Raw genomic sequence first — 68,267 nt, 5'->3', positions numbered from 1 at the left:
CCCTGGATTCTCTATCAGCCCAGAATTAAAACAATTTCCGAGGCCAGCTCTTCAGACAGGGGTTGGACTGGACTGTGGGACATAAAGTGATACTTGCGAAGAGTGTGCCTCTTAGCTCAAGTAGATGCAAGAGACTAAACGGACAGCTTCTGTCCGGAGGTGAGATGGGAAAGCAGAGAGGGTTAGGAGCTGGTTGAATGGACATGGGGAATCAGAGGTGGAAAGGAGGAGTGTGCTGTCATAGTATGGGGAGAACAATTAGGATCACATAACAATGTATGTATAAATTTTTGTATGGGAGACTGACTTGAAATGTAAACTTCATTTAAACTACAACAATAAGAAATAAAAAAAATCAAGATGTAATTCAGTCTCAGCATTGTGCCATAGTTTAATTGGCAGCATTTTTCTTTCTGACTACTTACTGTTGAGTTGATTCCAACTCATAGTGATCCCATCTGTGTCAGAGTATCAATGACTGATAATTTGGAAATAGATTGCCAGTCCTTTCTTCTGAGGCACGTCTGCGTGGAAATGAACCTCCAACCTTTCAGTTTCTTTCTTCTTGTTGTTAGGTGCCATTGAGTCGATTTCGGCTCATATAGACCTCATGTGACAGATCAGAATTGCCCCATAGGGTTTTATAGGCTGTAATCTTTATGGGATTAAATCACCAGTTCTTTCTCCCACAGAGCCACTGGGTGGGTTTGAACCATCAACCTTTGTGTTAGCAGCTGAGTGCTTAACTGTTGCTCCACCAGGACTCCTTAGTTTCGTTCTTAAACAAAAGAAAACCGTTGCCACCGAGTTGATTCCAACTCATAGCCACCCTGTAGGAGAGTAGAACTGCCCCATAGGGTTTCTAAGGAGCGGATGGTGAATTTGAACTGCTGACTTTTTGGTTAGCAGTTTCTTTCTTAGTGGTCCTAAAACAATGGTGCATCTTACAGTCAATGCCCTCTTAGATATGAATGATGAAATGCGGGGTAAGTGGCAGAGCTGGTGGCCAGTCCTGGGTAACAGATCCAGTGTGCTCAGTTCCATTCCTCACCCTTTTCCTTCTCTACTCTGTAGGGAAGGGGGTGTTGATCCCTGTACGCTACTTTACCAGGGTCCTTGGTTCCCTAGCTTCCAGCTGGATTCAGCCAATGAGGGGCAGCGATGGATGTAGCCCCCTTTTCACCTCCCTGTCCCCTCCTTGAGCATCATCTCGAGCAGTAGCGGGTCTCCCTCTGCATTATTAGGAGACCCCAGCCACCTCCCTTGACCTCTCTAGCCTAGGGTAGTGATAACTTCCTGCTGTTCTAATCTCAGTTCCTTCACCACCTCTGTTTAACTTTTCAGTTCTTCCATTCTCCATGCAACCAGTTCCCTGAATTAAATTCCCCTCTGCTTTAAATGGGGAGCTCTAGTGGCACAGTGGTTAAGAGCTACGGTGAGCTACGACTGCTTACCAAAAGGTCGGCAGTTCGAATCCACCAGCCGCTCCTTAGAAACCATATGGGGCAGTTCTTTGTCCTAGAGGGTCGCTATGAGTCGGAATCAACTCAATGGCAAGAGGTTTTTTGGTTTTCTGCTTTAAATACTTAGAGGGGTGGACTCTGCCTGACCCAGCTGGCATTCAAACCCAGGTCCGCACTTTTCATCACACCCCACAGCCTTGTGGGTCTCAGGTACCAAAAGGAGGAAGAGTGTATTAAGTAAATAAACATCCCAGAGGTTTCTCACCAGGAAGCCGCAGACTCTTTGAGAGGCAGTGGAATTATGGCAAAGGATACAGGAATCACCTGTGCACCAAGCATTGTCATACGTTAATTAAATAAATGTCTTCCAGACATAAGCACTACTATTTTCTCGTGGAAGTCACAGTATTGTTCCAACGAAAATCTGAAAGTTGAATGGGATTGGCTGGAGCTGTGTCCATCGCTAAATCAATCACTATACCTGATTTGTAACTGACAAGCCTTGAGTTATACATCTACCTCTGGAGCTGGATTTGGAGTCATCTCTGCATAAACACGGACTGAGAGTGGGAACAGGGAAAGGGAAAATTAGGCATTGTTACCAGAAGATGGAATGATGCTGAGGTATGAAAAGCAACAGACGGCCACTATAAACTAAAAACCAAACCCACTCGGTCGAGTCGGTTCCGACTCATAGCGTCCCTTAGGACACAATGGAACGGCCCCATAGGGTTTCCAAGGCTGTCAGTCTTTACCAAGCAGACGGCCACATCTTTCTCCCTCAGAGCGGCTGGCGGGCTAGAACCACCAACCTTTCGGTTAGCAGCCAAGCGCTTTAACCGCTGTACCACCAGGGCTCCTACTGAAATGTAAAACGTCCCCAAATGAAGAGTACCAACTGTGACATGTCAGGATCGGTTACCTATGTGGACAATTATCAACCTAATCTGGCTTGTTTCAGAGTGATACGATAAAATGATGCTTAATCACCACAACACAAGAGCTCCTTATGTCCACTACAGGTACCTCATATCACATACGCCAAAAAGTATTAAATGATCTAGTCCCCTTAATACCTCAGTGGGTGGAGAGGTGAGGCTGACTTCGTTATTAACAGAATCCCATTTTACCTGAAGTAGCAATATGTCCTGTTAAAGATGCTTGATCTCCCAGCTTCCCTTGCAGCAACAGTGGCTATGTGACACAGTTCTGGCCAGTGAGATATAGGAAGAAGTCCCCAAGGAAGGCATCCCTCCTGTAGGGAAACATCGTGAAAGACTTTGAACTGAGCAAAAAACAATACTGTGGGTCCTGTTAGCATACCTTTCAGACACTTGTCTGTCTTTCATTGTCTTTGAGCTAAGTTACAGTTTTGTAAAGTGCAGAGAACTGATAGTAATGCAGATAACTCTTGCACACAGAAAGGCAAATGAACTGTGTCTGGTGGAGGTGCAAATGATTATTTCCTGTTGAGACTAGCCAGTTTTCCATCTATTTGTAAACTCATTTCAGCATTCCTGATTGCCCATATATGTATGCATGATTGCCTATTCGTGTGTTTTTTGGATTCTCCTTTGAACCAGTATTAACATGGTACTGGTTCCCTTATAAGGAGCCCTGGTGGCGCAGTGGTTAAATGCCTGGCTGCCAACTGAAGGGTCAGGAGTTCAAACCCTGTAGCCACTCAGCAGGAGAAAACTGTGACAGTCTGCTTCCGTAAAGATTATAACCTTGGAAACCCTATGGGGCAGTTCTACTCTGTCCTACAGGGTCACTATGAGTAGGAATCATCTCAATGGCAGTGGATTTTGGGTTGGTTCCCTCATTAGTTCACGAGTTAAATGAAACGCTTGACACATGTTGATTTCGTAATTGTCTAAGACGCATGCTTTTATCTTCTTAAAAACTTGTCCTTTAACACTTCCCAAATAAAAAGGCAAGGCCTCGCATAAAAAGCCCTGACCTTCTCTCTACCTAGATTATGAACATAAACCAGGGGGTGCCACAGCCATTCTGCACCCGTAAAGGGCTAGTCTGAGAATGAAGGTTCATATGGGGAGGATTATGCACTGGACACCTCCGAAAAGCCTGCTTCCTGATAGCCTTATTGAGTCACCATATCAGCTCTGGACTGCCTCCCTTCCTAGGCTTCTTCTTGTAAAAGACAGCCTCTTATCTGTTTAAACCAGTGCAGTAGGCTTTTCTATTATACCTACAGAATGCATTCCTACCTGGTACTATTTCATAAAGCTGGGGTATTTCCTTTAACACAACAAGAGAGAAACTTGTGGACGAGCAAAGAGACCAGAGATGAGACCTGGCTAAAGGATGATGGGGAAGTGATATTGCATGACCACTCAGACGAAGCATGGAGGAAGAGGTGACTCTGGCACTCATTTTTCTAAGAAATCTTCTGTTCAAGAGAATGGAAGAGTTTACACTGGACTCCTTGAATTAGAAGTGACTTCTTGCAACATGTGATACTTTACTGTAACATCACACCATCTAGATCTTAAGGGGAGAGTACAGAAATCCTGGGTTTTCCATTTTGGGGGCTGGATGGGCTCTGAGCCAGACATTTTCTTTCACCTGGTTCTTTCTGGGCATTTTCAAAGTGATCACTTGGAGTGGAGCATGTCAGGTATTTCTTGATTGCCTTTCCAGCTTCCAATCTCTGTAACAGGCCTATTTTGCTTGGAAGAGTTTATCTTTCCCCTACGTTCTAACCATGTGGCTTGATTAGGTCTTTGTGAACCCCCATCCCACCTCCACCAGACAGAGGTAGGGCGTGGGACCCAAGTCCAATCCACATATTGTGTTCTGGGGGCAACAGTGATGAATTGATTCAATGGTAAACCAAACCAGAATGAATCCCAGGAGATTTTTGAGGGAGCTCCTAGAAAAGAGGCTCACTGTTTCCCTCTGGACTTGAATCTCTGAGGACAGAAGAGACCAGAGCTGAGCGATGGAAAACATTTCAGCCCTGAATCCAGCCACATCTGAAGTCAGCTCTAACCCCAGCCTTTTCAGTTACAAAAGTCAACAAATTCCCATTTTTGCTTAAACAGCCAGTTTGAATTGCAGTTTCTTTCACTTTCAAATTATTCTTAGTAGACACATAGGGCTAGGGCGAGAATAAACCAGCCCACATAGGCGTTTATTAAGGACTATTCTGTCTCAGTGTTTCCCACTTCCCTCTCCCCACTAGGGATGCCATGGCCTTGAAAAGCAGAGGTTCTTAACAAACTTTATATTTGATGAAACCCCAAAATGGTTGCAAGGATGTCAAGCACTACAACAATTTGTCATTTTCATAACCACTTACAATACATCTGTAAATAGCTCATTATGGATTATGGCAGATTAAATGGGCGGTCCTTCATACCTTTCTCACTCAGGAAGACATTTTGGAGCACTTACAGTAAGTCCTGGCCCAAAGAGAGACATTATATGGGTAACTTTCAAGCTGTCTAATTGATTTAAGTAAATAAAATGTCAAATCCTGATACTTTAATATTAGCAGTAGAGTACCAGAGACATGCCATACACACAACTGATTTCAACACACCAGGAGCTTGAGACCCACTCGGATGCGAACTGTCGAGTGAAACCAAACCTATTGCCGCTGAGTCGATTCCAACTGTAGCAACCCTATAACAAAGTAGAACCGCCCCACAGGGTTTCCAAGGAGCGGCTGGGGGATTCAAACTATTGACCTTTTGGTTAGCAGCCAAACACTTAACCACTGTGCCACCAGAGCCCCATCGAGTGAATTGGGCTCAGTTTATTCCCAGGCTATCTGAACTACCTTCAGAACTAACAAACTCTTTCCGTTTTTTTTCTTAAAGAGAGCTCTTATTTGTCACCTTTCTCTCTTATAGATGTCCTTCAAGAGTTGCTCATTCAGCAAGATGGCACCGTTCTCTTGAGTCTCTGATGTTCAAACTGGTTTAGGAAAAAAAGAAAAAAAAAATTTAAGAGTCCAAGGGAGGATCCCAGCTTCAGGTACAGCTGGATCCTAGAGATAAAACAACGTATTTGAGAGTCTCTCTCTCTCAGACAATTATAAATGTGGAAAGTGTTGGTGTTTGATGTTAGGGAGTTACTTTGTACTATTCTTGCAGTTTTTCTGTACATTTGAAATTATTTCAAATAAATTTTTTTTTTTTTAAAGGAAACTAAACTACCTCTCTTCATCTCTTGGCTCCTTCCCTATGCTTTCTTTCTTTTTTTATTGTTGTGCTTTAAGTGAAAGTTTACAGTTCAAGTTAGTCTCTCATACAAAAATTTATACATACATTGTTATGTGACCCTAGTTGCTCTCCCTATACTGTGACAGCACACTCTTCCTTTCCACCCCTGATCTCCCGTGTCCGTTCAACCAGCTCCTGACCCTCCCTGCCTTCTCATCTCACCTCTGGACAGCAGCCGCCCATTTAGTCTCATGTATCTACTTGAGCTAAGAAGCACACTCTTCACGAGTGTCATTTTATGTCCCATAGTCCAGTCTAATCTTTGACTGAAGAGTTGGCCTCAGGAATGGTTTCAGTTTTGGGCTAACAGAGAGTCTGAGGGCCATGTCTTCCAGGGTCCCTCCAGTCTCAATCAAACATTAAGTCTGGTCTTTTCACTAGAATTTGAGTTCTGCACCCCACTTTTCTCCTGTTCTGTCAGGGACTCCCCTATGCTTTCTTTATTCCCCCCAATATTCAGGTTTTTCTTTTTTTCCTACTAGTTCGACAATCCCAGAAGAAAGAGATAGTAGCTCTTCCAATGGTTCTAGCAAACAACTCAGGTTAGTGGCTCAGTAGCCTGGTGTTGGTCATGTGCCCACCCCTGAACCAATCACAGTGACTACAGGGATTGAACGATCTGATTCGCCACACCCGGTCACATGCTCATTTTTAAAGCCAGGGGATGGAGCCAAACCCACCCGAACCTCAGGGATGAAGAGGGAGGGAAGGATGGGTCACCAAAGAAAAATCAGGGTGCTAATTTCTAAAGGAGGGAGCATACATACTGGGAAGACAAAAACAACAGGTAACTACCCTGTCACTCAAGCTCTTAATTCCAGAAGCCCTGCTCAAAGGCAGATAGATTAGGGGACTTGGGTAATAGGGAAGGAACAGGCATAGCAGGGATTAATGAAAACCAACCTGTTCTGCTTCTCCAAAAATTAGATGTTTAATAAGGTCATTTGCTGTTCTTGCAACGCAGGACTGAGAAGGAACACAACCAGTTTTGCTACGAGAGGCAGAACGTAAATATTCAACATAGAGAAGCATGAATTTGAAAAGACAGCCTAACTTTATCACGATGAGATGGGCACTTTGGAAGTCAGGCAGTGAGATCTGTCTCTGTTTAGTCAAACCAAGAACTCCCTTTATATAAGGAGCCGAAAGTCCCTCAACACTCACACTGCTGAGATGCTTACTGCGTTTTCATCTGTCCCTATTTTATTATAGAAGTATTACATGCTTCTTCCAAAAACGTCAAACAACACAGAAGGGCACACAGTAGGTAATGAAGAAATACGTCTTCTCCTCCCCAGGGTACTATCAATAGTTTGGTGCACACAATCAGCATAACAACAGTAATATTAGCTAGAACTTACATAGCATCAGCACTATGGGGCAGTTCTACTCTGTCACATGAGGGGGCTCTGAGTTGGAATCGATGGCACTCAACGAAAACAACTCTATGCATGTCATCAGGAAAGATCAATCACTAGAAAGAGACATCAGGTTTGGTAAAGTAGAGGGTCGGCAGAAACAAGGGAAACCCTTAATGAGAGGGATTGATACAATAGCCACAACAATGGGCTCAAAGACACCAAAGATCATGAAGATGGTGCAGGACCCGGCAATGTTTCCTTCTGCTATACATAAAGTCACCATGAGTCAGAGCCCACTGGATGACAACAAAAACACATGTTGTACATTGTTTTAAGCATTTTACAGAGATGAACTCATTTTGCTTTCACATTAGATTGCCTAAATGATGTGGATGTTATTATCATTTCCATTTTACACATGAGGAAACAGAGCCCTAAGAGGTAAAACAGCTTGCCTACTATCTCACAGCCAATAATGGGCAAACTAACTTTAATCACGGCAGCCTAACTCCAGAAGACATATTCTTATTTTCCAAAATTAGTAATGCATATATTACTTTTTAATTTACAAAAATGGGATTTTGCTACACAAACTGGAATGCATTTTGTTTTTTTTTCACAACAATATATCTTGGGCATCTTTCTGGGTCAGTACTTATAACTCAGTCTCATTCTATATAGACAGTAGAGATGCTCAGAACAAGACCTGGCCCAAAAGGAGTGTTACACAAGTGAATGCTATTATTCTTTTCAACAGTATATAGTACTTTATTGAATGGAGCCACCATAATTTACTTATCTCATTCCCCACTGGTAAACATTGAAGTTTCTTTTAATTCTCTCTCTCTTTTTTTTAAATTGCACTTTAGATGAAGGTTTGCAGAGCAAGTTAGTTTCTCATTAAATACTTAGTACACATATTGTTTTGTGACATTGGTTCCAACACCAGAACATGTCAACACTCTCCCCTTCTCAACCTTGGGTTCCCTACTACCAGCTTTCCTGTCTCCTCCTGCCTTCTCGTCCTTGTCCCTGGGCTGGTGTGCCCATTTAGTCTCATTTTGGTTTATGGGCCTGTCCAATCTTTGACTGAAGGGTGAACCTCAGGTGTGACTTCGTTACTGAGCTAAAAGGGTGTCCGGGGACTATACTCTTGGGGCTTCTCCAGTCTCTGTCAGGCCAGTAAGTCTGGTCTTTTTTTGTGAGTTAGAATTTTGTTCTACACTTATCTCCGGCTCTGTCCAGGACCCTCTGTTGTGATCCCTGTCAGAGCAGTCGGTGGTGGTAACCGGGCACCATCTAGTAGTGCTGGACTCAGTCTGGTGGAAGCTGTGGTAGTTGTGGTCCATTAACCCTTCGGACTAATCTTTCCCTTGCGTCTTTTGTTTTCTTCATTCTCCCTTGCTCCAGAAGGGGTTCAATTTGCTGTAGCTTTTTATTATGGAAAATATGTACAAGCTGCCCGGTGGAGAATAAATTGAAGGAGGAGCAAGACAGGCACTAGGGGACCCATCAGGAGGTGGCTGCAGTCCTCCAGAACCTCGGACAGGCCAAAGCAGTAGCAATGTGGGTGGAGAGATATTTAGGGCACATAAGCAAGAGACTGGGGAGTATTTGGATGTAGTAAGTGAGGCTGAAGAGGGAACTTAGCTTCTAGTGTGAGCTTTATGGGTGGATAGCATCAGTCAGGGAACAGAATGATCAGCTAACAGTTCCATTTGATGCAGACACAGAGAGAGAGGATGAAATTTTTTTTTCTTTAGCATTGGTGACATAGTGGTTAAGTGCTCAGCTGCTAACCAAAAGGTTGGTGGTTCGAACCCACTAGCCACTCTACGGGTGAAAGACGTCTGCTTCCATAGAAGTATCAGCCTTGGAAACCCTATGGTGCAGTTCTGCTCTGTCCTATTGGGTCGCTGTGAGTCGGAATCAATTTGACTGAATGGGTTTTAGGGTTCATGTAAGGGAAAGTGCTTCATTCCTCAATGGTGTGTCACCACTGTGGCTCACCGCCAAAAAGACTAAAAAGAGAAAACCACACACATGGCCTCTGACCCTGCAGAATTTCCAGGCAGCTAAAATGGGCAGTACTGTGGCTTCAGAAAAATGCAGAAGGGGGGAGCAAAAGAAAAGCCGTTATTTCGCTTTTTTTTTCTCTTGAGTATTCCGCTTATCATTTGCAACACCACTCTCTCAAAAATGGCTCCCCTCTGCCACTGAGCTCATGGGCTCCTGCAAAACAGCCCCACACAATGTTGCCAGCTTTACTCCTTACGGTCCCTCTACATGAGGACTCCAAATTTCAGACTCCCCGGATACTCCTCAAATGCCCGCTGGCCTTACCTCTTCCAGGCTTTTCATTTTTTTTGGAATGCCTGTTCCTCCTATTTCCACCCTTAAAAATCTGAACAATTCTCCCCCATTCCCCTCATTCACAAAGCCTTCCTGTAATCGTGGCTTCAAGGTACCAGTTGTATACTTTTCAAACACATATTAAAATAAAAACAAACAGTTGCCATTGAGTTGAGTTCAACTCATGGCAACCCCACGTGTGTCACAGTAGAACTGTGCTCCATAGGGTTTTCAGTGGCTGATTTTTTTGGAAGTAGATCACCAGGTCTTTCTTCTGAGGTGCCTCTGGGTGGACTCGAACATCCAAACTTTGGGTTAGCAGATGAGTGAGTTAACCATTTGCACCACCCAGGGACTCCATTAAAATTAGGGCTTCGAACTGGTTCAGTCATGGCTGATGAAGCACAGCCAGAAGAGACCCGAATTCTTACAATTTGGGTGATCTGGAACTACAACTATAGGGTCACTATGAGTCGGAATCGACTCAACAGCAACAAGTTTGGTTTGATTTGGAACGATAACTGGAATGGGAAAAATTATGAGTCAAAGCCCTGGAATGGGAAACTCAGAAGAGGTGTTGCGAGCCCTTTCAGAAGCATGACGCGTGAGACTGGATTATTGCCAGGACTGAGGAGAGCTACTCACATTCGAAGTGGTACAGTCACCTGAGGGACCGAATTGCTGGGCTGAGGGCTGGGGACCATGGTCTCGGGGAACATCTAGTCCAATTGGCATAACATAGTTTATAATGAAAATGTTGTACTTCCTACCTTGGTGAGTAGCATCTGGGGTCTTAAAACCTTGTGATTGGCCATCTGAGATACTCCACTGGTCTCACCCTGTCTGGAGCAAGGGAGAATGAAGAAAACCAAAGACACAAGGGAAAGATTAGTCCAAAGAACTAATGGCTCACAACTACCACAGCTTCCACCAGACTGAGTCTAGCACAACTAGTTGGTGCCCAGCTACCACCATTGACTGCTCTGACAGGGATCACAATAGAGGGCCCCAGACAGAGCTGGAAAAAAATGTAGAACAAAATTCTAACTCACAAAAAAAGAGCAGACTTACTGGTCTGACAGAGACTGGAGAAACTCCAAGAGTATGGCCCCTGGACATCCTTTTAGCTCAGTACTGAAGTCACTCCTGTGGTTCACCCTTCAGTCAAAGAGTAGACCGGTCCACAAAACAAAATGAGACTAAATGGGCACACCAGCCCAGGGGCGAGGACGAGATGGCAGGAGGAAACAGGAAAGCTGCTAATGGGAAACCCAAGGTCAAGAAGGGGAGAGTGTTGACATGTTGTGAAGTTGGCAATCAATGTCACAAAACAATATGTGTATTAATTGTTTAATGAGAAACTAATTTGCTCTGTAAACCTTCATCTGAAGTACAATAAAAAATATAGAGAGGCAAAAAAACAAAGAGGTACGGTCAGCCACCATCTTTGAGTTGGCTACCACTGCCTCCAACTCTGCACAGAATCCTATGGGGAGGAGATTTGGTTGCTATGCAACACGCACACTGCCCTTGTTTTCTAAGAGGGAGATTAAATTTCCAGCAGGGCTTCAACCCTGTTCCAGTTATGGTTCCAGGTCACCCAAATTTTAAAAATTCAAGTCTGTTCTGAAGTCGTCTCCTCCGCCATGAGTGATCCAGGAAGAACCGATTCAAAGCCCTGATTAAAATAAAGTGATAGCTATGAAATAAAATATATATATATTATTCTGTATCACCTAAAATAATCTCACATGTCATCTGTGCCTACCACATTTAAGAAAATGTTGCCTTAAACCACGCATTCTATTTGCTTTTCTTTATTGTTATTTATGTATTTGTCTTATCTCCCATACTAAACACTCACCTCCCATTGGCAGGTACAGTCTTCTCCATTTTTTGAGCATCCAGAGACACCTAAAGGAGCCCTGGTTGCGCAGTGGTTAAGCACTCGACTGCTAACCGAAAGAAACATCAGCAGTTTGAACCTACCAGCCACTCTGCAGAAGAACGATGTGGCAGGCTGCTTCCATAAAGATTACAGCCTTGGAAGCCCTATGGGGCAGTTCTACTCTGTCCTATAGGGTCCCTATGAGTCAGAATTGACTCCACGGCAATGAGTTTGGTTTCTTTTTTTTTTTTTTTTGTGAGGCACCTAACAAAACCATCTCAAAGCTTCATTCAATAAACACTTTTAAAGCCTCAGTTTTGCAACAGGCACTGTAATTAGTAGGTAGGAGTAAAACGTAAGAAGACCAGTAACAAAATCTGGGTTACATTTTTTACCTCTCCTCAGCTCTTTTTCTTAAAGGCCGATGATGCTAATTGGGCTGTTTCAGCTCGGCATATCCAGGCTCATTTGTGGAGGAGGAAACAGCTACAAACTAATCTCAAAATGTATGAATGACTGCATGTTTTTAATCAAAACTAATCTAATTCACTTTGACAGTCTATCAGTTTCTATATACTAGGTGCAAGACACTGTAAGACGGTGCTTCTCAAGCTTTAATGAGTGCAGGAACCACCCGGGGAGCTTGCTAAAATGCAGATTCTGTTCAGTGGGTCTGGGCTGGGGCCGAGACTCTGCATTTCTAACATGAGCCCAGGCAGTGCTGAGGCTGCTGCTATGTGGCCCACACTTGGAGTAGCAAGGTGCTCATCTAGGATATCTAAATGCCAGGCTCCATTCCTGTCCGTTATGGATTGAATTGTGTCCCCTCAAAAGAAATGTGGAAATCCTAACCCCTGTACCTGTAAATATGACCCTATTTGGAAATAGGGGTTTTCTTTTGTTATGTTAATGAGGTCATGCTAGGGTAGTGTGGGTCCTAAACCTAATCACTTCTCAGTACGTCGTATAAAGAGAGCTGAATAGACACAGAGACACACAGGGTGAAAACAGACACCATGAGAGGACCCACCTACAAAAGAATACCAAGGATTGTCAACAGTCACCAGAAGCTAGGGGAAAGCCCCACAGAGGAAGTGACACAGCCGAGACCCCAATTTGGACCTTTAGCAGAACTGTAAGAAAATAAATTTCTGTTCTTTAAAGCCACTCACTTGGGGTATTTTTTTGTTATGGGAGCACTGGGTAACTAAGACATTCTACTAAGGATCTGCTAGGCTGTTTGGGTAGAAGATTGACGCCAAATCATCTTTTGATCCATCTCTATTCTGGAAGGATTTGCTTTCCCCAGAGGAGGTAGGTGGAGGATAGTCAAAGGCCTTTAGTAACTAGGAGTATGTATTAGTTCCCTAGAGCTGCTATAACAAGTTACCACATACTGAGTGGCTTGAAACAACAGAAATTTACTCTCTCCCAGTTCTGGAGGCCAGATGAATGAAATCAAGGTGTCATATTCCCCGTGAAGGCCCTAGGGAAGAATCTTTCCTTGCCTCTCCCAGCTTCTGGTGGTTGTCAGCAACCCTTGGCGGTCCTTGGCTTGTAGATGCATCAGTCCAGTCTCTGCCTCTGTCTTCACGTGGCCTTCTCTCCACCATGTGTCTGTGTTTCTGTGTCCAAATTTTCCTTTTCTTATAAGGACATTAGTCATATTAGATTTAGGGTCCACCGTAATCTAGTAAGGACCCTGAGTGGCGCAAACAGTTTATACTCTATTACTAACTTAGAGGTTGGCACTTCCAAATCTCCTAGTGGCACTGCAGAAGAAAGGCCTGGTGACATGTTTCTGTAAAGATTACAACCAAGGAAACCCTATGAAGCTTAGTTCTACTCTGTAACACATGGGGTCACCATGAGTCAGAATCAACTTGACGGCAGCAGGTTTGATGTTTTTGGTTTTTTGTCTAATCTACTATGATCTCATCTGAACCTGACCACATCTGCAAAGACTCTATTTCCAAATAAGGCCACATTCACAGGTTCTGGGTGGGCATAAATTTTGGGGGGACATTATTCAACCCAGTACAGAGGAGCTAAAATATTTTGAGGCAACAGAGTCACAAGAAAGAATGAGAGGACACAGATTCACCACAAGATGGAAATGTTGAGAGAAGACACAGTCCAAGTCGATTTTTTTTCCCATTTGTATTTATCTATTTTTATCTTTTCAGTTCACAAGAACACCACATGCTTTTTTTTACCAAAAATTCAAATAGTATAGAAAGATACAAAAACAAAATTAAAACTCCCTCAACATCCGACCACCCCAGAGACAGTTGTCATCAACGTTTGGGCCAGCGTGCTTCCAGATCTCATTCTATTTATATAAACGTATGTACATTATGTGTATGACTTTACAGAAATGGGATTGTACAACATAAACTGCTTTGCAAATTGCTTGATTACCCAACACTATGTCACAGAACACTTCCATGCCAATACATACAGCCTTGCATCATTCATTTCAGCGGCTGTAGCAGGTTTCAGTGGAGCTTCCAAACTGAGAGAGACTAGGAAGAAAGGCCTGGTGACTAAAACTTCCAAAAATCAGCCAGTGGAAATCCTAGGGATCACAGCAGTCTGATCCACAACCCGTCATGGGGATGGTGTTTTGTTCCATTGTATAAGGGGTTGCCATCATTTGGGGGAAGCCAATGGCAGCTAACAACAAAACAACAATGACAGAATGTTCTGGGTGGATTTTAATTTGAGGCACAAAGGAATAGGGTATGAGGCATGAGATGGGGCATGTAATTCAACAAGAGGGACACCATCTTCTGTAAGCCCCTGGGGTAGAATAAGATCAGATTCTGCATGAGAAACCAGTAGACATTCAGAGAAAGAGAAACCTATCTCTTCTTCCTTAAGCCTCTGACTTTGGGCTAATTCTACAGTTGAAAAGACAAACGACAAGACAAGAGGTGGAGTAGAAAGGCAGGTGTTAGTCATGCGGGCAAAGGGAAGCGCTTGTTCTTACATGAATCCAGACAGTGCCTGATAACACAGAGTGAAGAATATTTGCCACTTGTGGGAAAATCTAACTGTATGAAGGTACTCAGGGTTACTCACCCAGCCTTGTCTTGGGGCGTTCACAGCCTACAGTGGATCCCCCTGTTAGTTAATACCTTCTCATACCATCACAAAGGCCCAGGGAATGAAGGTGGCTCCTACAAGCTCTCATGAAATGCAGGCGTTAATCACCCAGATCCTTCTTCTATGTCCCTCCTGCAAAGACATGACCTCGTCTGCAAGAACCACCTGGATCAGTCAGGGAGCTAGATGTGAGGGTTTGATGAACACATTTATTAGACGTAATCAGACTAACAATTAGGGCGTAAGGAGCAAAGTGGCAGGAGAATGATACTGGAAATGCAGGTTGGGAACAACCTGTGAGGGGCCCGTGTATACCAATCCAAGGAATACGACTTTTAACCTAGAGCAGAGGTGACACGCTCAAAAACCCACAGAGATCAGGCATGTAAATGAGTGAAGCAGACCAGGTGTAAGATATTAAGGAGTGGTGGAGTCTGCAGCAAACCGCAGAGCTCATGCCCTGTCTGAAGGCGGCAGCTGCTCTCAGCCTCCATGTGAGAATGTTGGCCCAGTGTGGCCAGATCTCCCAGTTTTCCAAGAGAAGAAAAAAATCCAGGTTTTTAGAGCACAGTGCTAGGTTTTTCAAACACCAAACCCAAACCCTTTGCCAGGCTCTTAACCACTGCGTCACCATAGCCCCGGTTCCTAGCCTGGCAGCCGATTAAGGCTAAATTCAGAAGCTCGAACCCTTTTTCAAAACGGAAACATTTTTCTTCCCACTGAATGCTGGACTCCAAATCAGTCCGACAACATTCCCCAGAGCCTCTGCCTTGGCACTGCCGCCGTCACCTCCCACCTGTATCGTCGGAACAGTTTCCTAACTGGTTTCTCTTCCTCTTGCCATTTCCCGGTAACTCAGCTCCCACAAGACACTGCAGTTTTTCTAAAGAACAGATATGATCGTATTCCTCTTTCACTTTAAAAACCTTCCCCAGCTCCCTACGGGCTATACGTGATTGGAAAACAAGTTTGATTTGGCCTGCACTGTGTTTAGAAAGGAGCCCTGGTGGCGCAGTGGTTAAGAGCTCGGCTGCTAACCAAAAGGTCAGCGGTTTGAATCCACCAGCCGCTCCTTGGAAACCCTAAGGAGCGGTTCTACTCTGTCCTATAGGGTCACTACGAGTCGGAATCAACTTGACAGCAATGGGGTTGGGTTTTGCTGGTTTAGGCTAGGGACAGGCATTCTTTCAGTGCACCCCAGCCCCTTTCCTGAAGTGGGAACTGGGAGACACAGGGCAGGCAGATAATCCCTAAAGTCAAAGGACAGGACATTACAGCAAAGACTCCAGCCTAATTTTGTTGTGTACCATTCAGTCAATGCCAACTCATAGTGACCCCATGTGACAGAGTAGAACTGCCTCATAGGGTTTCCTAGGCTGTAATTTTTACAAAAGTAGATTGCCAGGTCTTTCTCCCATGGAGCTGCTGATGGGTGTGAACCTCTGAACTTTCAGTTAACAGCCGAGTTCTTAATCATTGCGCCTCTAGGGATCCTCAGCCGAATGTTATCCCTAATTGTTTCAGAGACAGACTCCTGGACCAAGTGTCCCAATCCTCATCCCTCCCCACCCACCCCCCTCACACATATAGGGTCAGCACAGAATTAAAAATGTAAAGTATATGTCATGGTGTTGGGCTCTTCGGAGGAGCAAGTGGGGAATTCAGAGCCAAGCTCACGTCTGCAAACATACCAGGCTCTGCATCCTAGCAGAGGCCATTCCGTGGAGACAGACACCTGAGACGTGAGCTTCAGAGTTATTTCATGCTCTCGATGCTTGTGCAACTGGTCACTTGAGGTCCACGGGATCCCCGGGAGGATGTGAAGGGCAGGGAGGAGGGGATGAAGGACAGGGAGAAGGGGACGAAGGCAGGGAGGAGGGAACGAAGGCAGGGAGGAGGGGACGAAGGCAGGGAGGAAGGGACGAAGGCAGGGAGGAGGGGATCAAGGCAGGGAGGAGGGGATGAAGGTAGGGAGGAGGGGGTGAAGGCAGGGAGGAGGGGACGAAGGCAGGGAGGAGGGGATGAAGGCAGGGAGGAGGGGACCAAGGCAGGGAGGAGGGGATGAAGGCAGGGAGGAGGGGACGAAGGCAGGGAGGAGGGGATCAAGGCAGGGAGGAGGGGGTGAAGGCAGGGAGGAGGGGACGAAGGCAGGGAGGAGGGGATGAAGGTAGGGAGGAGGGGGTGAAGGCAGGGAAGGTAACTCACTTCAAAGCCTTTCTCTACACCCAACAAGGGCCGTTTTTAGAACATTCTTTCTCGCCAGCCCCTTCCGAGTGCTTTTGGGGAGCTTTATTTTTAGGTGTGGGCACAGGAAATGGCTTGAAGACTGTGTCCCGTCAGTCTCTGGCACTGCCTGGGAGGGCCTCATGGGGCTGGGGACAGGACCGCGCAGTCAGGCAAAGGTTAGGGGAAGGAACTGGCGGTGAAGGCAGGGGTCCAGAACGACTCCAGGAAATGTTTGTATTTCTCCACTAGGAGGGATGATAAACAAGCTCTTTCTGTGCCTTCTGGGCAGCTTTGCAAAACTCTCCAGCCCAGAGCGAGCCTGCGGAGAAAGCGTGAAACTGGGAAGGAAAAGTATTCCGTGGTTGGACCCAACAACTCCTTGCAGCATGAAATTCACACACACACATGCACACACACACCCGCTTCCCAGAAGTGACCTCTTGGGCGAAACTGCATGCATTTTGGGTCCTGGCCACGCTATGTGCTTTGCCTCTTGCCCAGTCAGCCAGTCAGTGATCCAGGTTCCAGAGAAAGGACTTCAGTGACTCTGTCATTCCCTGGCTGAGGTTTCTGTCCTCCGTGCAGGAGCAGGTCTACCCTGAGCACCGTGCCTGCATCCCGGGGCGATGGAGCTGGAGACACAGCGGCTGGGTGAGTGGTAGTGTTCAGAAAAGCAACTGCGCCTTTGTGGGGGCTCTGGGAACTGCCCTGGACACGGTGTGCTGGCTCTCAATCCACCATGGACAACAGGTCATGCTGCCTCATTGAGGGGGACCCCATCTCCCAGGTGATGCCCCCGCTGCTCATCCTGGCCTTCGTACTGGGTGCCCTGGGTAACGGCATTGCCCTGTGTGGCTTCTGCTTTCACATGAAGACCTGGAAGCCCAGCACCATTTACCTGTTCAACTTGGCCGTAGCTGACTTTCTCCTCATGATCTGCCTGCCCTTTCGAACAGACTACTACCTCCGACACAGACGCTGGGCCTTTGAGGACATCCCCTGCCGGGTGGTGCTCTTCATGTTGGCCATGAACAGGGCTGGGAGCATCGTCTTCCTCACCGTAGTGGCCGTGGACAGGTATTTCAAAGTGGTCCACCCCCACCATATGGTGAACACCGTCTCCAACCGGGTGGCGGTGGGCCTCGTCTGTGCCCTTTGGGTCATGGTCATCCTGGGGACTCTGTACCTTCTGACGGAGAACCACCTATGTATGCAAGAGAAGGTCATCTCTTGTGAAAGCTTCATTATGGAGTCGGCCAACGGCTGGCACGACATCATGTTCCAGCTGGAGTTCTTTCTGCCCCTCGGCATCATCCTCTTCTGCTCCTTCAAGATTGTTTGGAGCCTGAAGCAGCGGCAGCGGCTGGCCAGACGGATGAGGAAGACCACGCGGTTCATCGTGGTGGTGGCTCTTGTGTTCATCACCTGCTATCTGCCCAGCGTGTCGGCCAGGCTGTACTTCCTGTGGACCGTGCCCTCTAGCGCCTGTGACCCGTCTGTCCATGTAGCCCTCCACGTTACCCTCAGCTTCACCTACATGAACAGCATGCTGGACCCCCTGGTGTACTATTTTTCAAGCCCCTCGTTCCCCAAGTTCTACACCAAGCTCAAAATCGGCAGTTTGAGAACCAGGCATCCGGGGCACTCCAAGACCACCCTGAGGCCAGAAGAGATATCCATTTCAAACCTTTGTCATAAGAGCTGCAGCAACGTGGCAACGAGCTTCCAAAGCCAGCCCAATGTCCAGCAGGATCTCCAAGCGTGTTGAACGGCATTAAAACAAACAAGCAAGCAAATCAAGGAGACAGATTGGCAACATAAAAAGAATTCCAGCTAAAGGGTGGAGGGGACATGGAAAACGCCACCCTTTCTTAGCTGTGTACTCCTCACTCTGGAAAACAAAATTCACATTGTTAAACCTTTTTGGAAGGTCCAGCCGAATGGAGTGAGTGGATTGTATTTATATGTTCTGATTACAATGTCAGGGGAAGTACGTGTATGTAATGGAGGTTGTGTGTGTTGCAGGGGTCAGGAATTGCTTGACTCCTGTGCAATTTTAAACAGCTGAGTAAACAGGTACGAGTGTTGGAACAGGTCATGTTCTCTCTCCTGGGGAAGTAACGAGCTTAATGACTTATCAGTATTTCCCAGCCTTAGACCTTAGATGTTACTTGTCTTGGAAAATACAAACCAGACTAAGTTAATACTTCTTTTTTGGTTGTTGTTGTTGAGAATATACACAGCAAAACATACACAGATTCAACAGTTCAGTGCCATTGATTACATTCCTCAAGTTGTACAACCATTCTCACCCTCCTTTTCTGAGTTGTTCCTCCTGCATTAACATAAAGTCACTGCCCCCTAAGCTTCCTGTTTAATCTTTTGAGTTGCTGTTGTCAGTTTGATCCCATATAGCTAGCTCTTATAAGAGCATAATGCTTGAGGCAAACATTGTTTATTAGTTAACCTAAACTATTTCAGTCGAGTGAGGCCCTTTTGATGGAGGATTCTGATGATTTTCATCTCCTTGGGGGCACCCCCAGCACATGTAATGGTTTTGACTTCCTAGGGAGTCAGTGACAGAATGACAGACACACAATCCGCTGTGACCTCCTTCCAGCTTCACATTTTTTCTACAAGTCTTTGCATTTTAGAGAAGGTGCTTAGGGATATGTTTACCTGCCCTGATTTTTGCAGTGTGAGCTGAGTGCGTGGAAAAAACAAAACAGAACTCTGTCGGCCTTTGGGACATGCTGAGTCTGGGGTAATTGCCCTGACTGCTTGTTATGTAGTGTGAGTGGAAGTGATTCATTCATTCATTCCCCAACTATTCACTGGGTTCTTATTCTGTACCAGGCACTGTGCTAGAGTCCCTTTTACCTGGAGGGCCGTTAGTCAACTCTTGGTTATTCCAAGTTTGGGAGGGGCGAAGAGGGAAGGTCAGGACTTTCACCCTTTTGTGGAATACAGTTTCTAGACCTGTTCTCTGCCAACTTCAGTGCTTTCCTCTTATTCTGGCAAGACTCCCTGCAAACACCAAAGGGTGGGAAGGGTAAGTGTCCATTCTGCACATGAGTTTCCCAAATATGTACACGGGGGCCCCCTCAAATTGACTAGATGATTCTACAAAATGACAGTCCCTACCCTGAATTAGGAATCCCTGAGTGGTGCAAATGGTTAATGCGCTAAGCTGCTAACTGAAAGGTTGGAGGTTCAAATCCACCTACGGTTGCATCGGAAGACAGACCTGGAGATCTGCTTCTGAAAGGTCACAGCCTTGACAACCGTATGGAGCAGTTTCACCCTGCATGCTTGGGGTCATCACGAGTCAGAAACGACTCAATGGGAACTAACAACAACAACCCTGAACTAAGGGAAAAGATTCCAAGTCAAATTTTGCTCCATTTTCAAGCCACAAAGCGATGAAAATAGTTCTAGATTCCTTTATCTATACTTCCTCAAATCCCCTCTGTGGTCTCCTCACTTAAGACCATGCCAGCCTTCTTTGGCTTCAAATACCACTATAGTCAGCCCCTATGTGGTCCTTTCGGGAGGCACCGCCCAGCCCAGTGATTTTTAGCTCCAGTTTCTTTGTCTGTAAAACAGGGGTAACAATGATGCCAATCCCAAAGGGTCGTTGGGAGGATTTGAAAAATGTATGATCCTACAGTATAGAGACTTTGTTCATTGTTATATTCCTAGTGCCCAGAATAGTGCCTGGCACAGAGTAGGTGCTCAATAAATACTTGTTGAATGAATGAATGAATGAATAGTACATGTAAAGCATTAAGTGAAGTGCCTGGAGTAAGTATTCTATACATATGACTTATTACGTTAACACATTTTATACATAACTCAGCTGAGGCACAGAATTGGTTTCTCTGGGAGCTTCCCCAAGTAGCTGTCCCATTATCACCGCCTGAATCCCCCTGCTCCCCAGCTGCCTGGGAAGGAGAAAAGGAAGGACTGTTATCAGTGTCAAGGACCATACATCCTCCTGATAGAAAAATGTGAAAACCCAACTAGATAGTAGACAAGAATTATCTTAGGTGAAGGGAAGGACAGAACGCGCTACAGGGGAAGTCAGCACAACTGGACTAAACCAAAGCTGAGAAGTTTCCTGAATACAACCAAACACCTCAAGGAACAGAGTAGCAGGGGCAGGGGTCTGAGGACCATGGTTTCAGGGGACATCTAGGTCAATTGGCATAACAAAGTTTATTAAGAAAAAGTTCTGCATCCTACTTTGGTGAGTGGCATCTGGGGTCTTAAAAGCTAGCCAGGGGCCACCTAAGATGCATCAATTGGTCCCAACCCACTGGGAGTAAAGGAGAATGAAGAACACCAAAGACACAAGGAAAGTGTTAGCCCAAGAGACAGAAAAGGCCACATAAACCAGAGACTGCATCATCCTGAGACCAGAAGAACCAGATGGTGCCTGGCTACCACCAATGACAACCCTGACAGGTAACACAACAGAGAGTCCCTGATGGAGCAGGAGAAAGGTGGGGTACAGAACTCAAATTCTAGTAAAAAGACCAGACTTAATGGTTTGACTGAGACTGGAGGGACCCTGGAAGACATGGCCCCCGGACTCTCTGTTAGCCCAAAACTAAAACCATTCCTGAGGCCAGCTCTTCAGATAAAGATTAGACTGGACTAGGCGACATTAAATGATACTCATGAAGAGTGTGCTTCTTAGCTGAAGTAGATACATGAGACTGAATAGGCAGCTTCTGTCCAGAGGTGAGATGAGGAGACGGAAGAGGTTAGGAGCTGGTTGAATGGATGCAGGAAATCAGGGGTGGAAAGGAGGAGCGTGCTGTCACAGTATAGGGAGAGCAACCAGGGTTACATAACAATGTATGTATAAATTTTTGTATGACAGACTAACTTGAACTGTAAACTTTCACTTTAACTGCAACAATAAAATAAAAAAAAGAAAAAGAAATATGTGAAAACCCGCACTTCTGCTTTTAAAGCTATTCTTAGTTATAATTCTTTCTGGGCTTTCCTTTGTTGCTTCATCCTAGCAAAGATGGGTCCCCAGAGAAAATATGTGTCCTGTGTGAGACTCTATATTGGAAAGACTAAAATTTTGCACTCCAGGGGAAAAGGTCTATTAATTTCCAGAAGCTCATGGCAGGCACGTGGGTAGAGGTTCTCACTGAAAATGGGAATAACGAACAAAAAGCAGCAAAGTGGGAGCTGGGGGAAAGGGAGAAGAAGAGGAAGAGATGAAAAAAGAAAGAAAGAATGAACAAACACAAGAAAGAGAAAGACAGAGGTAGAGAAAGAAAGGCTAAACAAAAACCGAAAGTCTGGAAGCTAAATTTGCTTCCTTTTTTAAGTTTGCAGAATGTGACAAAAAAGAAATCTTATCATGACATGTTCTTCAGAGATTGTAAGGAAGGTGTCTTAGTCATCTAGTGCTGCTCTAACAGAAATACCATAAATGGATGGCTTTAACAAAGAGAAATTTATTTTCTCACAGTCTAGTAGGCTACAAGTCCAAATTCAGGGTGTCAGCTCCAGGATAAGGCTTTCTCTCTCTATTGGCTTGGAGGAAGGTCCTTCTCATCAATCTTCCCCTGGACTAGAAGCTTCTCCGCACAGGAACCCCGGGTTCTCTGCTCCCGGTGTTTCTTTCTTGGTGGTATGAGATTCCCCGACTCTCTGCTCCTTTCCCTTTCCTTTTATCTCTTGTTAGTTAAAAGGTGGTGCATGCCACACCCCAGGGAAACTCCCTTTACATTGAATCAGGGATGTGACCTGAGCAAGGGGTTTACATCCCACCCTCATCCTCTTTAACTACAGACAGAGATTATGATTTATAACACATAGGAAAATCACAAAATGGAGGACAACCACACAATACTGGGAATCATGGCCTAACAAAGTTGACATGTATTTTGTGGGGGCACAATTCAATCCATTACAGAAGGTGAGTGTAGCTTTGCTGACAAGTGTTTAAACAACCAGGAATAAGAAAACCTAATACATTTAGAAGAAGAAATTTTCTCCTCTTTTTCGGGATCTTTCAGAAAGGAAAAGTCAGATGAAAGTCATATAAATAATAAACTTGATATTTATTCTACAGGGATTGTATGGGAAAATAAGAGGTGCCTTTCATTGGTGCTAACAGTGGTAGAAATGTAAGTTCTGGCCTATCTCAGAATGGGCTTCCTTACCCTTTATTAAAACTACTATGATTCAGTAGGTGTCAGAGGTCACTGGAGCGCTTTGATGGGATTATAACTCTGGGCACAGAGGAGTTAAGCCGATTGCTAAAGAGTCTACCGCCAGGCAGGGACTTAGCCACATGCAATGCCTGGTCTCAACTTCCCTGCCTTCTGATCCACAAAGGTTTACCACATAACTCAAGACACCATCATCACAGTGAGAGCAAATATGGTCTCAGGGCCAGCTACGTAATTTGCAAGCTCAATGCAAAATGAAATTGCAAGTCCCTTTTTCAAAAATTAAGACTTTCAAGATGGCAATAGCAGAGCATTCAACTAAGCATGGTACCCTTCTGAGCTTGTCCATGAAACTGGCCCTGAATAAGACCTATATTTATACATACATATTTTTTAAATCTCAATAGATTGATGATAGGTTAAGCTGGAGGAGAATAAACATCAGAGATGGACTCATACACGGGCCTAATCTACATTCAGTTTCCAGTGTATTACACTACAAAAAGATACGGTGGGACAGCGGGAGGGGGGACCAACATTTTATCCCTTGTAAGGATGCCTTCATTCATTTCCTCTTTTGAGGAAAATTTATTAAGCACCAGCACACGCACAGTAAAAACACAAACAAAAAATATAGTCCCTGACTTCCTGAGTTCTATTGTAGAAACCATGAAAAATATAACATTACAATTCAGGGTAACGGTGGTGAAATAGGAAACACAGGGTTCTACAGGAGAATTGTGGGGTCCTCACTCATGTCTGAGGAGCCCTAGTGGCGTAGCGGTTAAGCGCTCGGCTACTAACCAAAAGGTCGGCAGTTCAAACCCACCAGCTACTCTGAGGGAGAAAGATGTGGCAGTCTGCTTCTGTAAAGATTACAGCCTTGGAAACCCTACGGGGCAGTTCTACTCTGCCCTCTAGGGTCACTATGAGTCGGAATCCACTGAAGGGCAATGGATTGGGGGATGGTGGAAGGCTTCTCAAAGGAAGTGACTATGAACTAGGGCTGGGTCCAACCAGGTGAGTCAGAGCAGGCAGAGGTGTGAAAGAGCAATTGTTTGCAGGGAGATTAAGGGGACTGGAATGAAGAGTCTGGCTGAGGTGGAGTCTGAGCAGAGCCGGGGAGAGGTAAACTGAGGAGGTAGGCTGGGGAGGAAAGACTGTTCACAACCCTTAGCAATACAGAAGATTCATGACTAGCCTCTCAGATTGCTTTCCTAAAAACAAAAGTCGTGATGCATGCTACAACATGAACGAACCTTGAACACATCATTCTGAATGAAACCAGTCAGTCACAAAAGGACAAATATTGTATGATCCCACTTATATGAAATGTGTAAGGCAAGTGTATAGAGATCAAAGTTTATTGGTGGTTACCACGGGCAGGCGTGAGAGAGGGAGATAAAGGGGACTCACTGCTGAGGGGACACTGAGCTTCTGTAAAGGGCGATGGAAAAATTCAGGAATGGTTGATGGTGATGGCTGAACAACACGATCGAACGTAATTAATGCCTCTGAACTATACATGTGAAGAGTGTAGAAATGGCAAATGTTTTGTTACCTATATATTTACCACAATTAAAAAAAGTTTCTTTAATTATGGAAGGCATATATGCTTATGTTCAAAATTCAAAGGATGCACAAACATGTAAAGAAGTAAGAGCCTTCTTCACGCCTCCCAACGTCATTTCCCAGAGGTGACGACTTTTAACATTGGGATATGTACACACTTGTGCACAAATAGTCTTGTTTTATTGTGCTAAAGCAGGATCATACTATATATATTGTTTTGCAAAGTACTTTTATCATTAATAGTTTTCTATATCAGAATACAGAGATCAAGTTCATTTTTAAAAAATTTTTTTTGTGGTGAAATGTATATAACAAATAATTCGCCATTTCAACCATTTTTTATGTGTACAATTCAATGACATTAATTCATCTATTTTTTCTTTTGTTGCTTGTGCTTTTGATGTTGTACCTAAGAAGATTTTGCCTAACCCAAAGTCACAAAGATTTACTTTTACATTTTCTTTTAGGAGTTTTATAGTTTTAGTTTTACATTTGGGTCTCTGATCCATTTTGAGTTAATTTTGGTGTACATTGTAAAGAAGGGTGTCTATTTTCATTCTTTTGCATGTGGCTATCCAGCTGTTCAAGCAGCATTTATTGAAAATATTCTTTCCCCATTAAATTGTCTTCGCACCCTTGTTGAAAATCAGTTGACCAATTTCTAGACTCTCAATCCTGCTCCATTGTCTGTCTTTAGCTAGTATCACAATGTCTTAATTACGGTAACTTTGTAGTAAGTTTTTAAGTCAGGAACTGTGAGTCCTCCAACTGTGTTCTTCTTTCTCAAGATTGCTTGGCTATTCTAGGTCATACTTAGATTTTTTTACATCAAACTCAATACTACATTTCAGGACCCTGAAATACTCTTCTCCTTTCTTTTTATATATCCCTGACAGGAAGTATAACCAGCTTCCTCTCCACTGCCTTAACCACCAGCTTCTACTAGGACATCTCCTTCATTAGGGATTCAAGGATCTCTTATTTCCCACTAGTCAAGTGTCCCAACTCAACGTCATTTACAATCTGTGGTGGCAATTCTCCCAAAATTGCCCCCAACAAACCACTCTTCCTCGTACTCCTGCCATTTTGTAGTCCCTTCCCAGTGGCATCTGGGCTGGCCTGTGACTTACTTTAACCCATAGAAAGCGAAGGAGTTGATGTTCTGGGTTTTCCAGGCCCAGGAGCTAAGAAGGTCTGGAAGTTTCTACTTGTGTGCTTTTGGAAGCCCCGAGTAGCCATGTAAGGAATCCAGTCTATCCTGTGGAGAAAATATGTGAAGAAGCTGTATGATGATGCCACATAGAGATGCCATGTGAAGAGGCACAAAACTATATGGGGATGGAGAGATGACCTGGTGTCCCAGTGTCCTGGTTGAGCCTCCAGATGACTCTAGCCTAGCTGCCATCTGACTGGCACTACCTGAGACACCCCAAACAAGAACCTCCCAGCTGAGCCCAGTCAACCCACAGAACCGCAAGAGATAATACAACAGCTGTTGTTTTAAGTCACTAAGTTTTGGGGCAGTTTGTCATGCAGCAATAAATAACTAAAATAGAAATCCCAGGTAACTCTGGTTAAGAAAAGAAATAATCAGGTAACCTCTTTACGCCTCAGTCTTCTGATCTTTAAAATGGGGATGATAATAATAACAGCACATAACTCACAGGGTTGCTGACAGGATTAAATGAGATCATGTATTTGACTCTCTTAGCACAGTGTCTGCCACACAGCCAGCAGTTGATAAATGATGGCCATTACTATTTTTAAATTAAAAAAAAGGTTCAATCCATTTGAATGGTCCACATTCAAGCTATAATAAGATAATGAGTTCATTATGACGCTTATAAATTCTCAGTGTAATTCCACCCAACTTTCTGCAATTACTGCCTTAGCTTTTGAAATCATTCATGCTGACAAGTTTCTGTACAACTCATGCACTAGTAAGAAAAAAATATATACATAAAAGAAGGATATGAGCAAGACCAAACATGCCCACTGTGCCATGGGCAGACTGGAAATTCCATACCAGGCACCAGAGTCCAGGGAGGCCAGGATTTATATTCTGCCTGAGTAGCTGTGAACTTTGGTTTAGAATCATAAAATGTGAGAGCTCGAAAGAAATTTGAAGATGACCTAATTCCTCAACTTCCACATGAGGGAACTGAGAGGATAAGAGGTTACATTGCTAACTGCGGGCAGAGCCGGAACAAGCACCCAGGGCCCCAGCTTTTCTCTCTGTTATGGATTGAATTGTGTCCCCTCAAAATATGTGTTGTAATTTCTAACCTCTACGCCCATGGTTATAATCCCATTTGGGAATGGGTTGTCTTTGTTATGTTAATGAGGCGAGATTAGTGTAGGGCATATCTTGAGTCAATCTCTTGAGATATAAAAGAGATTAAACAAACATTCAAAAAGTATGGACGAGGGAAGAGAGATGCCAAGCCACAGGAAGATTTCCCAGGAGCAGAAACTCAGAAGAGACAAGGACCTTCCTCCAGAGCTGACACAGAGAGAAAGCCTTCCCCTGGAGCTCGCACCCTAAATTTGGACTTCTAGCCTCCTAAACTGTGAGAAAATAAATTTCTGTTTGTTAAAGCCACCTATATGTGGTATTTCTGTTATGACAGCACTAGGTAACTAAGAGTCTCTCTCTCTTTTTTAACTTAAAAACACTTGTTCTTTTCTAATTTTATCCATGACCAAAAAACCAAACAAATATTGTATTATAAAACTGTAACACTTAGAAAGGGAGCGTACTTTGCAAATTCTAGCTCCCAGAAATAACTACTCTTAATAGTTTGTTTTCCTGACTCTTAGTTAACAAAGGCCCCTGTTGTTGCCAGTTGTCGTTGAGTTAGCCCCCGACTCATGGTGACCCCATGCACAATGGAACAAAATGCTGCCCAGTCCCGTGCCATGCCAATGATCAGTTGCGGATAAGACTGTTTTCATTGGCTGATTTTCAGTAGTAGATCACCAGGCCTTTCTTCCTAGTCCATCTTAGTCTGGAAGCTCTGCTGAAACCTGCTTAGCATCACAGCAACATACAAGCCTCCACTGACAGACAGGTGGGGGCTGTGCAGGAGGTGTATTGGCCAGGAATTGAACCCAGGTCTCCCACATGGAAGGTGGTAATTCTACCATTGATCCACTACTGTCTCAGAATAAAGGCCCCTAGGATTACTCTATGAAGATCATTGACAAATCCTCATTTTTCTAAGAATGATATTTTCCAAGTATGACATTCATGGGCAGCAAGGACAAGGAAAAAATACCAATTATTTCACTAGAGCCATAATACAACCATGCAATGCAGGCCAGAGAGCCCCCAATCCAGGCAGCTTTATAAATGAGGCAATAACATAACAAGAGACAGCATAACATCATGGTGGGTAACACAGGCTTGGAAGTCGGTGCGTAATTCAAATCCAAGCTCTGCTTGTATTAGCTGGGTAACCTTAAATTAGTTACCAACCTCTCTGAGCCTCACTTTCTTTATTTTGAAATGGAAACAATAACCCATACATTTGAGCTGTTTCTACTTTTTAGCTATATATACTAATAACATATATTAATAATGCTGCTGTAAACATTTCTGTACAAGTTGTGTGGGCACATGTCTTAGGCTGGGTTCTCTAGAGAAGCAAAACCAGTAAAGCATATAAATATATATATAGAGAGAGATTTATTTCAAGGAAACAGCTCACACAATTGTAGAAGCTAGAACGTCCGAAGTCTGTGGATCTGGGTAGAGGCCTCTCCCAATTCACGCAGCCGCAGAAGTTGGCGAGCCAAAGGTCAGTAGGTCGGAGAGCAGGGCTCTCGCTCACAGGCTGTGAAGGTCAACGAATTCCAAGATCAACAGGTAAGCTGCTAGCTCAAGTCCCAAGAACTGGAGGTGAGATGACAGGAGGCAGCTGCTGGGTCCCGAACAAGCCAAAAACCTTGGCAAGGTGAGCAGGAAGGAAGTAGCCAGCCAAGGGCTAAGAGATGAAGGCCGAGGGGGTGATGAGCTGCCACAGCCCCTGCCCCCGCCAGTACCACTCAACAGATTCCATCATGGGGGTGCTCACATATCCAATTTCAACAGGGAAATGATCACCACATTATACAACTGCCAAAACACTTGAGAATCACGGCCTAGCCAAGTTGACATACAATCTTACCATCACAGCATATGTTTTCATTTCTTTTGTGTCTATACCCAGGAGTGGAATTGCTGCGTCATATGGTAGCTCTATAGTTCACAGTGTGAGGATCTGCCAAACTGTGTCCCAAAAAAGTGGCACCATTTTGCATTCCCACCAGCAATGATGAGGGTTCCAATTTCTCCACATCCTCGACAACTCTTGTTATTGCCTATCTGTCAGACTGCTGTCAGGTTGAAAGAAGATAATGTAGATAAAACATTGAGCATGGGGTGATCTAGCACATTAGAAGCACTCTAAAATGTAGGTGCCAGCATCATGATCATGATCAGATAACTTTGGTCCCTATTAAAAAAACAAAACAAAACAAAAAAAACGAAATCCATTGCTGCGGCATCTGTTCCAGCTCATGGGGGCAACTCCACGTGTTTCAGAGTAGACTGAGCTCCACAGGGTTTTCAATAGCTGTAATCTTACAGAAAGGAGCCATGGTGGTGCAATGGTTAAGTGCTCAGCTGCTAAGTGGAAGGTTGATGGTTTGAATTCACCCAGAGGCTCCATGGAAGAAAAGACCTGGTGATCTGCACCCATAAAGATTACAGCCTAGAAAACCCTATGAGGCAGTTCTACTGTGTCACTTTGGGTTGCTAAGAATTGAAAATCGACTTGACAGCACCTAACAGCTACAATAATCTTATGGAAGTAGATCATCAGGACTTTCTTCCAAGGTGCTGCTAGGTGGATTCAAACCACTAACCTTTCAGTTAGTAGTCCATTACAAACCTTTTGCGCCACCCATGATCATCATCGAATAACTTTGGTTCCTATGGGAGTCTAATATTAGATCATACCAACTCTAGTTTATTGTGAAGGGTCTAGAAACTCCTATTATTGAACCCAGGTATGAAGCAACAATGGGCTCAAACACAGCAACGATTGTGAAGATGGTGCAGGAGCAGGCAGTGTTTCGTTCTGCCGTACATAAGGTTGCCATGAGTTGGAACTGACTCTACGACAGGTAACAACGACAGCAATATGTGGCGAAAGGAGCAAATTTCTTATTTCTAACTCAAAGCAGACGCAATTCAATTTAGAAACTGTTAGCACAGCAAGAATTCATAAAACCCAAATACTAAAGGGTCGAAATGTTTTCTAGGGTTACACTCAATCACACTGAACAGCAGTGCGATGGTGAGTGAAGTGGGTCCTGCCGTAAGGCAGAGTTCAGTGTCCTCTTAGGTCTTGTAGCTCAACGTTTAATTTCCCTAAAATGGAGGCTTTTAAAATAGCACTCTGAAATAAATCACTTACTTGAGCACGGAAGTATGTCAAAACCCAATACAAGCGAATAAGAAACCCCACTTATTTGAACATACACGTTTCACCATGTGACCCTAATACTCCCCAGCATATTTTCTCCTTCAAAATGCACGACTGAGAGCTTGACATAGCTAACTCCATGATGAACCTATAAGTTTTTTTTTTTCTTTGCATTTTCCTTTTCACATACATTTGTTAATGACTTTGTTTTGCTCTGTCTGGCTTACGATCCCCCACAGGAAGATTAGAGCCCAGATGTCAGATATGTGTATTTTTAGCCTGATAAGGAAATGTCCGGCATGTGTCTCCTTAGTATGAAACAGAGTATCTTGTAATTACCTTGTAATGAATAACGACATTCTAACCTTTGTAAAAATCATATATAAGCTCTGGTGTAAAAATGTCTTTTGGGACTCCATAGAGACAGCTTGAGTTGCTGTCAGATCCCCGGTGGTGGACACCTCCTAAAATAAAACTTTCTCACTCTTTCTGACTTGGAGTACTTTTCATTGGCTCGACTGTTCCAGGGCACGGACCCTATTCAGGTAACAACCACCACTGGCAATCCAAACCGGGCTCAAGTTTTCAAACAGCTTATGAAATTTCATGTTTTCAAGTAGCTTTTTTTTTTTTTTTTCCTAACTAGAGAGTAATTGTAGAGTCCTGGTGTGGAAAAGCAATCCACGTTTGCACAGACAGGATGCCATGGGAACAGTGCTCAAATTCAATATGTCTGTCCCCAACAAATAGACAATTGCTGTTTTTTCAGCCTTTCAAAAAAAAAATCAGATAGAGTCCTGGTGGCACAAACGGTTAAGCATTAAGCTGCTAACCGAAAGCTTGGCGGTTCAAACTCACCCAGCGGCTCTTTGGGAGAAAGATCTGGTGGTCTACTCCCATAAAGATTACAACCAAGAAAATCCTATGGGGCAGTTCTACTCTGTAACACATGGGGTCGCTATGAGTCAAAATCAACTTGATGGCACCTAACAGCAACAACAACTTTGGAGTTAATTCATGTTGGTTAATAATGCCCCCACAATTCTGAGCAACATCTGCTCTCAGAAAAAAAAAAAAAAAATCATACGCATGCTAAGATTTCTTAAATTATTCTGGAAAATCATGCTGTTTAGCCCAAGACATTATTATTATTGTGGTGGTGGTTTTGTTAATTAGATAAGCCAAGCAGATGACAGTGAATTCTGTCTTGAATGCTAAGGACTAAATCTTTATATACAGTCTTCCAAAAGGATGCCTTCTACATTCCAGTGATTACAAATGACAATTGGCCTGCCTAAACTTACCCTTTACTTTTAGAAAATTTCGTGGGCTCCTGTCAGCCCGGGGAATTTTTATTACTTGTTTATGGAAACAGTAGGTTGCGTAAGAGTCTAGCTGGCATTTTTTTTTTTTTTTTAAAGCTATTTCGCAGTTTCCTGGTAACCATTCAGTCATCTATTTCAACACTCTGACATGAAATAAAGGCGAGGGCTGAGGCACACATTTGCCGCAAAGACACACACCTCTTTCCCTGAGTATTCGCTAGGTGAAGCGCTCCGTCGGACTAACCAGATCCACTCATGAACACCAACGTCCTGCAGAAACACGGTGTGTTTCTGGAAATAAACCACAAGAACTGCTGTGTGTTCCGGGATGACTTCATTGCCAAGGTGTTGCCTCCAGTGTTGGGGCTGCAGTTTGTGTTTGGGCTCCTGGGCAATGGTCTTGCTCTGTGGATTTTCTGCTTCCACCTCAAGTCCTGGAAATCCAGTCGGATTTTCCTTTTCAACCTAGCGTTGGCTGACTTTTTCCTCATCATCTGCCTGCCGTTCCTGACAGACAACTACGTGAGGAAATGGGACTGGAGGTTTGGGGACACTGCCTGCCGGCTGATGCTCTTCATGTTGGCCATGAACCGCCAGGGCAGCATCATTTTCCTAACAGTGGTGGCCGTGGACAGGTATTTCCGGGTGGTCCATCCCCACCATGCTATAAACAAGATCTCCAATCAGACAGCCACCATCATCTCCTCCGTGTTGTGGGGCATCACCATTGGCCTGACCGGTCATCTCCTCAGTAAAGGCTTCCTCACCCCAAACAATGGTGCATATTTGTGCAGCAGCTTTAGCATCTGCAAAGGCTTTGGGTGGCATGAGGCCATGTTCCTCCTGGAGTTCTTCTTGCCCCTGGGAATCATCCTGTTCTGCTCCGCCAGAATCATCTGGAGCCTGCGGCAGAGGCAAATGGATAAGCACGTGAAGATCAAGAGAGCCATTCGCTTTATCACAGTGGTAACCATTGTCTTCGTCATCTGCTTCCTGCCCAGTGTGGTCGTCAGGATAAGCATTTTCTGGCTCCTGCACACAGTGGGGGTACAGGATTGTAGCCTCTATCGTTCGGTTGACCTGGCATTTTACGTGACTCTCAGCTTCACCTACATGAACAGTATGCTGGACCCGCTGGTGTACTACTTCTCCAGCCCATCTTTCCCCAACTTCTTCTCCTCCATGATCAACCGCTGCCTCCGGAAGTCAACAGGTGAGCCAGATAATAACCGGAGCACAAGCATGGAGCTCACGGAGGATCAGAACACCAGCAGAAATGCTCCAGAGGCTTTAATGGTTAACTCCAGTGAGCCATGGAGCCCCCAACATCTGACCCCCACCTCTCCTTAAATAAACCCAGCCAAGAAGCAAGATTGTCACCAAGAACCATGATCTCCGGATACACAGTTTAGGTGGTGCACAGAGTGACATCACTGGACTTGGCCCAAGGTTTCCTGGGACTTCCACATTCAGAAAATCAGACTTAGAGAAACAGTGTGGCCAAGTGAGCTGCTTGGTTGCAGGATGTCACAACAGAAATCTTGGGGAGAAGGGAGAAGAAGGCTTCCAGGCTTCTGTAACTCTTGCTTAATCTCTGACACCCACAGGACTGAAGATGGCAATGTTTCCAACATTTCCGCTGAGCAGAGTCAGAGGCATAGAGAAGCCCATTGGCACCTGTGACTCACTGGCCTCCTTGCTTCACCTGCCTGAGACTTGGATGGTTCTCAGCTCCTGGGGCAACATCTAGCATGTTTGTGGACTCCAGCTGGGAGAAGGCGAACTAAGTGATTGGAGGGGAGCTATGTTTCTCCTGGAAGGAGCCTAGACATCCTTGAACAAGACAATAGGTTGTTTGGGTTTGGTGAGACCAATTCATCTTTCAGCCACGCTGTGGCAGAAACAGACTAGGCAAAGACACTCACAACCTTTGGTTAATATCTGAGTTGCCAGTGGAGGTAAGAAGGCAATGAACCCCAGGAGAGACTGAACTAAGCAACGTTATTAAGGGGAAGGAAACAGTCTTTGTGCTTCAACCAGCAACTAATCCATTCCTCTCTTGTTTACACTGATTTGAGGGTTGAGCCGTTAAAAGGACTCCAGGAAAGAAAGCATCTTCCCACCTCTGTTTGCTTTTCCCATTAAAAGGGGAGTATGCTGCTGCCCAATGGTCAAAGGTGGGGAGAGTCCCCCTGGTTCCACGGCTTACCACTTGTGTGTTTCTGTACTTAGAATAAATCTACCCCTTCAATAAACTTTGATATGCGACACAGTCTGGGGTTGCATATGTCTGGGTCATGGTTCACAGAAATGGACCTCTTACTTAAGCAGAGACAATTATGGGTTGTTAACTGTGTCCTGTTAGAAAAATCAGATACTGTTGCAAGAGAACAGGACACAGCCACTAAGCTACATCATGAGACAGTTCAGTAAAATTTACCTATGTGTGGGACAACGATGGGAAAGGACTGGGAACAAATAAGAATGATTAATAAGAATGATTTTTTTTGGAACAGTAGATTGTGAATGCATTTTATATTTAGAGTTTCATGAATATTGCTACTAGTACTTGTGTAATAAATAAGGAACTGGCCCAGAATGGAAGAGAGGGCTTCCTAGGGGATAGTTTCGGTACCCAGTTCTCGGATGGAAAAGAGATGACCTGGCTTGAATCTCTGATCAGTCCAAGTTTCTCTTACGTTTTCATTTCCAGTTCGTGTTACTCCTCAATTCTTTAACAAGAGCAGGCTTGCCTTGACCTCCTGACTTGGCTGCAGATAAGAAACTTAGAGACTTAGACTCCCAGATCTGGATAGCAAGAAATGAAGAAAGGTAGAGGTTCTCGAATTTCCGAAATGCTGAGCCAACTGCTCGCTGTATCTCAAACCAACATCACGAGAAACAGAAAGTTAAAAAAAGCAGGGATCACCTTCCTAGAGCGGAAGAGATGGCAGATTACAACTCACAGGAACACAGGGACTCTCCCAAGCCTCAAGTCTGAGTCAGCAGGGAGTCAGGTTATGAAACTCCAATTCTTTGAGCAGACGTGGTGGTTTGCGAGTGTTCAGAACTCAACAATTCACGTTTGTACATTTGTTCATGTATTCAGCCCATTTTTACATATTACGTACCAACCACGTGCCAGGTGCTGTTCTGTTAAGTAGAAAGAGAGCAAGGAGGAAGGTACCCAAGCGTCTTCTTCTGACAGAACTCACACTTCAGAAGGGGAGGCAGATGATGAACAAATGAATCAACAGAGATTTTTTCTTTTTTATTATTGTACTTTAGATGAAGGTTTACAGAACAAACTAGCTTCTCATTAAACAATTAGTACACATATTGTTTCGTGACATTGGTTTCCACCCCCACGACATGTCAACCCTCCCCTCCTCTACCTTGAGATCCCCGTTACCAGCTTTCATGTCCTCTCCTGCCTTCTCGTCCTTGCTCCTGGGCTGGTGTGCCCATTTAGTCTCGTTTTGTTTTATGGGCCTGTCTGATCTTTGGCTAAAGGTTGAACCTCAGGAGTGACTTCATTACTGAGCTAAAAGGGTATCCGGGAGCCATACTCTTGGGGTTTCTGTAGTCTCTGTCAGGCCAGTAAGCCTGATTGAAAAGGGAATTTTGGATTGCTATGGAGGCCAAGGCACTTCATGCTCAGCCACCACCCGTGTATTTTGCAGTCACCTATTTCAACACTATGACATGATATAAAGGTGAGTGCTAAACCACACATTCGCCATTCAGATATACATCTCTTTCCTTAAGCACTCTCTAGGTGATGCAGTCCATCGGGCTAACCAGATCCACCCATGAATGAGAATGTCCTGCAGAAAGCTGGCAGTTTTCTCGAAATACGCAGGAACTGTTGTGTATTCCCTGGATGACATAATCCCCAAGGTGTTGCCTCCAGTGTTGGGGCTGGAGTTTGTGTTTGGGCTTCTGGGCAATGGCCTTGCTTTGTGGATTTTCTGCTTCCACCTCAAGTTCTGGAAATCTAACCAGATTTTCCTTTTCAACCTGACAGTGGCTAACTTTCTCCTCACCATCTGCCTGCCTTTCCTGATAGACAAGTACACGAGGAAATGTGACTTGAAGTTTGGGAACATTAACTGCTGGCTGATGCTCTTCATGTTGGCCATGAGCCAAAAGAGCAGCAGCATCTTCTTCCTGGTGGTGGCTGTGGACAGGTATTACCGGGTGGTCCATTCCCACCACAGTCTAAACAAGATCTTCAATTGAACAGCCACCATCATCTCCTGCCTCTTATGAGCTATCATCATTGGCCTGACCTGTCACCTCTTGTAGAAAAAGATGCTGACAGAAAACAGTTGTACATATTTGTACAGTAGCTTTATCATCTGCAATATGTTCGGGTGGCATGATGTTCTGTTCCTCCTGGAGTTCTTCTTGCCCCTGGGCATCACCGTGTTCTGCTCAGCCAGAACCATCTGAAGCCCACAGCAGAGGCAAATGGACAGGCACGGGATGATCAAGAGAGCCATTCGCTTTATCATGGTGGTGGCCATCGTCTTCATCATCTGCTTCCTGCGCAATGTGGTCACGAGGATAGGGATTTTCTGAGTCCAGCACACAGTTGGGATCAAGACTGTAGCATCTATTGCTCACCTAACCTGGCATTTATCATTACCCTCAGACTTATATACATGAATAGCATGATGCATCCCATGCTGTACTACTTTAGTCCATCTTTCCCCTGCTTCTTCTCCACAATGATCGACCACTGCCTCCAGAAAAAGATGCAAGGTGTGCCAGATAATAACTGAACCAGGAGCCTGGAGACCCGGAGGATATGAGCACCATCAGGAATACGCCAGAAGCTTTAATGGCCAACTTCAGTGAGTCATGGAGCCCCCATTATTGGACCCCATGCTCTCCTTAAATAACCCAGTCAAGAAGCGACATTGTCAACAAAACCATGACCTCTGGATACATAGGTTAGTTTGTTCACAGAGTAACATCACTGGAATTGGTCCGAGATTTCCTGGGACTTCCACATTCAAAGAATCATACTTAGAGAAACACAGTGTGGCTGAGTGAGCCAATTGCTTGCAGGTTGTCACTACAGTAGTCTTGGGGGGAAGGGACAGTGAAGCTTCTAGGCTTGTGAAACTCTTGCTTAATCCCTGCCATACACAGGCGTGAAGATGGCAACCTTTCCAACATTTCTGCTGAGCAGAGTCAGGGGCTCACCTTTATATCATGTCATAGTGTTGAAATAGGTGACTGCAAAATACACGGGTGGTGGCTGAGCATGAAGTGCCTTGGCCTCCATAGCAATCCAAAATTCCCTTTTCAATCAGGCTTACTGGCCTGACAGAGACTACAGAAACCCCAAGAGTATGGCTCCCGGATACCCTTTTAGCTCAGTAATGAAGTCACTCCTGAGGTTCAACCTTTAGCCAAAGATCAGACAGGCCCATAAAACAAAACGAGACTAAATGGGCACACCAGCCCAGGAGCAAGGACGAGAAGGCAGGAGAGGACATGAAAGCTGGTAACGGGGATCTCAAGGTAGAGGAGGGGAGGGTTGACATGTCGTGGGGGTGGAAACCAATGCCTGAGACCTGGATGGTTCTTAGCTCCAGCGGCAATATTTAGCCTATTTATCAGCTCCAGCTGGGAAAAGGAGAGCTGACTGAGTGGAGGGGAGCTATGTTTCTTCTGGAGGGAGCATACACATCATTAAACAGTAGGTCAACAGGGTTTGGTGGGACCAATTCATCTTTCAGCCACACTGTAGCAGAGACAGACTAGGCAATGACCCTCACAGCCTTTGGTTAATATCTGAGTTGCCAGTGGATGTAAGAAGGCAATGAGCCCCAGGAGAGACTGAGCTAAACAACCTTATTAAGGGGAAGGAAATGGACTTTGTGCTTCAGCCAACAACTAATCCATTCCTCTCATGTTTACACTAATTTGAGGGTGAGCCATTAAAAGCGCTCCAGGAAAGAAAGCATCTTCCCACCTCTGTTTTTCCCATTAAAAGAAGAGTGTTCTGCTGCCAAGGAGCCCTGGTGGCACAGTGGTTAAGCATTTGGCTGCTAACCAAAAGGTTTGGAGTTCGAAGCCACTAGCTGCTCTGTGAGAGAAAGATGTGGCACTCTGCTTCCATAAAAATTACAGCCTTGGATATTAGCCCAAGAGACAGAAAGGGCCACATAAACCAGAGACTTCATCAGCCCGAGACGAGAAGAACTAGACAGTGCCCGCTACCACCAATGACTGCCCTAACAGGGAACACAACAGAGAGTCCTGGATGGAGAGGAGAAAGGTGGGGTGCAGAACTCTAATTCTAGCAAGAAGACCAGACTTAATGGTATGACTGAGACTGGAGGAACCCCGGAAAACATGGTCCCTGGATTCTCTATCAGCCCAGAACTAAAACAATTTCCAAGGCCAACTCTTCAGACAGGGATTGGACTTCACTGTGGGACATAAAGTGATACTCATGAGGAGTGTGCCTCTTAGCTCAAGTAGATACAAGAGACTAAATGGGCAGCTTCTGTCTGGAGGTGAGATGGGAAGGTAGAGAGGGTTAGGAAGAGGTTGAATGGACATGGGGAATCAGGTGGCAATGAGGAGTGTGCTGTCACAGTATGGGGGGAGCAATTAGAGTCACATAGCAATGTATGTATAAATTTTTGTACGGGAAAAAATAAAACCAATAAATAAATAAAAAAGATTACAGCCTTGGAAACCTGTGAGTCGGAGTCGACTCCACGGCAGTGGGTTAGGGTTTGAGCAGTTAAAAAGGCTTCAGAAAGAAAGCAGCTTCCTACCTCTGAATGCTTTTCCAATTAAAAGAAGTGTGCTATAGTGCCCAATGATAAAAGAGGGAAGATTCCTCTTGGTTCCTCTGCTTACCACTTGTGTGTTTCTGTACTTCGAATAAATCTACCACTTCAATAAATTTTGATATGACACACAGTCTGGCGTTGCATATGTCTGGGTCATAGTTCACAGAAATGGACTTCTTACTTAAGCAGAGATCTTCATGGATTATTAACTGTGACTCGTTAGAAAATCAGATACTGGAAAGTAAGAGAAGAACACAGACACTGACCTACATCATGAGACGGTTAAGTAAAATTTACCTATGTATGAGACCAGGATGGAAAAGGACTAGGAACAAATAAGAACGATTTAGTTAGGAAGAGTAGATTGTGAACGCATTTAAATTCTCTTTTGAGTTCAGTGAATATTGCTGTTAGCATTTGTGTGTTAAAAAAAGAACCAGGCCAGACTGGGATTCTTCTGCAGGAGGAGGAAGAGAGGGCTTCCTAGGACATAGTTTCAGTACCCAGTTCTGGGATGGAAAAGAGATGTGCTGGTTTCAATCTCTGATCAGCCCAAGTTTCTGTTGGCCTTTCATTTCCAGTTTCTGTTACTCCTCGATTCTTTCAATAAGATGAGGCTTGCCTTGGACTTGGTTGTAGACAAGAAACTTAGATACTGAGACTCCCAGCCATGGATGGCAATTAATAAACAAAGATAGAGGTTCCTGATTTTCCTAAATGCAGAGCAGTTTGTTCGCTGTATCTCCAAACAACAAAGCGAGAAGTAGAAAGTTAAAAGCAGGGATCTCTATCCTAAAGAGGAAAAGACGACAGAGTCGTGCCCAGAGGAACACAGGGACTCCCCCAAGGCTCAAGTCTGAGTCAGCAGGGAGTCGTGTTATGAGACTCCAATTCTGCATTCAACAGACAAAGTGGTTTTCAAGTTTTGAGAACTCAACAACTGACATTCATTTATTTTTTCATGCTTTCAATCCATTTCTACATATTAAGCACCAACTATGTGCCAAGTGCTGTTCTGGCTGGTGGAGAATGAGCAAGGAACTATATAGCCAGGACCCTTTTTCTCAAAGAACTCATACTCCAGAGGGAGGGAGCAGAGGGCAAAAAAATGAATGAAAAGGGAATTTTAGATCGCTATGGAGCCCTGGCGGTGTAGTGGTTAAGACCTGAAGTGTTAACCAAAAGGTCGGCAGTTCGAATCCACCAGCTGCTCCTTGGAAACCCTATGGGGCAGTTCTACTCTGTCCTATACGGTTGCTATGAGTCAGAATCGACGCAATGGGTTTGGTTTGGTTTTTTTGGTTATGGGAGACCCAGGTTTGATTCACAGCCAATGCGCCTCATTCTCAGTCACCACCCATTTCTTCTGTAGTTTCCTAGTAATCATTCATCTATTTCAACACTCTGACATGATGTTAAGGCAGGTGCTGAACCACATGTTCGCCACACAGACAGACACCTCTTTCCTTGAGCATTCATCAGGTGAGGCACACTGTCAGACTAAGATGATTCACTCTTGAACTGGCATCTTCTGCAGAAAGATGACCATTTTCTGTAAACAGACATGAATAACTGCTGTATATTCTGGGATGACTTCATTGCCAATGTGTTGCCTCCAGTGTTGGGGCTGGAGTTTGTGTTTGGGCTCCTGGGCAATGGTCTTGCTCTGTGGATTTTCTGCTTCCGTTTCAAGTCCTGGAAGTCTAGCCAGATTTTCCTGTCCAACCTGGCTGTGGCTGACTTTCTCCTGGTCATCTGCCTGCCCTTCCTGATCAATAACATAATGAGAAAGGGGGAGAATGGAGGTTTGGGGACATTGCCTGCTAGCTGATGTGCTTCATGCTGCCCATAAACCACCAGGGCAGCATCAGCTTCTTCACAGTGGTGGCCATGGACAGGTATATCCATGTGTACCACCCCCACCATGTTCTCTCCGAACAAGATCTCCATTTGGACACCTGCCACCATCTCCTGCCTCTTGTGGGGTGTCACTATCGGCCTGATCTGTCACCCCCTGTACAAACACACACTGATCGACCATGATGGTGCAAATTTGTGCCACAGCTTTAGCATCTGCAATATCTTTGAGTGGCACAATGCCATGTTCCTCCTGGAGTTCTTCTTACCCCTGGGCAGCATACTATTCTGCTCAGCTAGAATCTACTGCAGCCTGTGGCAGAGACAATAGGACAAGCATGTGAAAATCAAGAGAGCAATTCACTTCATCATGGTGGTGGCCATCGTCTTCGTCATCTGCTTCCTGCCCAGTGTAGCCATGAGAATAGGTATTTTCTGGCTCCTGCACACAGTGGGGACATAAGATTGTAACATTTACAACTCAGCTGACCGAGTGTTTTTCCAAGCATGGCTCCCTGGTATACTACTTCTCCAGCTCAGCTTTCCCCAACTTCTTCTCCTCCATGAGCAACCACTGTCTCTGGAAGAAGTTGACAGGTGAGCCAGATAATAACCGGAGCAGGAACGTGGAGCTCATGGAGGATCAGAACACCGCCAGGAATACTGTGGAAACTCATGGCCAACTCCAGTTTGGCATATGGAGCCGCTGTTATCTGACCCCAATCTCTCCTTAAGTAACACAGCCAAGAAGCGACAGATTCACTATCTCCGGATATATGGTTTTGCTGTCGCACAAACTAACATCCCTGGACGTGACCTGAGGTTTTCTGGGACTTCCAGATTCGGAGAATCTGATTTAGAGAAACAGTTTGGCCAAGTGAACCACTTGGTTGAAAGTTGTCACTACAGAAATCTTGGGAAGAAGGGAGAGGAAAGCTTTTAGGCTTCTGAAACTCTTGGCTTAATCTCTGCCATATGCAGGGCTGAAGATGGCAACGTTTTCAACATTTCTGCTGAGCAGAGTCACAGCCACAGAGAAGTCCATGGGCACCCATGACTTGCTGGCCTTGCTTCACCTGCCTGAGATATGAATGGTTCACAGCTCCAGAGGCAAAATTTAGCCTATTCATTCACTCCAGGTGGGAGGAGAGCTGAATGATTGGAGGGGAGCTATATTTCTCCTGGAGGAAGCCCAGACATGATTAAACAAGACAGCAGGTCAACTGGGTTTGGTGGGACCAATCCGTCTTTCAGCCACGGTGTAGCAGAAACAGACTAGGCAAAGACACTCACAACCTTTGGTTAATATCTGAGTTGTCAGTGGAGGTAAGAAGGCAATGAGCCCCTGAAGAGACTGAGCTTAACAGTGTTATTAAGGGGAAGGAAATGGTCTTTGTGCTCCAACCGGCAACTAATCCATTCCTCTCTTGTGTACACTAATATGAGGGTTGAGCAGTTAAAAAGGCATCAGAAAGAAAGCAGCTTCCCACCTCGGTATGCTTTTCCAATTCAAAGAAGAATGCTATACTGCCCAACGATTGAAGGGGAAGATTCCTCCTGGTTCCATGGCATACCACTTGTGTGTTTCTGTACTTAAAATAAATCTACCCCTTCAATAAACTTTGATATCACACACAGTCTGGCATTGCATATGTCTGGGTCATGGTTCACAGAAAGGGACTTCTTAATTAAGCAGAGACCTTTATGGGTTATTAACTGTGTCCTGTTAGGAAAATCAGATACTGTAAAGTGAAAACAGAACACAGCCACTGAGCTACATCATGAGACAGTTAAGTAAAAATTACCTATGTGTGTGGGACAAGGATGGGAAACGACTGGGAATAAATAAGAATGATAAATAAGAACGATTTAGTTGGGAAGAGTAGTTTGCGAATGCACTTAAATTCTCTTTGGAGTTAGTGAATGTTGCTATTAGTTTTGCCATGGTTATCTAGTGCTGCTACAACAGAAATACCACAAGTGGATGGCTTTAACAAACAGAAGTTTATTTTCTCACAGTCTAGAAGGCTAGAAGTCAGAATTCAGGGTGCCAGCTCCAGGGGAAGGTTTTCTCTCTCTGTCGGCTCTGGGAGAAGGTCCTTGTTATCAGTCTTCCCCGGTCGAGGAGCATCTCAGTGCAGGGAACTTGGGTCCAAAGGACGTGCTCTGCTCCTGACACTACTTTCTTGGTGGTATGAGGTCCCCACGTCTCTCTGCTCACTTCTCTCTTTTATATCTCAAAAGAGATTGACTTAAAACACAACCTAATCTTGCAGATTGAGACCTGCCTCACTAACATAACTGCGTCTAATCCTGCCTCGTTAACATCATAGAGGTAGGATTTACAACACATAGGAAAATCACATCAGTCACAACATAGTGGACACCCACACAATACTGGGAATCGTGGCCTAGCCAAGTTGACACACTTTTTTGGGAGATACAATTCAATCCATAACAGTATTTCAAGTCTTAAAGAAGAAGTCTGGCCAGACTGGGATTTTCCTGCAGGAAGAGGAAGAGAGGGCTTCCTAGGGGATGGTTTCAGTACCCAGTTCCGAAAAAGACATATGGAAAAGAGATGTGCTGGTCTGAATCTCTGATGAATCTGAGTTTCTCTTAGGCTTTCATTCCAATTTCTGTCACTCCTCCATTCTTTAACAAGAGGAGGCTTGCCTTGACCTCCCGAATTGGCTGCAGATAAGAAACTTAGAGACTTAGACTTCCAATCCTGGATGGCAATAAATGAAGAAGAAAAGATAGAGGTTCTTGAATTTCTTAAATGCAGAGCAGATTGCTAGCTGTACCTCAAAGCAACATCGTGAGAGGTAGAAAGTTAAAAGCAGGAATCACCATCCTATGCAAGAAGAGATGGCAGTCATGCTCAGAGGAACACAGGGACTCCCCCAAGCCTCACGTGTGAGTCAGCAAGGAATCAGGTTGTGAAACTCCAACGCTTTCATCAGACAAAGTGGTTTTCAAGTGTTCAGAACTCAACAACTTAATGTTTGTTCATTTGTCCATGCATTCGGTCCATTTTTACGTATTAAGCACCAACTATGTGCCAGGTGCTGCTCTGGTTGGTGGAGAGAAGGCAAGGAACAAGATAGCCAAGGCCGTTCTTCTCATAGAACTCACACTCTAGCGGGGGGAGGCAGGTGGTAAACAAACGATTGAGAAGGGCATTTTGTATTGCTCTCGGAGACTTGGGTTCGTTCTCCAGTCAACACACCTCATGCACAGCCACCATTGTCTGTGTCGTAGTTTCCTGGTGATGATTCATCTGTTTCAACACTCTGACGTGCCAGTAAATGTGGTTGCCGCACCACACGTTCACCGCATGAACACACAACCCTCTCCTTGAGCATTCACTAGTTGAGGGGCTCTGTCGGAGTAAGACGATCCACTCAGGAATGCCAGTGTCCTACAGAAAGACAAATACTGTGTGGAAATACACCAAAAGGGGTGCTGTGTGTTCCCCAATGACTTAATCACCAAGATGCTGCCACCAGTGTTGTGAATGGAGTTTGCGTTTGGGCTCCTGGGCAATGGTCTTGCTCTGTGGATTTTCTGCTTCCACCTTAAGTTCTGGAAATCAGGCTATGGCTGACTTTCTCTTTGTCACCCGCCTGCCGTTTGTGACTGACAACTATGTAAGTGGGACTGGAGGTTTGGGGACATTGCCTGTCAGCTAAGGCTTTTCATGTTGGCCATGAACCGCCAAGGTAGCATCATCTTCCTCACAGTGGTGTCCACAGACAGGTATTTCTGGGAAGTCCATCTCCCCATGCTGTAAACAAGATCTCCAATCAGACGGCCACCAGCATCTCCTGCCTTTTCTGGGGCATCACCACTGGTTTGACCTGTTACCTCCTGAACACACAGTTGTTGACCGAAAACAACGGTACCCACTTATGCAGCAGCTTTATCACCTGCAATACCTTCAGGTGGCATGATTCCCTGTTCTTCCTACAGTTCTTCTTGCCCATGGGCATCTTTCTATTCTGCTTGGCAAGAATTGTCTGGAGCCCGCAGCAGAAACAAATGGATAGGCACCCGGAGATCAAGAGAGCCATTTACTTCATCATGGTGGTAGCCATTGTCTTTGTCATCTGTTTCCTGCGCAGTGTGGCCATGAGGATAGGCATTTTCTGGCTCCTGCACACAGTGGAGATGCAGGATTGTGCCCCTTCTACCTCGGTTGACCTGGCATTTTTCATGACTGTCAGCTTCACCTACATGAACAGCACGCTCGATCCCTTGGTGTATTACTTCTCCAGCCCATCTTTCCCCAACTTATTCCCCACTGTGATCAACCGAGAAGATGACAGGTGAGCCAGATAATAACCAGAGCGTGAGCGTGGAGCTCACAGGGGATCTGAGCACCACCAGAAATGCTCCGGAGGCTTTAATGGCCAACTCCAGTGAGCTATGGAGGCCCCAATATCTGACCCCAGCCTCTCCTTAAATAAACCCAGCCAAGAAGCAAGATTGTCACCAAGAACCATGATCTCCGGATACACAGTTTAGGTGGTGCACAGAGTGACATCACTGGACTTGGCCCAAGGTTTCCTGGGACTTCCACATTCAGAAAATCAGACTTAGAGAAACAGTGTGGCCAAGTGAGCTGCTTGGTTGCAGGATGTCACAACAGAAATCTTGGGGAGAAGGGAGAAGAAGGCTTCCAGGCTTCTGTAACTCTTGCTTAATCTCTGACACCCACAGGACTGAAGATGGCAATGTTTCCAACATTTCCGCTGAGCAGAGTCAGAGGCATAGAGAAGCCCATTGGCACCTGTGACTCACTGGCCTCCTTGCTTCACCTGCCTGAGACTTGGATGGTTCTCAGCTCCTGGGGCAACATCTAGCATGTTTGTGGACTCCAGCTGGGACAAGGCGAACTAAGTGATTGGAGGGGAGCTATGTTTCTCCTGGAAGGAGCCTAGACATCCTTGAACAAGACAATAGGTTGTTTGGGTTTGGTGAGACCAATTCATCTTTCAGCCACGCTGTGGCAGAAACAGACTAGGCAAAGACACTCACAACCTTTGGTTAATATCTGAGTTGCCAGTGGAGGTAAGAAGGCAATGAACCCCAGGAGAGACTGAACTAAGCAACGTTATTAAGGGGAAGGAAACAGTCTTTGTGCTTCAACCAGCAACTAATCCATTCCTCTCTTGTTTACACTGATTTGAGGGTTGAGCCGTTAAAAGGACTCCAGGAAAGAAAGCATCTTCCCACCTCTGTTTGCTTTTCCCATTAAAAGGGGAGTATGCTGCTGCCCAATGGTCAAAGGTGGGGAGAGTCCCCCTGGTTCCACGGCTTACCACTTGTGTGTTTCTGTACTTAGAATAAATCTACCCCTTCAATAAACTTTGATATGCGACACAGTCTGGGGTTGCATATGTCTGGGTCATGGTTCACAGAAATGGACCTCTTACTTAAGCAGAGACAATTATGGGTTGTTAACTGTGTCCTGTTAGAAAAATCAGATACTGTTGCAAGAGAACAGGACACAGCCACTAAGCTACATCATGAGACAGTTCAGTAAAAATTAGCTACAGGAGGGACAAGGATGGAACAGGACTGGGAACTAGTAAGAATGATTAATAAGAATGATTTTTTTGGAAGAGGAGATTGCAAACGCATTTTAAATTCTCTTCAGAGTTTGGTGAATGTTGCTACTAGTACTTATGTAGTAAATAAGGAACTGGCCCAGAATGGGAGGAAGAGAAGCCTTCCTAGGGTAGAGTTTCAGTACCCAGTTCTGGGATGGAAAAAAGATGTGGTGTAGTCAAGTTCCTTCTCTGATTCTTGGGTCATCTGTTTTGTTTCAGATGAACAGAGACCGATAGTTACATACCTTAGATGATGGCTTGTAGGTTTAAAAACCCCAGAAACTACTCAGCATACTGGGAGGTGAGGATCTTGAATTTTGTAGATGCAGAGCACTTTGCTCATCTGTGTCCCCAAGAAACATCTCAAGATCCAGTAAGTTAAAAGCAGGGATCACCTTCCTAAAGCGGAATAGATGGCAGAGTCATGCTCAGAGGAAAGTACAGACTCCCTAAAGCCTCAAGTCTGAGCCAGCAGAGAATTGGATTGTGAAACTCCAATTCTTTCATCAGACAAGGTGGTTTGTGAGTGTTCAGAACTCAACAGCTCACTTTGGTTCATTTATTCATGCATTAAATCGGTTTGTACACATTAAGCACCAACTATGTGCCAGGCAGGGGGGCCAGTGGTGGTCCAGTGGTAGAATTCTTATCCTTCATATGTGAGACCCAGGTTTAAATCCCAGCTAATGCACCTCATGCACAGCCACCACCCTCTGTCAATAGAGGCTTGCTTTTTGCTGTGATGCTTAGCAGGTTTCAGTGGAGCTTCTAGTCTAACACAGACTAGGAAGAAAGGCCTGGTGATCTACTCCCTAAAATCAGTCAGTGAAAACTCTATGGATCACAATGGTCAGATCCCATTGTACGTTGGGTTGTCATGAGTTGGGGACCAACTTGACGGCAGCCAACCACAACAACATGTGCCAGGGTGGTGGAGATAGAGCTGTTCTGGGTGGTAGAGGCAGAGCAAGGAACATGTAGCCAAGGTCCCTCTCATAGAACTCACACTCCAGAGCAGGGAGACAGATGGTAAGCAGATGAATGGAAAGGGAATTTTGGATCACTATGGGTATTACGCAGAGCCCTGGTGGCACAGTGGTTAACAGCTTGGCTGCCAACCAAAAGCTCGGCAGTTCAAACCCACCAGCTGGTCCTTGGAAACCCTATAGGCAGTTGCACTCTGTCTATAGGGTCACTATGAGTCAGAATTGACTCAACGGCAATGGGTTTTTGGTACGGGTATTATGCGAGGTCCCTGGGTGGTAGCAAGCAGTTTGCAACCGGCTGCGAACCTAAAGGTTGGCAATTCAAACCCACCCTGCAGCACTGCAAAAGAAAGGCCTGGCGATCTGCTTCCATAAAGATTACAGCTATAAAAAAACAAAAACACCCTATGGAGCAATCTTACTCTATAACACATCGGGTTGCCATGAGTCGGAATCAGTTTGGCAGCAACGGGTTTCATGGGTATTATAAAGACAGGAAAGCAGGGTGATAGGGTAAAGAGAGTCTGGGGGTGGGAAAACTGGGAAGCCGTATGTTAGGACATGACCTTGAACTCAGCCGTGACTGATAAGACAGAGCAAACAATGCAAAACTCTGGGTATACAGCATTCTAGGCAGAGGGAATGGCCAGCTCAAAGCTTCAGAGTTCAGAGTTAATTGTGTGTGAGTGTATTAGTTTCCTGTGGCTGCTGTGACAATTTACCACAAACGTGGCACCTTAAAAATTTATTTTCTCACAGTTCTGGAGGCCAGAAGTCCAAAATCAAAGTGTCACCAGGGTCTACTCCCTTTGGAGGCTCTGAGGAAGGATCCATTCCATGCCTCTCTCCTAGCTTCTGGGGGCTGCCTGCAACCCTTGGCGTTCCTTGATTTGTAGGCGCATCACTCCAGTCTCTGCCTCCATCATCACGTGGCCTTCTCCCATGTCTTCTCTTTTTCTGTCTCTTATAAGAATACTCGTCATTGGAGTTCAGGCCCACCCTAATACAGGATGATCTCACCTCGAGATCCTTACCTTCATGACATCTGCAAAGACTTTTAATCCAAATAAGGTCATGTTCTGAGGTTCTAGATGGACATATCTTTTGTGGGATACAATTCAACCCACTACAGTGAGTGGAAGGAGTCCCTGGGTGGTGCAAACAGTTAAGCACTTGACAACTAACAGAAAGGTTGGCAGTTCGAACCCACCCAGAGGCACCTCAGAAGACAGGCCTGGCGATCTGCTTCTGAAAGGTCACAGCCTTGAAAACTCTATGGAGCACACATAGAGTCGTTGTGAGTCACAATCAACACCACGGCAACTAACAACAGTGAAGAACAGAGAAGAGGCCAGTGTGGCTGAGTACAATGAGTGTGGGAACTGCTACATGGTGACATAAAGAACCCCTGCTGTATGAAAATAATGAAAGACTTGACATAGAGATCATGTTATATTCAACGACAAAGGCTTTCAAGACAGAATATACAGTATGATGTCAATTATCTTCTAAAACACGTACATGTGTGTATATATCCATGGACCAAAAGATTAGAATAATACACATCAAAACCTTGATGCTGATTAGACCTAGGTGATAGGATTACAGATGATTTCCATTTTCCTTTCTGGACTTTTCTAAATTGTCCGCAATGAACAGATATTACCATTGTAATGATTTATAAAGTCGTTATTTTAAAAATGAAATCACATTTATATTTCCATAAAATAAGAACACCATCATCTTCCTTGATTGTTAACAATAGTTTTTAAGAGAATAGTACTTTTTAAATACTCCTTTTTCCCTGTCCAAGGGAGCGCCAACATCCGTTTAAGATGGAAGCAAGCAGTGCCATACTGGGTTAAACCAATGGTGTGTCCATTCCATCTCAAATTGTGGTATAGTGTGTGTGTATGAGTGTGTGAGTGTGAGATAGAGAGAGAAAGTGGGGAGAGAGAATATGTATCTACTTGTGTTTATGTATTGGGAAGGGCAGTTATAATCAGTTATGTATCTATTTTCCATTACCTCTTCTATCACCGTCTTTCAGCTCTTCTCTTTATTTTGTCATGGTTGGTAGCTGCCATCTAGTCAGCACCTGACTCATGGCCACCCCATGCACAACAGTATAGAACTATTGTGATCCATTGGGTTTTCACTGACTGATTTTCACCAGACCTTTCTTCATAGTCTGTCTTAGTCTAGAAGCTCCACCGAAACCTGTTCAGCATCATAGCAACATGTAAGCCTCCACTGACAGAGGGGTGGTCGGTGTACACTGGCTGGAAATCAAACCCAGGTCTCCCACATGGAAGGCAAGAATTCTACCACTGAACCACTACTGCTCCCTCTCTTTATTTTGGGGACTACTAATTATTGGGGTCATGAGTTCTATGAGTTTACTCTCGATGTAAAGTAGGACTTCCTTTTAGAGTCCCCTAATTTCTTCTTCCCCCACGTGTCTGTCAGTTTGTCTTACTGTGGGGGCTTGCATGTTGCTGTGATGCTGGAAACTATGCCACCGGTATTCAGATACCAGCAGGGTCACCCATGGAGGACAGATTTCAGCTGAGCTTCCAGGCTAAGACGGACTAGGAAGAAGGACCCGGCAGTCTACTTCTGAAAAGAATTAGTCAGTGAAAATCTTATGAATAGCAGCGGAACACTGTCTGATATAGTTCCCGAAGATGAGCCCCCCAAGGTGGGAAGGCACTCAAAATATGACTGGGGAAGAGCTGCCTCCTCAAAGTAGAGTCGTCCTTAATGACGTCGATGGAGTCAAGCTTTCAGGACTTTCCTTTGCTGATGTGGCATGACTCAAAATGAGAAGAAACAGCTGCAAACATCCATTAACTATTGGAACATGGAATGTATGAAATATGAATCTAGAAAAATTGGAAATTGTCAGAAATGAAATGGAACTCATAAACATCGATATCCTAGGCATTAGTGAGCAGAAATGGACTAGTATTGGCCATTTTGAATTGCACAATCATATGGTCTACTATGCTAGGAATGACAACTTGAAGAGGAATGGTATTGCATTCATAGTCAAAAAGAATATTTCAAGATCTATCCTAAAGTACAATGCTATCAGTGATAGGATAATATCCATAAGCCTACAAGGAAGGCCAGTTAATCTATTATTCAAATTTATACACAAACCACTCAGGCCAAAGATGAAGAAATTGAAGAATTTTACCAGCTTCTGCAGTCTGAAATTGATCGAACATATAGTCAGGATGCATTGATAATTACTGGTGATTGGAATGTCAAAGTTGGAAACGAAGAAGACTCACTATTTGGAGAATATGGCCTTGGTGATAGAAAGGATGCCGGAGATCGCATGATAGAATTTTGCAAGACCAACAACTTCTTCATTGCAAATACCTTTTTTCACCAACATAAACGGCGGCTGTACACATGGACCTCACCACATGGAATACACAGGAATCAAACTGACTACATCTATGGAAAGAGACAATGGAAAAGCTCAATATCATCAGTCAGAACAAGTCCAGGGGCCGACTGTGGAACAGACCATCAACTGCTCATATGCAAGTTAAAGTTGAAACTGAAGAAAATTAGAACAAGTCCACGAGAGCCAAAGAATGACCTTGAGTACATCCCACCTGAATTTAGAGACCATCTCAAGAATAGATTTGACACGTTGAACACTAATGACCGAAGACCAGACGAGTTGTGGAATGACATCAAGGACATCATACATGAAGAAAGCAAGAGGTCATTAAAAAGACAGGAAAGAAAGAAAAGATCGAAATGGATGTCAGAAGAGACTGAAACATGCTCTTGAACATCAAGCAGCTAAAGCAAACCAAAGAAATGATGAAGTAAAAGAACTGAACAGAAGATGTCAACAGGCGGCTCGAGAAGACAAAGTAAAGTATTATAATAACATGTGCAAAGAGCTAGAGATAGAAAACCAAAAGGGAAGAACATGCTCGGCATTTCTCAAGCCGAAAGAACTGAAGAAAAAATTCAAGCCTCAAGTTGCAATAGTGAAGGATTCTATGGGGAAATATTAAACGACACAGAAAGCATCAAAAGAAGATGGAAGGAATACACAGAGTCATTGTACCCAAAATAATTGGTCGACATTCAGCCATTTCAAGAGGTAGCATATGATCAGGAACTGATGGTGACGAATGAAGAAGTTCAACCTACACAGAAGGCATTGGCAAAAACAAGGCTCCCAGAATGGACAGAATATCATTTGTGATGTTTCAACAAACGGATGCAGCACTGGAAATGCTCACTCGTTTATGCCAAGAAATTTGGAAGACAGCTACCTGGCCAACCGACTGGAAGAGATCCATATTTATGCCTATTCCCAAGAAAGGTGATCCAACCGAATGCAGAAACTATCGAACAATATCATTAATATCACACGCAAGTAAAATTTTGCTTAAGAGCATTCAAAAGCAACTGCAGCAGTATGTTGACAGGGAACTGCAGGAATTCAGGCCGGATTCAAAAGAGGACATGGAACCAGGGATCTCATCGCTAATGTCAGATAGATGCTGGCTGAAAGCAGAGAATACCAGAAAGATGTTTACCTGTGTTTTATTGACTATGCTAAGGCATTCGACTGTGTGGATCATAATAAATTATGGATAGCAGTGCAAACAATGAGAATTCCAGATCACTTAATTGTGCTCATGAGGAACCTGTATATAGGTCAAGAGGCAGCTGTTCAGACAGAACAAGAGGATACTATGTGGTTTAAAGTCAGGAAATGCGTGCATCTTGGTTGTATCCTTTCACCGTACCTATTCAATCTGTATGCTGAGCAAATAATCAGAGAAGCTGGACTATATGAGGAAGAATGGGGCATCAGCATTGGAGGAAGAATCATTAACAACCTGCATTATGTAGATGACACAACCTTGCTTGCTGAAAGTGAAGAGGACTTGAAGCACTTACTGATGAAGATCAAAGACCACAGCCTTAGTATGGATTACACCTCAACATAAAGAAAACAAAAATCCTCACAACTGGACCAATAAACAACATCTTGATAAATCAAGAAAAGATTGAAGTCGCCAAGGATTTCATTTTACCTGGATCCACAATCAACACCCAAGGAAGCAGCAGTCAAGAAATCAAAAGACACATTGCACTGGGCAAATCGGCTGCAAAAGACCTCTTTAAAGTGTTGACAAGCAAAGATGTCATCTTGAGGACTAAGGTGCACCTGACCCAAGCCGTGGTGTTTTCAATCGCCTTATATGCATGTGAAAGCTGGACAATGAATAAGGAAGACCGAAGAAGAATTGACGCCTTTGAATTGTGATGTTGATGAAGAATATTGAATATACCATGGACTGCCAAAAGAACGAGTAGGTCTGTCTTGGAAAAAGTACAACCAGAATGTTCCTTAGAAGCAAGGATGGCGAGACTATGTCTCACATATTTTGGACATGTTATCAGGAGGGATCAGTCCCTGTAGAAGAACATGATGCTTGGTAAAGTACAGGGTCAGAGAAAAATAGGAAGACCCTCAAGGAGATGGACTGACACAGTGGCTGCAACAATGGGCTCAAGCATAACAACGATTGTGAGGATGGCGCAGGACCGGGCGGTGTTTCATTCTGTTGTACATAGAGTCACTATGAGACACAACCGACTCAACAGCATATAACAGCAACGTCTTCTAAACTTCAAGACATTACCCCCCAGTCTACAACCATAAAATCAATCGTGTGTAAAAATCATGTTTATTTTCTGACTTTACGCAGTCCCTTACGTTTCCAAATTTACTAGCCTATCCCATCCCACTGTGCTTTCCCTGGCGTGAGCTTGTCTCAATTGCACCCAGTCCTTAAAAACGCTTTTGGTTCAGTTCGCACAACGCTTCCCAGTCATGCTTGTTGATCTGTTGGACTTCCTGCTTACAACAGCAGATGTCTTCACAGATGGCCTATCAGGCCCACTTGACCCCTTTCTTCCCTTCCAGTATCAGATATTCAGCTGAGGAATTGGTAATCTGTGCTGCTTTGGACACTGGTGGTGTTTGGTGGAGTGATTAAGTACTAGAAATTAACTATTTACCAACCAGCTGGGCTATGTGTCACCCACCTTTTGGTTCAAATTGGTGACTGTGTCAGATGGGAACTAAAATTTTGATGAAATTCTTTGGCAGTTCAGGATGGGGCTACTCATGTTACTGGCAAACTTGCTGAGAAGGAGAATCCCTTTTTTTTTTTTTCTCTCATTGTTATGAGAAGATGCCTTATCATAATTGTTTAACTCAAGGCTTTTATGGGTATAAGTAACTGAAACACATTTCATTTTAACTTAAGCCAATAATAAAAAATAAAAAGAAGGCTATGGGAAAGACAGTGGAGTATCTCACAGAATCTAAGAGAAAATTAAACCAGATTTGGGCAGTTCCAGGAGATCCTGCCATGGACGTGACTCAGCACCCCAGTCCCTGTGTCTCTCGGGTCATTTTCTCATGGGAGAGAATCTGATGGGCCTGGCTTGGTTCAAGTATCTACCCTTGGTCCCAAATACCTCTTGAATGAAGGGCCATGAAGACAACAGTTACGCAGCAGCTGCGTCCAGGAGATTTTCCAACTTCTGCTTGTGCAAGGACACGCTCTCTGCCAGGTGGTTTCTTGGACAACTTTTCAGGTCACTCTTAATTTCACCCATTTTAATAGCATGTTTGGGTTTTCAGTGGACTCGATCTCAATTCTCTTGCTTCCAAAATTTCTGCCTACCGTAGTTACAAAACTATGGTACAAAAAGAATAGAGATAATCAACTTTCGGGAAGCAATGGAGTTTCCACTGCCCCAAACCCATTCAGATATGGATCTCCAAAGGTGAGTTCTAGAGCCCTTCAGAAGGCCTTCTTGGAGAAATAAAGCCTTTGGTATTTTATATATAGCTTAATAAGCACCAAAAAATCCAGTTGCCATCCAGTCGACCCTGGCTCATAGTGGCCCTCTGTGTGTCAGAGTAGAACTGTGCTCCATAGAGTTTTCAATGACTGATTTTTCGGAAGCAGATCGTCAAGCTTTTCTTCCAAGCTGCCTCTAGTGTGACTCCATCTTCTAAACTTTCGGTTAGTAGCTGAGCACATTAACTGTTTGCACCACTCACGGACTCCATAATAAACAAAGGGCAAAGAAATATGCTTTGGCAAAGCTTCACTGGAGTGAGTTATCTGGCCCCGAAATTCTGTCCACTAAGCTTCTTGTCATAGAAATAAAGCATGGCTATTTTGCAACTGGAGCCCTGGTGGCACAGTGGTTAAGAGCTCAGCTGCTAACCAAGAGGTTAGCAGTTCGAATCCACCAGCCGCTCCTTGGAAACCCTATGGGGAAGTTCTACTCTGTCCTACAGGGTCACTATGAGTTGGAATTGATTCGAAAGCAACGGGTTTGGTTTTTGGGTATTTTGCAACCAGAGCTGGATTCTCTCTGGACTCCAACGTACCAAGGAAAAAAGCCTTGTGTACAGCATTGCAAATAGCAGGGCCTGATCTATAGTCCACAGTCCCACGACTCCGTCAGATGAAAGGCAAGTGCTACTAGGCCCTCAACAAATATTCAAACACTGGCGCTCTGGCCACAGCCAGAGATGGATTGACAACCATCATTAGGTAGCAGGATCAGTACATGATGTTCTTAACCTAACAATGTTCTACTGACATCCTCAGTTTGAAAAGAAGTGTGTTTCTTTTTCAGGGTGCTTACAAAATATTTCTCCTTTGGAATATGATGCTTTAGTAAGAAAATTATACTGATCTGCTTTTGGTTTGTTTAAAGCAATGTGGTGCAAAGATATACTCACCATTGGAGATACTGTATTGAACGTCATCATCATCATTATTATACATTATTATTATAAGATTTACTCTCTGGTTATCTGTCGGACACTGTGGTGGATTAATTACTTCTGTGTGGTCTTTCTAGCCATGGTCTTGTAACTCCCACCCAGGTGATTGTGTGATGGGGTAACGGTGGCCTACCAAGGGGATTGGTCAGTTTTGCCTTAAAAGAGAGCCAATTCCAGAGCAGAGAGGAGCCCACCACCACCAAGGAAGGAGAGCCCCAGTAGCAGAGACCTGGCAGCAGGAGACTGCGTGGTAGGCCTCCCAGCCCACAGAGAGAGAAAGCTGAAGTGCCTTTGGGCGAGATTGCGGGCCAGGGAAAAGTCTACGCCTGACCCACGAATTTGGGACTTGCCAGCCTTCACAACCGTGTAAGCCACTTCCTTTATATGGTTTCATGAGTTCTGTGAGATGTTGCAGGGAATTAGGGAACCCAAAGAGAGGAGGGAGAGTACTGAGGCGAGAGGGAGTAGCTGGTGTTAGAGATGATGGAGTGGTACAGCCGCTTGGAAAAGTTAGACATTGGGGACGTCTTTAACTTCCACCTCATAGGAACCAGCTTTGTGCTGATCCTTGTGAAAGAAATGATTTGTTTAGACGCTGCTAAATGTTTCACATGGCTCATCTCCTTTAATCCTTTCGATAACTCTGTGGTAGTAGTTGTTGTTAGCTGCCCTTGAGTTGGCCCATGGTGGCCCCGTGCACAAAGGAACGAACACTTCCTGGTCCTGTTCCATCCCCACGATTGGGTGTGGATCAGTCCATTGAGATCCATAGGATTTTCACTGGCTGATTTTCAGAAGTAGATCACCAAGTCTTTCTTCCTAGTCTGTCTTAGTCTGGAAGCTCTGGTGAAACCTGTTCAGCATCCTAGCAGCACACAATCCTCCACGACAGTCAGGTGGTGGTGGTGCATGAGGTGCATTGGCCAGGAATGGAACCTGGGTCCCTCGTATGGACGATGAGAAGTCTACCACCGATCCACCAGTGCCTCTAACTCTACAGAGTAGATGCTATTTCCCTTTCACAGGTAAGGGAGCTGAGGCCCAGAGGCTTTTAGTAACTTGCCCAAGGTTATACAACTGGAAAGCAATGGACCAAACATAGGCTATCTGACTACAGTGTCTCTTCTTTTAAAGCTCTGAGAAAACGCCAAGTGACACATGAGAAACTTGAACTGGAAAAAGGAGAGCGAATGCCTTTTATCCATTCGGGGTCAGTACTTCCCGAATTTCCCAGGCTGCCCAACCATTAAGCTGTCTGTCCCCTCCCAGGCCAGGCTGGGATCATGCACTTCATTAAGCCGCCTGGCTCAGTGCCTAGCACTTAGTGGGTGTTCTATGAATGTCAGTGTCTCTTCTCCAAAGCTAGCTCTTGGTTGATCTCTTTCTTCCTTGTTGAAGACTTTTCTTCCCTTTCTAAAGTAATTATGACCTGGCTTGCAACCTGTGTGGTTGTAAATGGTTGATGTGCTGGGCTGCTAACTGAAAGGTTGGAGGTTGGAGTCTACACAGAGGCACCTCAGAAGAAAGGGCTGGTGATCTACTTCCAGAAAAATCAGCCTTTGAAAACACTACAGAGCACAGTTCTACCTTCATACACATGGGGTCACCATGAGTCACAATCCACTCAACAACAACTGGTTTTTTATCACCTCACAAGGAGACAAGTCAAGGATGTTAATTGCAATATCATTTGTAATAGTGAAAAACAGGAAATAACTTAAATGTCCATTAGTAAAGGAGTAGATAGATAAACTGTGATACAGAAACCCAACGCAATACTATATAGCAGTTAAGACAAATGAACCAGAATTACTTATCTCAACAGAGCTGAATCTTGAGCATAATATCAAGGGCAAAAAGCAAGTTGCCAAAAGATACATCCACAAAGACAGCATTTATGTAAATGTTTAAAAATTGCAAAACACAATAATACACGATGTTTGGAAGTATTAATTTGTAAAAACAACAAAAATTATGCATGAAGGAAACACATTAACTTCAGAATACAGGTTACTTTTGTGGAGGGAAAGAAGGAAACGGGGTGAAGGGGTGGTCTCAACGGTTGTGATCCATTGGGTTTTCATGGGCTAATTTTTGAAAGTAGACCACCAGGCCTTTTTTCCTAGTCCATCTTAGTCTGGAAGCTCCACTGAAACCTGTTCAGCATCATAGCAACATGTAAGTCTCCACTGATTGATGGGTGGTGGCTATGTATGAGGTGTATTGGCCAGGAATCAAACTTGGGTCTTCGGTATGGAATTCTACCACTGAATCACTGAATTCCTTAGCACTAATGAGGAGCAAACGACTGATACATGCAACAATTTGGATGGTTCCTAAGAGCATTATGTTGAGGGAAAAAGGCCAATCTAGAAAAGTTACATACTGTATGATTCCATTTATAAGACATTTTTGAGATAATAAGATTATAAATAAGACGAACAAATCAGTGGTTGCAAGGGACTAGAGAAGGGGGTCAGGACATAACACGAGGGGTCCCTATGTGGTGATGGAACAGCTCTGTATCTTGTATGTGGTGGCAGTTACACACAAATCTATACGTGTGATACAATGTCATAGAATTATACACAAAGATGTACCATAAAAAAGAAAAGAAGGAAGGAGAGGAGGGAAGATATGAAGGAAGGAAGAAAGGAATATAGAAAACATGTAAAAACTGGTGAAGCCAAGTTACATCTATAGACTAGCACCGTTATCAGTTTCCTGGTTTTGATAATATCCTAAGTTATGTAACACACCACCATGGTGGGGAGCTGGGCAATGGGTACACAGGACCTCTTTGTACTGCTTCTTGCAACTTTTTGTGGTTCTATAATTAATTCACAATAAAAAGTTAAAAAAGAAAATCAGAAATAAACGTGGCCAAGAGTTAACATCTGTTAATACTGGATGGTAGGAATATAAAATGTTTTATTAATTTTCCTTCTTTATGAGTATGTAGGTGTATGTACACACACATGCACACACTAGATTAGATTACCTCCTGGGACTATGGGGCAGATGCTACCACCCACTCTGTTTATTAAGTCCTTCTCTCTCCAGATGCAGCTTATCTCTACTCTTTTTCTGTGTCGCTCCAAACACCCAAAGATACCCTTTCTATTTTAAAGCTTTTATTGCTAACAACTTGGGGAGCAGAAAAAGGGCAAGCAAAAATAAGCTCGTTTTTAAAAAAAAATACAGTTAAACACTCCTATAAAATGAACCTTGAAAACATTACGCTAAGTGAAAAAAAGAGACACCAAAGGTCACATATCGTATGACCCCATTTCCGTGACATGTCCAGACTAGACAAATGCATAGAGACAGAAAACAGATTAGTGGTTGCCAGGGGCTGGGTGGGGAGAGGAGAATGGGAAGTAGCTGTTTAATGGCTACAGGGTTTCCTCTTTGGGGTAATGAAAATGTTTTAGAACTAGAGAGAGTTGATGGTTTACACAACACTTTGAGTGTGCTAAATGCCACTGAATTGCACACATTAAAGTGGTTAATTTTGTGTTATGTGAATTTTACCATTAAAACAAAACCTCTTACAAAACAAAATCTAAACAGTAACTGTCCCTCATCTCTACCTCCTCCCTCCCTCCTGTCCCCTACTCTTGGTTCCCAATCCTTTCCTGGTCAGGCAAGACCCCTGCACCAATGATAACAGTCTGAGAATAGAGTTAACCCATTGCCGTTGAGTCGATTCCAACTCACAGCGACCCTACAGGACAGAGTAAAACTGCCCATAAGGTTTCCAAGACTGTAAATCTTTAAGGAAGTGGATTGCCACATCTTTCTCCCTCAGAGTGGCTGGTGGGTTCCAACCACTAACCTTTTGGTTAGCAGCCTAGCGCTTAACCACTGCGCCGCTAAGGCTCCTTGAGGATGGAACTAGGGTGTAGTATTGGGTATGAATCAGAGCCCTGGTGGCACAGTGGTTAAGAGTTCGGCTTCTCCAAGAGACAGAAAGGGCCACATAAATCGGAGACTGCATCAGCCAGACTGGAACAACTAGATGGTGCCCGGCTACCACCAATGATCACCCTGACAGGGAATACAACAGAGAGTCCCTGATGGAGCAGGACAAAAGCAGGGTGCAGAACTCAAATTCTAGTGAAAAGACCAGACTTAATGGTTTGACTGAGACTGGAGGGACCCTGGAAGACATGGCCGTCAGACTCTCTGTTAGCCCAAAACTGAAACCATTCCTGAGGACAACTCTTCAGTCAAAGATTAGACTGGACTATGGGACATAAAATGATACTTGTGAAGAGTGTGCTTCTTAGCTCAAGTAGATACATGAGACTAAACGGGCAGCTCCTGTCTGGAGGCGAGATGAGAAGGCAGAGAGGGTCAGGAGCTGGTTGAATGGACACGGGAAATCAGGGGTGGAAAGGAAGAGTGTGCTGTCACAGTATAGGGAGAGCAACTAGGTTCACATAACAACGTATGTATAAATTTTTGTATGAGAGACTAACTTGAATTGTAAATTTTCACTTAAAGTGCAACAATTAAAAAAAAAAAGAAGAGTTTGGCTGCTAACCAAAAGGTCAACAGTTCAAATCCACCAGGCACTCCTTGGAAACTTATGGGGCAGTTCTACTCTGTCCTGTAGGGTCGCTATGAGCTGGAATCGACTCAGCGGCAACGGGTTTGGTATATTAGGTTTGAACCAGTGTCTGCTGTCATTTCTGGTGATCTCCAGACTGGGTAATTCCTATATGAATGTTTTCCTCCCACTTAAAATCCCTTGGAGACAAGACATGGAGGCAGGTGTCCACTCTTCTTCCTTACATACATACCTGGGTACCTCAGCCCACTCAGTGGTTTTCAGAGCTGGGCTAGAATGCCTTATGTATTTAGTTAAAACCACTTATCACCTCTAAATCAGAATAGAATTTCACAGAAGGCCTGCTGTGCCACATAGCAGAGAATTCAACTTCAGAAAAAGTAGAACATTAATTAACATTAACATTAGGGACAGACTGACCTTCCATAGGCAAACACTGTTCAACTGTTTCCTCTCTCTCTCCAACTGCCTTTTGTTTTAATGATGGAAACAAATCACAAAATTCATTAAAATGCGTATATATATTTTTAAAAAAAAGGTGAATGAGAGAGAAAAAAAATTACACCATTCTCTAGGGCTCCCACAGAGGCAGAACACTGACACTTCAATCATGATTTCAAAGTTTTTTGTTTTTAACAAAACTACTAAAATTATTATAGCCAATCCAGAAAAAGAGAAAAACCTTAATATTCTCAGCTAGCGTTATCGTTTCTACCAAAGAATATTCACATAAAACTTCTAAGAATTCTCTTTCTAAAACAAAATTGGGTTATGCCTCTTTTTGTACCTCAAAAACCTTCAACTATCAGCAGAATAAAGTTCAGATTCCTTAGTGTGGAATTCACTGCCAGGCTACATTGGACCTGCACAGTATGGTAGGGGAGATAGAGAACGGCCTTTAGAACTAGATGTTCCTAAATTCTGGCTTTACCACTCGGTAGTTCCATGCAGGGGACTCCTAGAGGTTGAAAGAGGTCTAGAACCTTTCCAGCTTTTGAAGCTGCTGATTTTTAAAATTAAGATATTATCCACATACTCTAAAATTCACCGTTTTCAAGTGGACAATTCAATAGTTTTTAGTATATTCACAGACTTGTGCAACCATCACCATTATCTTACGGAAAAACATTCTCATCATCCAAAAACCCCTCACCCACTAGCTGACACTTCCCAGCCCTACCTCCCCCAGCCCTTGGCAACTACCAGTCTATTTTCTGTCTATACACGTTGCCATCGAATCAATTCCAACTCATAGCCACCCTATAGGACAGAGTAGAACTGCCCCCATAGGGTTTTCAAGGAGCAGCTGGTGGATTCAAACTGCTGACCTTTTGGTTAGCAGCTGAGCTCTTAACTACTGCACTACCAGGGCTCTTTCCAGCTCTAGGTCATGATATATTTTTAAAAAGAAGAAATTGCATAATTGGAAAAATTAGGGGAAGAGAATTCAGAAAAAAAAAAAATTGCTTAAACAAAGCTTCCTTCCCCGCCCAGCTTTGGGCTGCTTGGCCTTGCTGAGTTGGGTCCAAGCGATGTACATGAGGCCCTGGGTTCTGCTGGAGTCCTGGCAAGAAAACTGATGTGGGGCTTTCTACCCTATTGTTCTGGGTAGACAACCAGAAAACAGTACAGGAGCCTAGAAACGAAGACAAACAGAAAACAGTACTGTAGCCTAGAAATGTGGCAGTTTAAAATACTTCCACAAATTTTTTTGGTGCTCCTTCCTTCAAAAGATTAAGGCTTATTTTCCTCCCCTTGAATGTGGGCCAAATTTAGTAACTTGCTTTTACTGAATAGAATGGGGTAGAAATGATGTTATATAACTTCCAAAAACTTCCAAAGTTAGGCACATAAAGGATACAGCTTCTGTCTTTTTCTCTTTTGACCCACCATATTATGAGGAAGCCCAGGCCACATGAAAAGGCCATGTGGGGGTGCTCCCCTGTTACTTCTAACTAGACCCTTCCCTGACAGCCAGACATGTGCTTGGACAAGTCTTCAGATGGTTTCAGTCCCTGGCCTTTTAGTCCTATAGCTGAGACCCTAGATACCATGCAGCAGAGATAAGCTGTGCCCTGTCTGAATCCCTGACTCACAGAAACAGTCAAGATATAATAAATGATTACTGTTGCTTTAAGCCATCACATGTTTGGAGTAATTTGTTATGTAGCAATAGATAAGTGAAGCACCCAGAAAACAGTGGATCCTGGAAAGACTTTGGAGATCTGCATACCCCTCAGTAATAAATAACAGGATTTAAGGAAATTCAAATACAGGTTATAAAGGAACTTTTACAGTTAAAATACATTATTTATGAACTTAAGAAGCTCCATTTGTGAATTAAAGGCATGTATGATTTCTGCTGAGACCCCTCTAAGCAGCCTGGGAGAGCAAGCGCAAGAAATATCTAAAAACCTAAAGCAAAATTATAAAGTGATGTTAATAATTTGAAAAAAGATAAAAGAATTGGAGCACAGCTCCATAAGAACAGGCAAATAAGAGTTCTAAAAGGAGAAGATGTAACAGATGGAGGGGCAATAATTAAACAAATGATAGGCGAAAATTTCCCTAAATTAATAAAGACCTAAGTCTGCAGATGTGAAGGGAATCACTGAGCTCCAGGCTAGTCTGATGAGAAAAGATTCATACGTAAGCATATTCTGGTAAAATTCCTGAACCTAAAGATAAAGAAAAAACATCTTACGAGAGTGAAGTAGAAAGAATAAGATACCAATAAAGGAAAAAAAAATCAGACTGGAATCAGAATTTCTTCTACAATACTGGAAGATGACAGCAGAACATGACAGAGAAGTGAGAAAAAAGGACAAAAATTCAAGACTCCTGAATCCAGTTGTCAAAATATTTTGCATCTATTGAGGCAAAAGGAAGATATTCAAGGATACATAGGAATTCAGAGAGTAGAATGCCTAGTGCTCCCTCTGAGGAAACTACTTGAGAAAAGGCTGACTGTCTTAGTCACCTAGTGCTGCTATAACAGAAATACCACAAGTGGGTGGCTTTAACAAACAGAAATTTATTTGCTCACAGTTTAGGAGGCTAGAAGTCTGAATTCAGGGTGTCAACTCTAGGAGAAGGCTTTCTCTCTCTTGGCTCTGGGGGAAGGTTCTCGTTTCTTTTCAGCGTCTCTTTCCTGGTTCCTTGGCAATCTTCATGTGGAATGGTATCTATCTTCCCCCAACTCTGCTTGCTTCTTGTTGTGTGGCCTGGAATCGATTCTGACTCACAGCGCCCCTAGAGGTCAGAGTAGAACTGTCCCATAGGGTTTCCAAGGAGCAGCTGGTGGATTTGAACTGCCGACCTTTTGGTTAGCAGCTGAGCTCTTAACCACTGTGCCATCAGGGCTCCATTAATCTCTGTCTCAACAGAGATTGACTTAAGTAATAATGCCTCATTAACATAACAAAGAAAACCCATTCCCAAATGGGATTATAACCACAGGTATAGTAGGATTCACAACACATATTTTTGGGGGACACAATTCAATCCATACCACTGGCCACACCACAAAGATATCTGAAAAGAAAACTGAAGAAGGGGGAAGGAGAACGGGAGAGAAAACAGTGTTAAGAACATACGCATACAACATGTTAAATCTAAATGGATCAGGATAGATGAGTATTTGTGTAATAGAGTTTCTAAGGAAGTACTCTTGAAACCAAAGGAACATCTTGTAAGGCAATTCTAAGAAATACTAGATGATCTCAGCTAAACCTCAGAGACTGAGTAGTGGGGTGGGGAATAAAAGTATTTCATGGGTCTTATCAGTGGAAATGGAGGAAATAATAAAGAAGAGAAGGGAAGTGAAACTGTTCTGAAGGTCTCATCTCATTGGCCTGAGGGTGAAGAACGGGAAGAAATAAACCAAGGAGTCAGGAGGACAGTATGCTTCAGTGCAGGAAATGGTAGACCATATACCTCTGATTCTAGGAGCAAGGAATATTACCATGAATGAAATGGGGAGATCTTCTTAACCAAGCCTGGAAACTCAGAAGTTATAAAAGATAGATATATTTGACTATACAAACATTACAAAGTTTTGTGTGATAAAGGATACTATAAATAAAGCCAATTCAAATGATGGAGTTGGAAAATTATTTGTAATATAAATAAGAGTCATCGACCTCTATTGACTAACCTTCTGTGTGCCAGGCACCCTTCTGTTTACAGGTATAAACTTATTTATCTTTAGAACAATGCTGTGAAGCTGGAATTATTACCATTATTATTCCTATTTTATAAACGGATAAAATGAGTAGACTGAGACATAGCAAGGTTAAACAACTTGCCAAGATCACACTGCCAGTCAGGGGCAGAGTTAAGATGTTATCCTTGGCCGTCTACCCAAGAGCCAATAAATCACTTCTCAGATGAAAACCAAAAGCCAAATGGATACTATATAAGGAGCTCTTACAAACTGACCTGAAAAATACAAACAATCAACACAGAAATGAACTTAGAATACAAATAAACTATTTATAGGAGAGTGAAACCAAATGGCTAATGGACATATTAAAAGACCCTCAAATTCAACAGTGGTCAGAAAAATGCAAAATGTAGAAGCCACAAGGCAATTGCTTTACATCCATCAGACTGACATAAATTAAAAGGAGTGAGACAAATGGAAACAAGTGAGACCATCAAATGCTGGCAGGAATATGGAGGAAAGGTCACTTTCATACACGTGACGTTTTACAGCCATTTGGGAAAACAATCTGGCAACATCTGTTAAAATTGAAACTAAACATATCCTTTGACCCAGCAATCCCACTCCTGGGAATCAGTCCCAAAGAAATAAAAACTCCAATACTTAAGGACAAGGAAGTTTATTGGAGCATTATTTTTACTTCTTGTGGCAATAAATAAATAAAAACTGGTCACAAAGTGAATGCCCATCAAAAGACGAAGGGGAACAGCAGAAAGAATCATGATACATTCACCCTATGGACTACATTACATGGACATTAAAAGGAACTTGCGCGCTTGACTTGGAATATTTCCACAAAATATTGCCAAGTGTGGAAAGCATGATACAAAAGAAATGTGTGTATTATGTCCCATTTTATAAACTGAAAACTGTTTATAAACTAAAAGCTGTACAGGATGTTTTAGAACATAGGAAGCATGAAAGAACGCATAGCAGGTCATTAACATGTTATCTTGTAGGGAGGGGGTAGGAGGTAGATATGAGTTGAGGAAGAATGAGCTGGAGAAAGGGAAGTCAAGTGGGAAAAAAATAAAAGACTGTACCAGGGGTGGCAATTATGGCCCACAGGCCAAACCAGGCTGCTGTCTGATTTCGTAAATAAAGTTTTATTGGAACATAGCCATTCATAGGGCCAGGATTAGGGTGAGGCTAGACTAAGACAGACCAGACTAGAAATAAAGGCCTGGTGATCTATTTCCGAAAATTGGTCAATGAAAATCCTATACTATCCAATATAGTGCTGGAAGATAAGGCCCCTAGGTTGAAAGGCATTCAAAACACAGAGGCCACAACAATGGATTTGAGCATACCAACAATTGTGAAGAGGGCAGAGGACCAGGCAACATTTCGTTTATTGTATATGGGGTCGCCATGGGTCTGAACTGACTAGACAGCAACTAACAACACTGTTAGCCTTTGTTACCTGTCTATTATTATGGAGCATCTAATCAGAATACTTCCTCTCTTCCACACTTTCAGAATACCCTGTACTTTTTTCCCTTGTGGCATTTATCACAATGTTAATTAAATATTTATTTGCAGAAAGTACTTAGTTAACATCAGTCTCCCTCACCAGACTGTAAGCACCATGAGGGCAGGAACTACGGGTCTCTTGTGTATCATCATTTCCCCACTGCCCTGCACAGCACCTGACACATAGTAGGAAATAAATATGTGCTGAATAGATGAGTAATAAATTCTGTATGACTTGGTGGCGGAGGCAAAGGCAAATCAGAGCACATAAACCAAAATGGAGAAGACAAGCAAATGATGGTTGTTTTAAACACATCTCCAGTGTGTCTACGAGTCCGTGGATGGTGAAATCAGTTAATTACTTGACTAACTGAAAGGTTGGAGGTTTGAACCCACCAAGAAGGCAGGCCTGGTGAAAGATCACAGTCTTGAAAACCCTATGAAGCAGAGTTCTACTCTGACACACATGGGGTTGCCATGAGTTGGAATCGACTCAACAGCAATGGGTTTGATTTTGGTTTCTACAGTGTGTCTGCAGGGGTGTGATGAGGGAAAGTGAATCCTAAATTGTTCAGGGTCTTTCCTCCAGTATTTTACAATAGCGTCCACCTCATATAGCCTTGATCTTCTGCATGCCGTTTTTCATGACTCTCATTCCTACACTTGCTCAGTTAGACAAATGTTTGTAGAATAAACACACAAAGGAACAAAGAAAGCCAGATCAGTCTGCACAAGAAAGGCTGTGTGGCAGCTAGGACAGACAACAAGTTCACACCCTTGAATGGAATACAAACTAACAGTATTAAGAGGGGTGGTTGACAGAGAACTTGTCTATCTATGTCATGGTGTACACGGCTGCTCTCACCACCTTCTGAAAATGGCTCTCCTTCAAGTGGCTGGTCCTCTAAGTCACCTTCTCTGAGGTGACTGGGTTCCAACCCAGCTACAGGGCATGAATCTTGATTAGTTTAGGCCAATCATGGTGGTCTCATTCTCCTTGCCAAGTCATTGCTGTGGCATGGAGATGTTATACAATTCTGGTCCACAAGATGTGAGGGGAAGTTTTCTGGGGAGTCTTTTAAGACATTTTCCATCACTTAAAAAAATGACCTTTGGGTTTGGTGGTTCCTGAAAAAGTTAAACATAGAGTTTTCATAAGACCCAGCAATTCCACGCCTAGATATATACCCAAAAGACCTGAACACATATGTCTAAACAAGAACTTGTATGCAAATGTTCATAGCAGCATTATTCACAATAGCCAAAAAGTTATTCACAATAGCCAAAAAGTAGAAACAATACAAATGTCCATCAATGGATGAATAAATAAAATTTGATATAGCATAAAATGGATTATCATTCAGCCATAAAAATGAATGAAGTACCAACACGTGCTACATGAATGAGCCTCAGAAACATTACACTAAGTGAAAGATGCCAGATATAAAAGATTGCATATTATCTGAATCCATTTATACGAAATACCCCGAATAGGTAAATCCGTAGAGACAGAAAGCAGACTAGTGGTTACCAGGGGCTGGGGAAAGTGAGCAATGACTGCTTAATGGGAGAGGGTTTCCATTTGGCATGATGAAATGCTTTGGAACTAGATAGAGGTGATGGTTGCACAACATTGTGAATATACTAAACATCGCCAATTGTACGTTAAAATGGTTAACTTTATGTTACGTGAATTTCACCTGAATTTTTTTTTTAAAATGACTTCTGGAAATTCTTGCATAAGGATGTAATGTTTCGAGCAGCTAATACTTTTGTACTGTAAGAAGACAAGCTAAGTTCAAAATCAGCACATTAAAAGATGGCAGAGTGGAAAAGTCGAGAGAACCTGGGCCCTTGATTATGTCATTGATCTGTTCTGGGAACTCTCTATCTTTGGCCTTGTGATTATGCAAGATGACAAATGCCCGTTTGCTTAAACCTACTTCTAGTTGGGTTTTGTACTACTTGCAGCCAAAAGCATCCTAAGTAATACAGATTCCAAGGTTCTGAATAAGCAAGGCAAAGGCATTCATTTTATTCCAATGGGAACAAGAATCTCACGATTAACAGTAGCCATCTTCACGTACTTTGTGACTCTCACTAGAAAGAAAAAAAGACATAATGTGCTGTTATAGCTAAAAGTGAAAGAAATGAACATTTTCAGCTTGTAGAGAATAGGTAATGATGAAGAATTCTTAATAGCAGTGAATTCTCAGAGTTAGGCAAGGATTTTCTGTGTGTGTTTGTCATCACCAAGATGAACCCAGGTCTCACACTCTGTTGTCTCTTGCCAGTCTTAGTGTTTTAAAAAACAGGGTGGACTAGTTTTAGGACCAATATTAAAATAATTATAGAATTGTCAGCTCTGATTACTACAAAGAAGATGGAATCACTGGCAATGCCATCGAAGTCTGTGTCACTTCTCTCAGTGGACTTGAGAGCTGAGCGTCTAATATTGAAAGCTGACCAGACGTTGTAGAAAACTCAGGCTTTCTCTATATGACATGTCAGTTTTACATGGTGAAGGTGAGCACTTCCTTCTTCAAGGTCGGGCTGACTTTTCTGCATCACTAGACTCTGAGTGAGAGACAACAGAGGAAAAAAATGGTTCCCTCTCCATAGCCTTCTCCTCTCATTTTCATGGTCCTGGAAGGCTCTGGCATGGCTCCCCCTATATAGATTCCTGTTCTATTCCACACATAGCAAGGTTTCAGAGAAAGGATAATGTAGCTGGGTGGGCTTTTGATGCAGAAGTTTAAAGGCTATTACAAGGGATTAATACTTGCAAGTGTTGTTGGATTTAATCTTGCCCTTACCGTAATTTCTAAGTTATTGTGTAATGTGTAAACTATGAAAATAAATGACTTAAGTCACCTACCGGAAAAACCTGTTTCACAATGATGGATTAAGGGAAATAGGTCTTTTGCCTATGCTAAGATGCTATACTTGTATATAAAGGTTACCGGAAATTAGCCATGATTAAAATGAACTGCAATTTATCCCTCTGAGAATTTCTGGTAGGGATATGGAATTACATTCCTTTCTGTCTTCACATATTAGTTTTGTTTTATTTTTCCACTCATTTGGGAATTCATACATTCAATGAGCCTAGTCCAGAAAGAAGTGAGTTGTTTATTCAAGACGTTTTGAATCACCTCGAATGTGAGATATTTCCAAAACAAGGAGTAAGTGTGCTAAAACAAAAGGACACAAAACACAAAATCCTGCTGACTTTCAGAGGGTTGCCAAGATGAGGACACTGAGTTGAATCTAAATGACCACACTGCCAGGGTTGTGGGGTCCCCTAGGAATCAGCTCTACTCGCTCGCAAAGAAAGGGACGAGGTGGAATAAATAACTGCTTTCAGACTGTGGCTAGTCTTCCAGGTAGTCTTCTCTACTTTGGAAACCTGTTGATTCCTTAGCTTTTCTGTAGATTCACTGGGATAATTAAAATGCACGTGAGATTGGCTAACATGGCCACAGTCCCAGGAACCAGAGCAGAGGGCTAGGTTCTGGTTTAAAAACATGAAAAACTGGCACAACACAGTTTATAAAGACAATGTTCTACATTCTACCTTGGTGAGTAGCGTCTGGGGTCTTAAAAGCCTGTGAGCGGCCATCTA

The 68,267-nt window shown here is 43.8% G+C and overlaps 2 protein-coding genes and 3 pseudogenes across 2 annotated transcripts; all 5 read left to right on the top strand.

The window, feature by feature from the left end:
• Positions 1–17,390: 17,390 nt before the first annotated feature.
• Positions 17,391–18,419, top strand: HCAR1 (hydroxycarboxylic acid receptor 1). The gene has a single exon (XM_004391326.2). It carries the CDS (start codon positions 17,391–17,393, stop codon positions 18,417–18,419), a length of 1,029 nt encoding a protein of 342 aa, XP_004391383.2.
• Positions 18,420–31,404: 12,985 nt separating this feature from the next.
• LOC101357996 (hydroxycarboxylic acid receptor 2-like) lies at positions 31,405–33,478 on the top strand. Its single transcript, XM_012558036.2, has one exon. The coding sequence runs from the start codon at positions 31,475–31,477 to the stop codon at positions 32,567–32,569; it is 1,095 nt and encodes a 364-aa protein (XP_012413490.1). The 5' UTR covers positions 31,405–31,474; the 3' UTR covers positions 32,570–33,478.
• Positions 33,479–34,727: 1,249 nt separating this feature from the next.
• Positions 34,728–36,641, top strand: LOC101352219 (hydroxycarboxylic acid receptor 2-like; annotated as a pseudogene).
• Positions 36,642–38,208: 1,567 nt separating this feature from the next.
• Positions 38,209–40,631, top strand: LOC101351961 (hydroxycarboxylic acid receptor 2-like; annotated as a pseudogene).
• Positions 40,632–40,984: 353 nt separating this feature from the next.
• On the top strand, positions 40,985–45,274 carry LOC101351706 (hydroxycarboxylic acid receptor 2-like; annotated as a pseudogene).
• The last annotated feature ends 22,993 nt before the right edge of the window (positions 45,275–68,267 follow it).

Source organism: Trichechus manatus, unplaced genomic scaffold, assembly GCF_000243295.1.
Source record: "Trichechus manatus latirostris isolate Lorelei unplaced genomic scaffold, TriManLat1.0 scaffold00131, whole genome shotgun sequence".
Lineage (NCBI taxonomy): Eukaryota > Metazoa > Chordata > Mammalia > Sirenia > Trichechidae > Trichechus > Trichechus manatus.
Note: the sequence above shows the minus strand (reverse complement) of the source record. Positions and strands in the feature narration are given on the sequence as shown.

What these genes read in the sequence shown, in the direction of transcription:
- LOC101357996 (XM_012558036.2), top strand. Translation starts at nt 31,475, where the DNA reads ATGAACACCAACGTCCTGCAGAAACACGGTGTGTTTCTGGAAATAAAC.
- HCAR1 (XM_004391326.2), top strand. Translation starts at nt 17,391, where the DNA reads ATGGACAACAGGTCATGCTGCCTCATTGAGGGGGACCCCATCTCCCAG.